This window comes from Loxodonta africana, chromosome 14 (genome assembly GCF_030014295.1).
Source record: "Loxodonta africana isolate mLoxAfr1 chromosome 14, mLoxAfr1.hap2, whole genome shotgun sequence".
NCBI classification, from domain to species: Eukaryota; Metazoa; Chordata; class Mammalia; order Proboscidea; family Elephantidae; genus Loxodonta; species Loxodonta africana.
In genome coordinates, this window is record NC_087355.1 from 23,863,631 (window position 1) to 23,924,578 (window position 60,948).

At 39.0% G+C, this 60,948-nt stretch overlaps 1 protein-coding gene and 1 non-coding gene across 2 annotated transcripts; both read right to left on the reverse strand.

Moving 5' to 3' along the window:
• Positions 1-25,312: 25,312 nt before the first annotated feature.
• C14H8orf89 (chromosome 14 C8orf89 homolog) lies at positions 25,313-49,464 on the reverse strand. Its single transcript, XM_003408223.3, has 4 exons — positions 49,230-49,464; positions 46,463-46,616; positions 42,658-42,719; positions 25,313-25,491 (listed from the first exon to the last, which is right to left on the reverse strand). The coding sequence occupies exons 1-4, from the start codon at positions 49,354-49,356 to the stop codon at positions 25,343-25,345; spliced, it is 492 nt and encodes a 163-aa protein (XP_003408271.1). The 5' UTR covers positions 49,357-49,464; the 3' UTR covers positions 25,313-25,342.
• On the reverse strand, positions 49,003-49,109 carry LOC111750105 (U6 spliceosomal RNA). The gene has a single exon (XR_002785262.1). It is a non-coding gene; the product is annotated as a U6 spliceosomal RNA (small nuclear RNA).
• Positions 49,465-60,948: the final 11,484 nt, after the last annotated feature.

A 60,948-nucleotide genomic window follows, 5' to 3' on the forward strand; every position in this document is an offset into this window, starting at 1 on the left:
CCTGTGATTGTGGCCTTATTTGGAAAAAGGGTTTTAGCAGATGTAATTAAGTTAACGATCTCAAGGTAAGATCATCCTGGGTTACTGTCAGCCCTAGATCCAATGAAGGTGACCTTATAAGAGAAAACAGAGGGAGAATAGACAGAAGCTCACAGGCGGAAGGCTACGTGAAGCAGAGATTGGCATTATGCAGCTACAAGACAAGGAATGCCAAGGATAACTGGCACCTACCAGAAGCTAGGAGAGAGGCATGGAGCAGACCCCCCCAAGAGCCTCCAGAAGGAACAAACCCTACCAAACTTGATTTCACACTTCTGGCCTCCACGACTCTGAGATAATAAGTTTCTGTTCTTTTAAGCCACCCAGTTTGTGGTCATTTGTTCCAGCAGCCCAAGGAAACTAATACCGCATATGTAGCCTACCAACAAACACGTGGAGAATTGAACTGAGTTTGTAACAGCTTTATGCATAGAATGAATCTAAAGACTAAAAAATCTATTAAAATCAATTAGGTCATTTACTAGGATCTGTCACCTGAAACCCTTATACAGTGAACTAAACTGTACTTTTTTTAAATGATAAATAAATAAGATGTTTGCACTTCTACTATCAACATTAATCATCGTTCGAATTAAAACCTTCTGCCTTCCTCAAAAGGATGAATGAATAACAGCTGCTAAGTCGTTCAGTCAATATTTTCACAGTCCAACAAAAGCAAGCAGACTCTGGGGTTTTGTTTTATACAAGAATCCTTCACTGTATTAGCTAAATCACAACCTCCTTCATGAGTTCGCTAACAAGTCTTTCCTGTTACAGATATTACATTTTGTTTGGTCTTTAACCATGACTCTTCATTTTTTCTGAAGTCCCACAAGGGCAGGGCATGTGTTTGCTGAGTGACTTCATGGAGACCAGGTCCTGTTTCCACTGCTCATGGAGATGAACAGCGGAAATTCCTCCAAATGGGTCACTGAGCTTCTGTTAAGGGTGATGAGAAAAATTAGAAATGGATAATGGCAATCTATGAGTATGATAAACATAACTAATGTCAGTGAATTGTACATGTGAAGAACGTTGAAAAGGCAAACAATTTGTTACATACATACATATATATCACAATAAACCCAAAAAACCCAAACCCACTGCAGTCGTCAATTCCGACTCATAGCAACCCTATAGGACAGAGTAGAACCACCCGATAGAGTTTCCAAGGAGCTCCTGGCGGATTTGAACTGCCGACCTCTTGGTTAGTAGCCGTAGCACTTAACCACTACACCACCAGGGTTTCCATATATCACAATAACAAAAGTAAATTAAAGAAAAAGTCTCCCCAAATGAGACACATGATGGGACCAGTCTGGCCCTGCTATGAATGCAGTGGAAACCCTGGTGGTGTAGAGGTTAAGTGCTACAGCTGCTAATCAAAAGGTTGGCAGTTCAAATCCACCAGGGGCTCCTTGGAAACTCTATGGGGCAGTTCTACTCTCTCCTACAGGGCTGCTATGAGTTGGAATCGACTCAACGGCAGTGGGTTTGGTTTTTTTGGTTTATGAATGCAGTATAGCACAGTGTGTAAGAGCACTAGCTCTGCAGTCAGGAAGATATGAGTTTGAATCACAGCTCTGACACTCACTCGCTGTGTGAGCTAGAGCAAGTTACTTAACTTCTCTGAATCTCCTCTGTAGAATCAATATATTTACTTACCGCTTAGGGCAGATCAAAACTAAATAAGATGATGGATGTAAAACATTTAGCATCCAACTAAAATAAGGGCTAAATAAAAGATTGCTATTATTAAATACTTATTGAAGGGAAAAGTTTGAATTGTGGACTCTTTAAATTATGGATTTATTCCTTTAATGTAGATTTAATAACTAAGGTACAATTATGACTAATTTTCAACATAATTATTAACAAATGTTTCTGAGAACCTATTTAATTTAGGGCACTCAGTGCTATAAAAAAAAAAATAAGGGGGAAATAATTATTCAATGACTTGAATTAACATGTGAGTTGTTTGTATGCTAACTAAAGCTTACAAGTACTTGAAAAGAATATTTTCCTGATTATTTTACTTATAATCTTGTATACATCATTAAAGAGATATCAAAACTCAATGGTATAAAATTGAATTCTAACTAGTACCTGTACAAATAGCACAAAGTCTCAAATTTGCAGTGTCTGAATTGGTGTGGTGTTTCTCCTCATGTGTGTTCGCATGTGTGCAGTGTGACATTTATACATAGCGCATGCACACGTGTGAAGAAATACTGATAGGAGGAGGTTCAAGTATCTTGGGGCCAGTCAGTCAATTTTAACTAATGTGAAATAGCACAACAAAGCCTTCTCTACTAGTCACGTGCTGAGGGCTGGTGGGCCTGCAAGTTATTTAGATTAGAAACATCCTTCATCCACTTTACAACTGGCAACTTCTAAGTTCCCTGTTACTTAGTGTTCTAGAAGGAGTCTTTGGATAGTGCAACTGGTTAACGTGCTTGACTGCTAACCTAAAAGTTGGTAATTCAAGTCCACCAGAGGTGCTTCAGAAGAAAATCTTGGCGATCTACTTACCAAAAAAAATCAGCCCTTGAAAACCCTATGGAACACAGTTCTACTCTGATACACATGGGGTTGCCATGAGTTGGCTTTTTTTTTTTTTCCCCTGTTTTAGAAGTATTGAACTATGTTTTTGATCCCCTCTCGGCAATTCTGGATTTACCTCTGTACTCTGGTGGTGTGGTGGTTAAGAGCTACAGCTGCTAACCGAAAGGTCAACAGTTCGATTCCACCAGGCACTCCTTGGAAACTCTATGGGGCAGCTCTACTCTGTCCTGTAGGGTCGCTATGAGTTGGAATTAACTGGACAGCAACTCACAACAACAACAAGGGGCTTGTGGAGCCCCAGTGGTGCAATGGTTAAGAGCTAGGGCTGCTAATCAAAAGGTGAGCAGTTCGAATCCACCAGTCGCTCCTTGAAAATCCTATGGGGCAGCTATACTCTGTCCCATAGGTTTGCTATGAGTTGAAATTGACTCGATGGCAACAGGTTTGCTTTGGGTTTTTTTTTGTTTTAAGGGCCTATAAGGAGCCCTGGTTGCTAACTAAAAGGTCAGCGGTTTGAACCCGCCAGCCACTCTAAGGGAGAAAAATATAGCAGTCTGCTTCAGTAAAGATTACAGCCTTGGAAATCCAAGGGGGCAGTTCAACTCTATCGTATAGGGCCACTATGAGTTGGCATTGACTCTATGTCATGGGTTTTGGTTTAAGGGGCTTATTCTCACATAGTGGTCTCTGCTTGACAGATTGGAGTAGAGCCTAGAGACATATTTTCATATTTAAACCCATTGCCGTAGAGTCAGTTTCTACCTGTAGTGACCTAGGGCTCAGGAAATTGGTGTTTCAAAATTCTGGGTTATCACTGACAACGGGTTGCCTAGGATGATGTCACACTGCTAGGTTTACATTGTCAGTCCCCCAGCTGTGATGCCCTCCTTTTGACAGAGTCAGTAAGTAGGAATCCAAGGCAGTGCAGAATTTGGTATTCACGAGAATGTGAGCAGACAGCAGCATAGATTGTTCAGGGATTCCAACATGTTCTCATGACTGAGACACTTTGAGAGAGCCTGGCTGATCTAACAGAGAACAGCTCTGACCTTTCAAATCTATGAATTCAAATGCAATTTGTCATCCATTGTAAAATGAATCTGACCATGTGTAATCCAGCATGATGGATGGGCCTCATCCCAAGAAAAATTCCAGAACGTGAAAGGGGAGCATTGAAAACTAAAATTTATGAAAAGGCTGAGATACACATTGATATGCTAATAGCAAATTCCTTTTCCAAAACAATGAATGAACAGCGCTGTGATTCCTTGCGCACTTTAGACTCTGTTAACACATATGGGGTCGAAGTGGGTAGTTGCTAGTTTGATTCTCTCCTTGGAATTTGAAATATGTTTTTACATTTGTTTTTCACTATTTCATTTATGATTTAAATGAAGCCATTCTGTTATAGTTATTGTGTTCTACATCTCCTTGCGATCACCTAAGAAGAAAGTTTGAATTGTAACACTCTGTATCTTGTTCCAGAACCTTCTCCTTTCTCTGGAGCCCTTTCTGAGTGGATCAGGAGCCAGGGCTGAACAGAACACACCCTCTGGGAGAGGCTCAGAGAACCAAATCTGAGATCAAAGTGTCCAAATCTCTCAAACTCTCTGAGGAGGTATCCTGGTGGTTCCAGGATCTCCACTGATTCTTCCACCCTGGGAGGTGTTTGAGGGGTGGGCTGGAATGAGGAAGGGGTATCTCACTGAATTTTTTTTAAATTGTGGTAAATATATATATATATTTTTTATATATGTAGCGTAATATTTGCCATTTCAACATTCTTCACATGTACAATTCAGTGACATTAACTGTGTTCGTCTTGTGTAACCACCAACACTATCCCTCCTCCAATTCTTCCACCACCCTTAACAAGATCAGTGTCCCCTAAGCAATGAGTCCTCCTTTTCCCCTCCCTCCCACCTACCCCTGGTAACCACTAACAACTAGGATGTTTTCAACTGTCTCAGCATTATTTCAAAGGGGATTCTTAGAGTAAATCTCTTTTTTCTACTGTTATTTCTAACTTGCTTAAAAGTCATCATTAACCAGGTAGCAGTATGAAGATGGGAATGACCTGGAAGCCCAGTGTCTTAGGCATCTAGTACTGCCATAACAGAAATAGCACAAGTGGACGGCTTTAACAAAGAAAAATTTATTCTCTCACAGTCTATTAGGTTACAAGTCCAAATTCAGGGCAATGGCTCCAGGGGAAAGGCGTTCTCTCCTTGTCCGCTCTGGAGGAAGATCCTTGTCCTCAATCTTCCCTGGTCGAGGAGCTTTGCAGGGACCCTGAGTCCAAAGGAAACGCTCTGCTCCTGGTGCTTCTTTCTTGGTGGCATGAGGTTCCCCAACTCTCTGCTTGCTTCTTTTCTTTTATATCTCAAGAAATTGCCTCAAGACACAATCCAATCTTGTAGATTGAGTCCTGCCTCGCTAACACAACTGCCACCCATTAACGTCATAGAGGCAGGATTTACAACATATAGGAAAATCAGACAATACTGGGAATCAGGGCCCAGCCCAACTGATACGCACATTTTTGGGGGGACATAATTCAACCCATGATGCCCAGCGAATTATGACATGCATTGAGTTCTTTTATTTGAAAACTGAAGTTTATTATTTTTGTCCATTTGAAAGCTTAGATAATGAAATAGAGTAATCCACACTTGTTCATGGAAGTTACTCAGATGATAAGAGTAATGAAACAAATACTTCTATGGATTTACCCTTGGTTTTCTCTATTTTATCTTGAAGAGTCTTTTAATTGTTTCCCTTGCAACATCAAGAAAATATTCAATGGTCCCTCCTCAATCTGCCAGAGATACATACGTCTTAAGCCACAAAAAGTTATCATCAGTCTTAGTCTTTATAATTGTACAAGGAGTTTCTCTGCTTTCTAGAGTTTCACTTTAATGGGGAACTTGGTGACTATGACTTAAAGAATTTATTATACTCCAGAATATTTAGAAATGTGAACCTTTTTCTAAAAATGGTGGTCATACAAATTGCACTGTCATGCTTTCTTTCCCACTTTTTTTTATGAAATTGAGTTTTAAAAATATGTATATACTTTATGTGTATATGTTATATATATATACATAAAGTATATGCTATAAAAGTATATATACATATGAAAGAGATTTACTGTACATCTTTGTTATAAACTGTGCTTACCACCACTCCCCACCTTCCTCACTTCCCCACCACCTCTCATTATCCAGTCACAAATTTCTCACTGTTCCACAATAATATCATACATGTTCATACCTCCAGCCATTGAACATACTGTTCCCTGACTCTCCAAACGACTTCCTGTCGCCCTTTCTGCTTAGCAAGGCCTCATTCAAAAGTCAAGTGTGGAGAATCTCCTGTAACTCTTATAAGCAGGATTCCACCCACTGCCATCAAGTCTATTCTGACTCAGAGCGGCCTTATAGGACAGCGTAGAACTGCCCCGTAGGGTTTCCAAGGCTGTAAACTTTACGGAAGCAGAATGCCATGTCTTTCTCCCTCAGAGTGGCTGGTGGGTTTGAAAGACTGACATTTTCAGTTAGCAGCAGAGCACTTAACCACTGCACCACCAGGGCTCCTCAAGCAGGACTAGCCATTCTGATTTCTGTGCTCACATGACACCTTATACAAATTTCCATTTCTGCACTCTACATCAATATTAGAATTCATTGCTTATGAGCCTGCCTTTCTCTCAATGAAGAATCAAAAAGATAATTCATCTTTATATTCCTAATTTCTATCATATGTTACCTTCAATAACACAGCTAGTGGGAAGTCATTCTCAGATGGAAGTAAATCAGCAATAATTAAGGGAACCGCTTCTGTCACACGTGGGGTCCACAATTTTGCCACTCCTGGAGGATACTGTCTTCTTAATTCAATAAAAATACTGAGATTTGTTGCAACATCTCACAAGTCACATCATTCTTTCATTCCAACCTGCCCCTGAGCCCAGGCCACCTCGCCTGGTGGCCTTGCTCTGAGTGTGTCGTCTGTGCCCACAGAGTAAATATTCAATCTTCATGCCATTGCCTTTCGGGAAGTGAATGTAAACCACACGCTGGGACATAATTCTACCAGCGTGACTCTTTTCTCACATGACAAAATTAAACTTTATGTACCTTCTGCTTGGTAAACAAATAGTGAAGATAATTTAAGGTAAAGAATCAAGACAGTATTACACGCATTCCAGTTCATTCTAGGCTCTAAACTGCTTGATAAGAGTAGCCTGTCTTTTCTATAATCCCATAGAGGGCCCCATGTCCTGGAGTGCAGCATAGTGGCTAAGAGCATGGGCTTTGGTGTAAGACAGACATTCGTTCAAATCTCAGTTCTGCCATAACTAGCTATGTGGCCTTAAGAAAGTTACTTAACTTTGCTGAGCCTCATCAAAAAATGAGGATAATACAAAATTCTAACTCACAAAAAAAGACCAGGCTTAATGGCCTGACAGAGACTGGAGAAACCACAAGATACTCCCCCAGTCACTCTTTTAGCTCAGTAATGAAGTCACTCCTGAGGTTCACCTTTCAGCCAAAGATTAGACAGGCCCTTAAAACAAAATGAGACTAAAGGGGCACAACAGCCCAGGGGCAAGGACTAGAAGGCAGAAAGCTAGTAAGAGGGAGCCCAAGGTCGAGAAGGGAGAGTGTTGACATGTCACGGTATTGTTAACCAATGTGATAAAACAATATATGTACTAACTGTTTAATGATAAAATAGTTTGTTCTGTAAACCTTCATCTAAAGTACAATTAAAAAAAAAAAGGAAAAATGGGGGTAATAATGATAACAATAATACCTGTCTCCTTGGGCTGCTGTGAAGAATAAATAAAATAATGGTTGTTAAATGCTTAGTACAGTATCTGACATAGATTGGGCAGGCGACAATGGTAGTTACTAATCTGTGCATCCTTTGAACCTGTCCTCATGTTACAGTTCTCCGTAGAGATGCCTCTCCCCTTTCAGCAATCCGATAACTCTTGCAGTTTACTGACCTCAGACCCCTAGCACCACTTCCATGGGGTGGAGGAGATAGTGAAAAGTTTTCAAGATGGAGGCCAATGTATTAAATCACTTCACTGATTGACAATTCCAAGTGCACTAAATTCATGTGTGTCTGTATTGGCTCATTGTTAACCATTGTGCAATGGGGCTGAGAATGAAGGTGGGGGGAACACTGAATGTGAGGAGAAACCATGATGGGGCCAGCAGGAGGAGAGGGGAGTGCAGTGAGAGGAAATACTAGATTCTGTGCTGTTTTCTTGAACCAAAATCGTAATAGTTCGATATTGATGTCTTTCCTGAAAAACGAAGGGGGCCAGTGTCAAACATTACTTAAGAGGATATGTATCGACTAAAAAGACCAAGCTTACTGGTCTGACACAGACTAGAGGAACCCCCAAGGCTATCCTTCCCCCACACCTTTCTAACTCAGAACCGAAGCCACTCCTGAAGTCCACCTTTTAGCCAAAGATTAGACAGGCCTATAAAACAAACAATAACACACATGAGGAACGTGCTTCTTAGATGAATCAAGTATAAAAGACCAAATGGGCAACACCTTCCCAAAAGCAAAGATGAGGAGAGGACAGGAGGGGCCAGGAAAACTGGACAAATGGAAATGGGGGGAACCCAAAGTGAAAAGGGGGTGAGTGCTGACACATTGTGGGAGATGCAACCAATGTCATGCAACAATTCGTATATAAATTTTTGAATGAGAAACTAATTTGCTCTGTGAACTTTCACCTAAAGCACAATAAAGTAAAAAGAGAATGTGCATCAGCATTTTTAATTAAACTCAAATATGAGTACTTACTTATTGTCTTTCCAAAATGGAGCTAGGGATACAAGCTACGGAGCTTTTTTCCCTAAGTCAAAACTTAAACCTTTATTAGGCAGCTTAAGAAACCAGAGCTGCCACCCTGGTAGAACGGAGCTCAGGAATGCTTATAAAAGTCTTTCTAAAACACACTTTTACCGCCATCCCCCATCTCAACATCAGCAATTATGGGAAAAGTTGAGTTCCTCTCCCCTCGGTGGGAGAGTGAGGGCTGATGGGAGCGTACCCTGTCAGCCTCTTGCCGCCCAGCCTCTCTCGATCAGGATTTCTTCAGATGATTCAGATAAGGTGCGACACTCAAGGGTGGCCTGTGGTTTTCTTTGTTACCCAGAGCCTGCATGCCTCCTTTCATCTTGTTAAAATTATACCCTTTCTGCTGAGATTGAAAAGTAAATCAGGAATTGGTAATTTTATCCCACTCAACAGTCTTCAAAACTGGAGGGAAAGTGGCAGATCACTGACCCAGCCCTTCTCGGGTTACAATACCATTGCTGTGGTATTTCTAATTCCCACACCACCCTGGACGCTCCAAGAGCTTTTGCTCAATCTCTTAATAGGTGGGAACATTGTGAAGGGTAATAATAGCTGACATAATTCAACACCATGTGGCAGACATTTTGCTAAGAGCTTTAAACCTTGGAGTTGACTCCAACCCATGGTAACCGCTGTCAGAGTAGAATTCTGCTCCACTGGGTCTTCAATGACTGGTTTCTTGAAAGCAGATTGACAGGCCTTTCTTTCGAGGTGCCTCTGAGTGGACTCAAACCTCCGATTTTTGGTTAGCAGCTGAGTCCCTTAACTGTTGGTACCGCCCAAGGACTCCGCTAAGAGCTTTATTTTTTTTTCAGCAGCAGCTGGTTTTAGCCTCTTCACGGTTTCCAAGGTCAAAGACCATTGACCTTGGAAACACAGAAAAACTTTCCCCTTCTTCCTGGGAAGTTAATACTACCCACCCGCCTAGTAACACCCATCCCTCCACCACTACCCTAGCCCAGAAGAGGGGACACTCTTGCTACAGCAGTGGAAAGCGAAACTCATGTGACCAAGGTTAGTACATGAGAATATGGCTACTTAAGTGTTTGATGAGCTATCCACCCACAGTTGCCATGCAGATCATTTTTCCCCCTTTGAACAAAGCTTCTGAATTTTTTGGCAATTTGTTGGGTGGCAGGAATGAAGCCAAGAAGACGACAGTAAAATAGGAGAGAAGGAAGTCAGTACTAAACAAAACACGAAGACAGCTCAAGATTATAGAAACAAGAGCGGTGGTTGTGATAAGGGGCATCAGGGAAGGAGGTGTGAGATACTGTTTTAAGTACATGTGCCAAATCTTCTAATGTGTAGATCAAGTTGTGGAGGTATTTAGTCTGCTAAAATAAATTTGAATTAAATGAAATTGCCTCATTCAGAAGCCAGAAGTGTGTTTTCTCCTTTATTCTTCTCTCTCTCTCACGCCTAAACAACACTCTGTAAGCACAGACTAAATCTCTTAGCTACCTCTGAAACAATCCATTTTAAGGCACTAATATGCCATTATTTCTCCCAAATCTAGTTTTGAAAGACAGGTTTTTGGTCTGTTTTCATGCACATGCTATCTTAGATTGTTCTCAGGTTTGTAGACTTGTATAAAAATTACTGACTGGTAAAAATAAGGCACACACAAAACACTCTCAATGCATCAAAAAGCATCCCTCTCACATATCCACTGTATGGAGAGGCCAGCTTTGTTCCAGGAAAAGTAAATCGTGCCTGTAATGATAAACTCATACATTTTCTATGTTTAGCTTAATACTTTGGTGGGATCACCAGGTACTGATGGCAATTGCTATACTTCTTTAAACACAGCATCAATCAGGGCACAGACTGTAAGCATTTTGAAAAGCCATACATTAAGAGGCAAGAACTGCTCTAGGAAACACAAATATTTATTCTAAAGCAGCTAAAGTTCAGCTTTCTTCTAACTGGGGGCTGTCTGCTGACACTGGTCATTTATTGTGCACTACCAAACAACCCAACACCCCAAACCTGCTCAAATGGGAGCCAGCTATTCACAGTTCTAGTTGACAAACGTTGAAAAATCCAGATAGAATAATCAAAGAGATGTTAACCATTTGAATCGTTACCAGTTGCTGTGAAGTTGACCTCAACTCATGGCAACCCCATATATGTCAGAGTAGAACTGGGCTTCATAGGGTTTTCTTTTCTTTTTTTTTTTTTTTTTTTCAATTATGCTTCGGGTGAAAGTTTACAGCTCAAGTTAATTTCTCATACAAAAATTTATACACATATTGTTACGTGACAGTAGTTGCAATCCCTATAATGTGACAGCGCACTCCTCCTTTCTACCCCGGGTTCCTCATGTCCACCCAACCAGCTCTCGTTAATGAGGCCTCAGCCTACCTCTGGACAGGAGCCACCAATTTGATCTCACGTATCTGCTTGAACTAAGAAGTACACTCTTCATGAATATTATTTTATATTTCATAGTCCAGTCTAATCTTTGAAGAGTTGGCTTCAGGAATGGCTTTAGTTTTGGGCTAACAGAGAGTCCAGGGGCCATGTCTTCTGGGGTCCCTCCAGTCTCAGTCAGACCACTGTCTGGTCTTTTTACATGAATTTGAGTTCTGCACCCCACTTTTGTCCTGCTCCTTCAGGGGCTCTCTGTTGTTTTCTCTATCAGGCAAGTCATTGGTGGTAGTTCTTCCATCTAGTTCTTGCGGTCTCGAGCTGATGGGATCTCTGGTTTATGTGGCCCTTTTGTGTCTTGGGCTAATATTTTCCTTGTGACTTTGATGTTCCTCATTCTCCTTCGCTCCACATTGATTGGGACCAATTGATGCATCTCAGATGGCTGCTCGCAAGGTTTTAAGACCCCAGGCACCGCACACCAAAGAGGGATACAGAACATTTTTTTAACTAACTTTGTTATGCCAATTGACCTAGATGTCCCCTGGAACCATGGTCCCCAGACCCCAGCCCCAGCTACTCTGTCCCTCAAAGTGGTTGTGTTTAGGGAATGGGAATTTCTTAGCTTTTGCTTTAGTCCAGTTGTGTTGACTTCCCCTGTATTGTGTGTTGTCCTTCCCTTCACCTAAGGTGATTCTTGTCTACTATTTAGTTGGTGAGTTTCCATCTTCCTTCCTCCCCTCCCTCATAACCATCAAAGAATGTTTTCTTTTGGGTTTAAACCTTTTCTTGAGGTCTTACAATAACGGTCTCATACAATATTTGTCCTTTTGCCACTGACGAATTTCACTCAGCTAAATGCCCTCCAGATTCATCCATGTTGTGAGATGTTCACAGATTCATCATTGTTCTTTATCGTTGAGTCGTATTCCATTGTGTGTATGTACCGTTTTGTTTATCCATTTGTCTGTTGATGGGCACCTAGGTTGTTTCCATCTTTTTGCTATTGTTAATAGTGCTGCAATGAACACAGGTGTGCATATATCTATTTGTGCAACAGCTCTTATTTCTCAAGGTGTATTCCAAGGAGTGGGATTGCTGGATCCTATGGTATGCTATTTCCTATGGTATCCTGTTTCTGGCTTTTTAAGGTAGCGCCAAATCGATTTCCAAAGTAGTTGTACCATTTTACATTCCCACCAGCAGTGTATAACTGTTCCAGTCTCTCCACAGCCCCTCCAACATTTATTATTTTGTGTGTTTTGAATTAGTGCTAGCCTTGTTAGGGTGAGGTGGTATCTCATTGTAGTTTTGATTTGCATTTGTCTAATGGCTGATGACCGTAAGCGTTTCCTCATGTATCTGTTAGCCACCTGAATATCTTCTTTGGCAAAGTGTCTGTTCATATCTTTTGCCTATTTTTTAATTGAGTTATTTGTCTTTTCGTTGTTGAGGTGTTGCAGTATCTTGTAGATTTGAGAGATTAGACCCTGATCAGATATGTTTAGCCAAAAATTTTTTCCCAGTCTGTACGTTCCCTTTTTACTCTTTTGGTAAAGTCTTTTGATGAGCATAAGTGATTTTTAGGAGCTCTCATTTATCCAGTTTCTCTTCTGGTGTTTGTACATTGTTAGTATTCTGTTCATGCCATGTATTAGGGTTCCTGGCTTTGTCCCTATTTTTTCTTCCATGATCTTTATTGTTTTAGATGTTATGTTTAGGTCTTTGATCTATTTTGAGTTAGTTTTTGTACACGATGTGAGGTATGGGTCCTTTTCATTTTTTTGCAGATGGACTTCCAGTTATGCCAGCACTATGTGTTAAAGAGACTGTCTTTTCCCCATTTAATGGACTTTGGGCCTTTGTCAAATATCAGCTGCTCATAGGTGGATGAATTTACATCTGGATTCTCGATTCTGTTCCACTGGTCTGTGTAACTGTTGTTGTACCAGTACCAGGCTGTTTTGCCTACCGTGGCAGTATAATAGTTTCTAAAATCAGGTAGTGTGAGGCCTCCCACTTTGTTCTTCTTCTTCAGTAATGCTTTACTTATACAGGGCCTCTTCCCTTTCCATATAAAGTTGGTAATTCGTTTCTCCATGTTCTTAAAAAAGGTCGTTGGAATTTGGACCAAGGTTGCATTGTATCTGCAGATTGCTTTGGGTAGAATTGATATTTTCACAATGTTGAGTCTTCCTATTCATGAGCATGGTATGTTTTTCCACTTACGTAGGTCTCTTTTTGTTTCTTGCAGTAGTGTCTTGTAGTTTTCTTTATATAGGTCTTTTTTGTCTCTGGTAAGATTTATTGCTAAGTATTTTATCTTCTTGGGGGCTATTGTAAATGGTATTGATAAGGTGATTTCCTCTTCAAAGTTCTCTTTGGTGGTGTAGAGGAATCCAACTGATTTTTATATGTTTATCTTGTATCCTAATACTTCACTGAACTCTTCTATTAGTTCCAGTAGTTTTCTTGTGGATTCTTCAGAATTTTCTGTGTATAAGATCATATCATCTGTCAATAAGGATGCTTTTACTTCTTCCTTAACAATTTGGATGCCCCTTATTTCTTTTTCTAGCCTAGTTGCTCTGGCTAGGACCTCAAGCACAATGTTGAATAAGGGTGGTGATAAACAGCATCCTTGTCTGGTTCCCATTCTTAAGGGGAATGTTTTCAGACTCTCTTCATTTAGGACGATGTTGCCTGTTGGCTTTGAATAAATGCCCTTTATTATCGTGAGGAATCTCCCCTCTTTTGCTGAGAATTTTTATCATGAATGGGTGTTGGACTTTGTCAAATGCCTTTTTTGCATTGATTGATAAGATCATGTGGTTCTTGTCATTTGTTTTATTTACGTGACGGATTACATTGATTGTTTTTCTAATGTTGAACCATCCCTGTGTACTTGGTATGAATTCCACTTGGTCATGATGAATTATTTTTTTGATATGTTGTTGAATGTTATTGGCTAGAATTTTGTTAAGGATTTTTTAAGTCTATGTTCATGAGGGATATTGGTCTGTAAATTTCTTTTTTTGTGGTGTTCTTACCTGGTTTTGTATCAGGGTTATGCTGGCTTCATAGAATGAGTTTGGGAGTATTCTATCATTTTCTATGCTCTGAAATACCTTTAGTTCTACTGGTGTTAACTCTTCTTTGAAAGTTTGGTAGAATTCTCCAGTGAAGCCTTCGGAACCAGGGCTTTTTTTGTTGGGAGTTTTTTTTTGTTTGTTTTTTATCTTTTCAATCTCTTGTTATAGGTTTATTTAGTTTTTCTACCTCGGTTTGTGTTAGTTTAGGTAGGTAATGCGTTTCTAGAGGTTTGTCCATTTCCTCTAGGTTTTCAAATTTGTTAGAGTACGATTTTTCATAGTTATCTGTTATGATTCTTTTAATTTCAGTTGTGTCTGTTGTGATATGGCCCATCTCATTTCTTATTCAGGTTATTTGCTTCCTCTCCTGGTTTTCTTTTGTCACTTTGGCCAATGGTTTATCAATTTTATTGATCTTTTCAAAGAACAAGCTTTTAGTCTTGTTGACTCTTTCAATTGGTTTTCTGTTCTCTATTTCTTTATTTCTGCTCTAGTTTTTATTACTTCCTTTCTTCTGTTGCCTGAGGGCTTCTTTTGCTCCTCTCTTTCTATTTGTTCAAGTTGTAGGGTTAATGTTTTGATTTTGGCCCTTCTTATTTTGGATGTGTGCATTTATTGCTATAAATTGAACTCTAAGCACTACTTTTCCTGTGTCTCAAAGTTCTGGTAGGATATGTTTTCATTCTCATTTGATTCTATGAATTTCTTTATTCTTCCTTGATTTCTTCTATAACCCAGTAATTTTTGAGCAAGGTATTGCTCAGTTTCCATGTATTTGATTTTTTTTTTTTCCTTGCTTTTGCTGTTACTGATTTCTACTTTTATTGCTTTATGGTCAGAAAAGATGCTTTGTAATATTTTGATGTTTTGGATTCTGTTAAGGGTTGCGTTGTGGCCTAATATGTGGTCTATTCTGGAAAATATTCCATGGGTGTTGGAAAAGAAGGTATTCTTAACTGCTGTTGGGTAGAATGTTCTGATTATGTCTATGAGATCAAGTTGGTTGATTGTGACATTTAGGTCTTCCATGTCCTTATTGAGCTTCTTTCTGGATGTTCTGTCCTTCACCAAAAGCCATGTGTTGAAGCTTCCTGCTACTACTGTGCTACTGTGGAGCTATTTCCCTTTTCAATGCTGTTAGAATTTGTTTTATGTATTTTGGAGCCCTGCAGTTGGGTGCATATATATTTATTATGGTTATGTCTTCCTGGTGTATTGACCCTTTAATCATTATATAGTGTCCTTCCTTATCCTTTGTGATGGATTTTGCTTTAAAGTCTTTTTTGTCAGAGATTAATATTGCCACCCTCCTGTTTTTTGATTGTTGTTTGCTTGGTATATTTTTTTTTTCCATCTTCTAAGTTTTAGTTAATTTGTGTCTTTGAGTCTAAGGTGTGTCTCTTGTAGGCAGCATAAGCACAGATCATGTGTTTTTATCCATTTTGCTGTTCTGTCTCTTTCTTGGTGTAATTAGTCCATTTACATTCAGTGTAATTATTGATAGATATGAGTTTAGTGCTGTCATTTTGGAGTGCTTTGTGTGTGTGTTGTGGTTTTGACAGTTTCTTTGTTCCACTTAATTTTATGTGCCGAGTCATTTTTCTTTCTATATTTTCATGTTTGTCATTGTCGTTGATTTTGTATTTGCTGAGTCTTTATGTTTTTCTTTTTTATTTTGATGTGTAGATTTGTTAATTTCTTTTGTGGTTACCTTAAAATTTACCTCTATTTTTCTAAGTTTAAACCAATCTTTCATTTCTTGATATCACCTTAAATTCCTCTCCATATGAAAGTTCTATGGCTACACTATTTAGTCCCTCTTTTTTGTTTTAATGTTGTCATCTTTTACATGCTGACATCTGTTTCCAATTTTCATTGTTTTAGCTTTTATTTTTGTGACTTCCCTAGCTGGGTTGATATCTGGTTGTTCTGTCCTGTGTTCTAGTCTTGGGTTGTTATTTGGTGTTATTGATTCTCTATCCAGAGGACTTCTTTAGTATTTCTTGCAATTTTGGTTTGGTTTTTACAAATTCCCTTATCTTCTGTTTATCTGGAAATGCCCTAATTTCACCTTCATATTTGAGAGACAGCTTTGTTATATATATGATTCTTGGCTGACAATTTTTTTCCTTCAAGACTTTATATATGTCACTCCATTGCCTTCTTGCCTGCATCGTTTCCCTGAGTAGTCAGAGCTTAGTCTTATTGACTGTCCTTTGTAGGTGACTTTTCGTTTATCCCTAGCCACTCTTAAAATTTTCTATCTTTGGTTTTGGCAGGTTTGCTTATAATGTGTCTTGGTGACTTTATTTTGGGATCTACTTGTGTGGGGTTCGATAAGCTTCTTGGATAGATATCGTCTCATCTTTCACGATATCAGGCAAGTTTTTCTCCAGCAAACCTTCAACAATTCTCTCTGTATTTTCTATTATCCCCCCCCCCCCATTCTGGTACTCCGATCACTTGCAGGTTATTCCTCTTGATAGAGTCCCACATAATTCTTAGGGTTTCATTTTTTTTTAATTCTTTTATCTGATTTTTCCTCAGATAAATTGGTGTCAAGTGTTTTATCTCCAATCTCACTAATTCCGACTTCCATTGCCTCGGTTCTGCTTGTATGACTTCCTACTGAGTTGTCTAATTCTGAAATCTTATTGTTAATCTTTTGGATTTCTATTTGATGTCTCTCTATGGATTCTAGAAGCCTGTTAAATTTGTCATTTTGCTCTTGTAGAGCTTTCCTAAATTCCTCTATTGCTTTGTCTGTATGTTCCTTGGCTTGGTCAGAGTTTTGCTTGATCCTTTTCCTGATCTCTTGAAGAGCTCTATATATTAATCTTTTGAATTCTACCTCTGGTAATTCCAAGACCTTCTCTTCCTCCAGGAAGTCTCCTGGTTCTTTGTTTTGGTTGCTTGCTGGAGCCATGATGGTCTGCCTCTTTACATGGTTTAGTATTGACTGTTGTCTCTGACCCACTAATACATTATTATATTTATTTATTTATTTATGTGTGCTTACTGTGTCCTAGCTTCTTGTTTTGTTTTGAAATGCCCAAATAGGCTGGGCATGTGAACTACTTTGATTATTGGCATCTTTGAAGCTCTCACATCCTGTCACCAGGTGGTTGGAGCTGCTACTAGATGTGTGAACCTAGGAGTTCATTTAATTTTCTTGTGTGGATTCAGCTCAGATGTCTAGGTCATCTGTCACCAAGCATGTAGTGCAGGCTCTCACCTACAGTCCTAGTTGGGCAGGGCTATGTAGGGGTGGTTGGAGCAGACACAGGTATCTGGCTGCAGTAGGGGGTTATGTGCTGAGCATGGTAGGGGGCAGACAGCTGCCATTGAGTGCCTAGGTGGAAGGCGTGTCCCTGCCCCCTAGACTGCATAGGTGGGTGGGTTTTGCAGCCAGACTTTGGGTATCCAGTACTGTTGGCTGTAAGGACTGGGAGGCACCACTTATTTTCAGACCCCTGTCATGGGTGACCAGGTGGATTGGATGAAGCTGTCAGTCCTCAACCCCATGATGTGGGTGGGTAGGGACCCTGCTTAGTGGGTGGGGTGGTGTCAAATGTCACAAATCTGCTGCTCTCCCTTAGCTGTTGCAGTTGAAAATAGGCTTCAGGTAGGTACCCTGTTGTACTATCCTAATGAGGGCCTATGCTGTTGAATGGGCCCACACCGGTCTAGGGAGGGGTGAAAGGCATTCAAAATCCCTGGGCCTCTTATGCCTGTGCCTAGGCAAGGGGCCAGTGCCTGCCCTAAGTTCCCAGCTTACACAGCATGGCAATTTTTTTTAAGCTGCAAGACTGGTTCAGGAGTGGTGAGCTCTGAGCTCCCAGCTTAAGGAAGCTGGTGGCCTCCTTTTTTTGTTTGTTCGTTTGTTTATTTGTTCTCTTCCCAAAGCTGAGAGACTGGGTTGGGTGCGATGGGTCCCGCTTCTGGCCTAGGGGATGCAGCAACCACTGAACACTCCGGACAGGGACCAGAGCAGAGTGGGGAGGAGGGGGCAGATGAGGCAAAGAGAGGTGCTTCTCCCTTATAGAAATCCCATAGGGAGAAGGGTTATTTTGATCCCACATGGTAGGTTACATGCTTGCAGTCAGCTTTTACAAATCCAGTGCTGCTTCCTCTTGGCTCCAGAGGCTTCTGCAGGCTCTCCACCACTCGGTTTCTCCCAGTGTAGTAAAACACATCCCAAGCACCTCTGTTTGCCTCAGCCCATGAGTGCCAAAGGATCTATGGCTGATTTTTCAAAAATAAATCACCAGGCCTCTCCTTCAAGGCACCTCTGGATGGACTTGAACCTCCACTTTTCAGTTAGCAGCCAAGGGCATTAACCATTTGCCCCACCCAGTGGCTCCTATTTGAAATTATATAGTTAATTATAGATGTCTAATGGAATTAAGGAGCCCTGGTGGTGCAGTGGTTAAAAGCTTGGCTGGTAACCAAAAGGCCAGCAGTTTGAATCCACCAGCTGCTCTGTGGAAATCCTATGGGGCAGTTCTACTCTGTCCTATTGGGTCTCTACAAGTTGGAATGGACTCAATGGCACTGAGTATTTTCTTTATTTTTTTTTTTTCTGGAATGGACCTAAGGGAAGTTTCTAAAGTCTTCCAGGAGGACACAGTGCTGTGAGGAGCTGCTTCCCAGCAACTGTGTGACACAGCTGACACTTTACTTGGGGCCCTCTGTCATCCTCACCCACAGAATCACCCATGAGTAATTACTTACCTCCTCTTTTAAGGCTCAAACGATGTCATGTGAGTGAAAGGGCTTTGCAATCTGTAAGTCACTGAGCAGACGCCAGCTATTATCATAATTTTATACCATTAACCCAAACCAAACCCTTGCCATCGAGCTGATTCCAACTCATTGCAACCCTGTAGGACAGAATAAAACTGCCCCATAGGACTTCCAAGGAGCAGCTGGCAGATTAGAACTGCCGATCTTTTGGTTAGCAGCCAAGCTCTTAACCACTGCATCACCAGGGCCCCAAATATTAAAGTAATAATGTATTACTTCAAACATATATTAAAGGTTCTATATTTTCATTTTCTGGGGTGGGGAACCTAGACTTTCCCTCCCCTGAAGCTTCGGACCCTAACTGGAGTGAAGAAAGATGAATTAGTGACAAACAGTTATGTATCTAGTGCCCAACACAAGTAGCCCAGCAATGAATGATGCTGAGTGGATGAGTCTAAGTGGGGCAAGTAGGGACCTGCCCATGAGCCAGGAAAGCAGAACAGCCCTTTTTGAAATGAAGGGGTGTCTTAGTTTCTTAGTGCTGCTGTAACAGAAATACCAAAATGGATGGCTTTAAAGAACAGAAATTTATTTTCTTACAGTTCAGGAGATTAGAAGTCTGAATTCACGCGCTAGCTCTAGGAGAAAGCTCTCTATCAGCTCTGGGGGCGGAAATCCTTGTCTCAGCTTCTATAGCCCAGTGTTCCCCAATTTGTTGGTGATCTTCACATGGTATCTGTCTTCCCTCCCGTTTAGGCTTGCTTGCTTCTGTATCTATGCTGATCTTTTTATAAGTCAGAAGTGACTAGGTTTAGGACACACCCTACACTGATACGGCCTCATTAATGTAATAAAAATCACCCTATTTCCAAATAGAATTACATCCATGGGTACAGGGATTAGAATTCCAACACATATTTTGGGGGTATGAGATTCATTCCATAATAAGGGGACTTCTATAGGGTCACAATGGCTCAAAATTGACTCGAAGACAATGGGTTTTTAGAGATGATAGATTTGTATTCATTTCCTAGAGCTCCCTCCTTCCTTTTCTCTTCTATCTTCTGGAGGCTGTAGGTGTTCCTTTACTGTGGCCACATATCTCCAAACTCTGCCTCCCTCTTCACATGGCCTTCTGTTCTTGTCCTGTGTTTCTTCTCTGTGTATCTCTGTAAAGAACACTTAGCATGGCCTTTAGAGTCTACCTGGATAATTCAGGGTGATCTCATCTCAAGATCCTTAATTTAATTACATCTGAAAAGATACTTTTTTCCAAATAAGGCTCCATTTACAGGTTCCAGAGGTTTAGGAAGGAGCCCTGAAGGTGCAGTGGTTAAGAGCTTGGCTGCTTACCAAAAGATGGGAAGTTCGAACCTATCAGCTACTACTAGGCACTCTGTGGGAGAAATATGTGGCAGTCTGCTTCTGTAAAGACTACAGCCTTGGAAACCCTATGGGGCAATTCTACTCTGTGCTATAGGTCGCTATGATTCAGAATTGATTTGATGGCACTGGGTGGTGGGTGAGAGATTTAGGAAGTGGACATATCTTTTAGGGGCCGCCATTCAGTCCACTACAGCCTCTAATATGTCCCTGGCATATAGTAGGTGCTCATTAACTAGCCACTAGAGTAATAATTATTATTTTTATTTTTAGCATGGAAGAACAGGACCTTTTGTCTCCCTCACCACCTTCCTTCCTTCCTTTTTATCCCCGCTCATGGTGGGAAGGGAGCTTTACCTGAATAATACAATAAGACAATGCTGTGGGAGTGGTCACATTTACCAAGAGGGAAATGTGTTTGTCTAGCATGGACTCTGCTCTGAAAAATCTAAAAGACCTAAGCTCACTCTAAGGAGAACTATTTACAAGCTGCTGTCTTCCCACCTTCTCAGGAAAAATGATCTCCAGGGCCTTGACTTCCCACTGCCAGGAGGGATCCAAGACAGGGATGGGGAGAAGATGGGCTAGAGGGGCTAAAGAAGAGGAAGGAGACCAAGAAAGAAGATAATGATTCCTGGATGCCCAGCTCCAGCTCACTGTATAGGAAAAGCAAAAACTACTTTCTACCATGGTTTGGACTCCATGTCTGTTTATTTTCAGACACTAGTAAGACTGTGTTTTATGGTGATGAACTAGGACTGTACATTCTTTCATAACAGGTGTTGCTTAAGCATCACCTGAAGGAGATGATCAGAAGATAGAAAAGTTCTAGGTAATGTCTAAAATCATTCTCAATCAAAAGTCAGATGTAAGCAAAAACATATCCATTTACGTTTACTTACTTATCCCCTAGGAACTAATGCATCTATGACAAAGTATGCAAACACCCCCCAAAAGCCAAACCTGTTGCCATTGAGTCAATTGTAACTCATAGCAACCCTATAGGACACGGTAGAACTGCCCCGTTCATGAATATTGAATATACCATCCCAGAACCCAGTGCCATCGAGTCAATTCCGACTCACAGCGACCCTAGGCTGCCAAAAAAACGAATCTGTCTTGGAAGAAGTACAATCATAATGCTCCCTAGAAGCAAGAATGATGAGACTACGTCTCACATACTTTGGACATGTTATGAGGAGGGACCAGTCCCTGGAGAAGGACATCAAGCTTGGTAAAGTAGAGGGTCAGCAAAAAAGAGGACGACCCTCAATGAGATGTACTGACACAGTGGTTGCAATAATGGGCTCAGGCATAACAATTGTGAGAATGGGGCAGGGACAATCAGTGTTTTGTTCTGTTGTACATAGGGTCGCTATGAGTTGGAACCGACTCAATGGCACCTAACAACAACAGAACTGCCCCACAGGGCTTCCAAGGAGCAGCTGGTAGATTTGAACTGCTGACCATTTGGTTAGCAGCCAAACTCTTAACCACTATGCTACCAGGTCGCTGACCCTATATACAAAAAAACAAAAAAAAACCCAAACCCACTGCTGTTGAGTCGATTCCAACTCATAGCAACCTTATAAGACAGAGTAGAACTGCCCCATAGAGTTTCCAAGGAGTGCCTGGCAGATTCCAACTGCCGACCTTTTTGGTTAGCAGCCGTAGCACTTAACCACTACACCACCAGGGTTTCCGACCCTATGTATAAAGATATATATAAATTATATGTATATAATTAGCATATTCTGGATATGTTATCAGGAGGGATCAGTCCCTGGAGAAGGACATCATCCCTGGTAAAGTAGAGGGTCAGCGAAAAAGAGGAAGACTGTTAACGAGATGGACTGGAACAGTGGCTGCAACAATGGGCTCAAGCATAACAACGATCATGAGGGTGGCACAGGACCAGCAGTGTTTTGTTCTGCTGTATGTAGGGTCACTCTGAGTCAGAATCAACTCGATGGTACCTAACAACAGCAACAATTAACATATAAATTAATAAACAAAGCCTGCAAGGACAAGGAATAGAGTTATCCTCCTACATCTGTAATGGCTTTTGTGTTTTGTTTTTTCTATTTTTGTCTTATTGTCGCTCATCCCTTATGGCTTTGTGCTCAATTCACTCTCTACTTTTTTATCAGGGGAAACTCAGCCTATTCTACGAAGATGTTTCTCAAAGTTCTAATTCTACTCTGTTTTTCCAGAACTACAGACCTGCTTTTCAACTGTCTGTTTGGCAACTCTACGTAGATATCCTGATGGCACCTTAAAATGAATATACCCAAAGTTACATCATCTTCTCATTCCCTAAACACTAGCATTTTCTTCTGAGGTTTTTATTTTAAGATTGGAAATCTGAGTTACTTTTGATTTTTCCCCTCCTGATCCAAAAAAATCCTAAGCCGACTGCTGTTGAGTTGTTTCTGACTCATAGTGACCCTATAGGACAGAGCAGAATTCCCCCGTAGGGTTTCCAAATGCTGTAGTCTTTCCAGAAGCAGACTGTCTCATCTTTCTTCCATGGAGCAGCTGGTGGGTTCAAACCACCAACCTTTCAGTTAGCAGCCGAATGCTTAACCACTGTGCCACCAGGGCTTCTTTCTTTTCTGATACCCTGCATCTAATCAGTTGATCTTAAGTCTTCTGCCTTGGTGTCCTAATTATCCATTCCCTCCTTTCCATTCCTGCTTTTACCTTCCACTGAAAGCCTTACCTAGATTTCTATAATAACCTCCTACTTGGTTTCCTACCTCCAGTTTCCTCCCATTACAATCTAGCCTCCACATTAAAACTAAATGAAAATGGGAACATAATTTGGTTTATAAACTTTCACTTTAAATGCAATAAAATATTAATTAAAAAAAAAACTAAATGAGTCTTCCTAAATCACAAAGACAATAATTTACTTTCATTCTCAAAATTTTACATTTTGAAACAGATGAAATATAAAGTCATGCATGGCTTCTGAGGCTCCCTACCATGTATCATAAACTCTTCTTTTGAGCCCTATCTCCCTCTATTTCTATGACCCAGAAGTTGCAAAGGAATGGCCCTACAAAGCCAGATCTAGCTTGCACTTGTCTCTTTTTTTGGCCCACACAGTGTCTTTATAAATTTGAAGTAGTTGTTAACATTTACACACTTGAAGCCTTCATATAATAATCCAGATTGCGGCTTCTGTGAAAAGTTGGAATACCTAGTGTCTTAGTTATCTAATGCTGCTATAACAGAAATACCACAAGTGGACGGTTTTAACAAAGAGAAATTTATTCTCTCACAGTCTAAAGAAAAAAAAATTTTTTACTTTTTCACAGTCTAGGAGGCTAGAAATTTGAATTCAGGGTGCCAGCTCCAGTCTAGGAGGCTAGAAATTCGAATTCAGGGTGCCAGCTTCAGGCGAAGGTTTTCTATCTCTGTCGGCTCTGGGGCGAGGTCCCTGTCATCCATCTTCCCCTGGCCAAAGAGCTTCTCAGCACAGGGACCCTGGGTCCAAAGGACGTTCTATTCTCCTGGCTCTTGTTTCTTGGTGGTATGAGGTCCCCCTGTCTCTCTGCTTACTTCTCTTTTATATCTTAAAAGATATTGGCTTAAGACACAACTTAATCTTGTAGATTGAGTCCTGCCTCATTAACATAACTGCCTCTAATCCTGCCTCATTAACATCATAAAGGTAGGATTTACAACACAGAGGAAAATCATATTAGATGACAAAATGGTGTACAATCACACAATACTGGAAATCATGGCCTAGCCAAGTTGACACATTTTCTAGGGGGACACAATTCAACCCATAACATCTGGCAACTTTGGGCCTACATTCTCACACTGCACAAAGAGCTGAAAACTAGGCAGTGAGTACCCTTTTAATTGGAGCAGCATGCCCCAGTTCACCACAGTCTTCACCTGATCAGTGTCACACAACTGGGTGCCAGCTTGGTCTCTATAGGCATTTGAATTTATGATGCTTACTCATTATTACCCAGTGCTCCAGCCAAGTGCTTTACTAATGTTTATCTTTCTAGAAATGTGCTCTTCTCCCATCTTCCCTGTGTTTAAGGTCCATTTCAAACACTGCATTTTCCATGAAGTTTTCTCTGACTGCCCCCACTGGATATTACCAAAACAAGAAAGAAAATGTAGTAGTTGAGTGGATTCCAACCCATGGTGTGACCCAGTGTGTTACAGAGTAGAACTACTCTATAGGGTTTTCTTGGCTGTAATCTTTACAGAAGCGGTTCTCCAAGTCTTTCTCCCATGGAGCCACTGGGTGCGTTTGAACCACCAACCTTTCATTAGCAGCCCATCACAAACAGATTTGCTCCACCCAGGCTCCTCTCTGCTGGATGCTATTGCCTATTTTTGAACCTCTGTAGTTCTCTCATGGCATTTTTCCCACTCTCCACTGGGTGATCATTGGTATCCTTGATTTCTCCCTGTTTCTCAGGAGTGTAGAGACAAATAGTTGTTCCTCAAGCTTTCTTGAGGAGTTTTCCTCTTGACCCATACCTTCCTCCTCTCCCCATAGAGATGGAGTGAGACATCTGGCTAAAGAGGATCAGCCAGGTGTGAGGCAGCCTCCCTCTCCTCCCCTCCTTTCCTCTCAAGCATCTGCCAATCTACACAGAGATGCCATGTTCTACTCAGGCATCTCAGGTAAGGCCTGAAGTTGTCAACACTACCTAGGTGTGTACATTTGTCCAAGTCTGGAGTTCAGCATTAGGAGGAGGTCCATTATTGCCATACATCTAAGCCAGGATTTCCCATCTAGGATTTATTAGCAAAGCTGAATATTTCATCTTCATCTGCTTGAGTCCTTATCTCACAACTGTTCTCAACCTCAAGTAAGGAAAAAGAGGGGCTCTTACTGGACCCCTTCTAGTCCCAACAATAAAGACTGGCTTACTCTTCTTTGAATCCTCAGCAACTCCTAACAAAGTTCATTGCACAGACAGGTACTCTAAGACTATTTACCAAATTAAATCAAAAGACATAATCAGTGGGCATAAAACTAATGGAATATTATTTTTCTTATGCTTATGTCCCCATAAGCCATTAACCTAAATGTCTCTTCGTAATGGTAACAAAATAAAAATTACTCTGTATATAACATAAAATATTTATTTCCTATTTACAGTTTTATTTTATGTAAATCATTACACATCATATTACATATGTCTGATAAAAAAAAAAGAAAGATAAACATTAGAAATCAGTGAAGAAAACGTCACACCACATAGTATTTATCAGCAGTCTCGCAGCTCGTGTTTCCTGCCTTTTTTTGATTTTCTGGTTGTTTCTTGACGAATGGTGTCGTACTCTAATATGGCCATTCTGGAAAGTCTCTGTAAGTATTGAGGTGATGCTCCAAGGAGAGGATCGCTGAAGACAGAACCTGTTAAAAAACAAACAAACATTTAGCCATTTAAAGTAAGCACACATGGATGATATTCTATAAAACATAGTGTGTGAGTGAAGTACTCGTTCTACAGATGACCATTGAATAGTACTCGTTCTTCATGTAACCTGTTCCTTGAAATAAGAATGCCACTGCTGGTTTTCTAAAATGACTGTGACCCTAATGGTAAGTCACCTCAAAAAATATTTAAGTTATAAAAGTTTAAAGCTCATATTCAATTATATAACATTAAATCTGAGTCTATAATGTGCTTCTTGAAACATGGAATGGCTGTGAATTTATTCCAAAGTAAAAGATACAATCTCTCAGAAATACTTAACTCATTTTACTTAACACCTTAAATGTTTATCAAGTTATTTTCCCCAAATAGGGTAGCTCCTCGCGAGTAAAGTAAAAGAGTAAAATTGTTAAATAAAATAAGCCATTCACTAATTAAAACAGCATTAATCAAGTTTCTATTATAAAGTGGTGGTGATAATAATAACAAGTAACTTTTATTGAATGGTTCCTGTATGTCAAGTACTTCACATCTATTTCATCCATACAATACTAAGACGTAGGTAACTAGTACTATCTTGAGTTAGAGATTTAAAAAGTAAGACAAAGGGAGGCTAATTAACTTGCCCAAAGGCACATACCTAGTAACTATCAGAGGCAAGATTTGAACTGATATCTAGCAAAATTAAAATTCTCAAGTAATCACTACATATTGTGCTTAAATATGTAAATATGTATAAATACTTCTATTTATAAATATATAAGGTTTTGAAAATTCATATATTGATCCATGCTGCTTTAAAATATTATTATTTAACTTAATTTCAATTTCAGTTCCAAGTGTCAAAAAAGTATCTTCAATATTTCAATCTAATGTTTGGTTGTTTATTTTGTTTTGTTTTACTGTGTAAGATGAATAGGAATTTTGGAAACAGAGGGAAAGACTTTGATTAGGACTTCTATTTTTAGCAGTAAAATGGACCCTGCACTTTGAAAGACCCTCCAGCTACAAAATAACCAGATTTTAGGCATTAAGCAACTCTCAATATATTTCAAATAATTGTTATATAACAAATAGATCAATGCAATTAAATTGGACATTGTTAGTAATAAAACAAAAAGTCCCAAATATTTAGAAGTTTATATACACATTCTAAATTATTCATGAGTCATAAAGAAATCATAATGAATGTTAAAAGTACTTTTAACTAAATGATAAAGAAAATACCACAAAACCTGTGCAATGCAGCAAAAGTCGTATATAGAGAGGTTTTTACCTTAAATTCCTGTGTTAGAAAAGAAGAAATGCTGGAAATTAGGAAACTATATATACCATATATAAAGTTAGAAAAAGAGTCAACCCAAAGAACACAGAAAAGAGGAGAAACCAATGACGTAGAAAACAAAGTTACAATAGAGAAGACGAAAAAAGACAAAAGTCCTTCACCGTGAAGAAAAAAGAAAGCCTCTGATGAGATTAAAAAAATTAGTCAAGAAAAAAGAGAGAACGTACAAATAAACAATGTTAGGAAAAGAGGAACAGAATTGCAGGTAGAGCAAAGACTCAAACTTTATGCCACTAAAATTTGAAACTTACTCAATGGCCAAATGGCCACTTAACAAAACTGAATTCTATCAGACTTTCAAGGGAGAGGTCATTCTAATTTTAGGTCAGTTCCTTTAAAAAAAAAAAAAAAGATACTCCCCCAGTTCATTCCATGAGACTATTATAATCTTGACACTGAATCCAGACAAGAATAGAACAAAAAGAAAAATTAGTTTCGATCTCACTCATTGACATAGATACAAATATCCTAATAAAATATTAGCAAACTAAATATTGTATTATATAAAAAATACAATAAATCATGCCTAAGATGGGGTGTACCCAAGGAAGGCAAGAATGGTTTAACACTATAAAATCTATAAATGTTATCCTTCATATTAAAAAATTAAACAAAAAATCATATGATCATCTCAATCGATCCAGGATAATCATTTGATACAATTCAACTCTCATTTATGAAAAAAAAAATACTTCTAGCAAATTAAAATTAAAGGGAGCTTATTACGGGCATCCACCTAAAGCCTACGGTAAGTATCATTCTTAATGAGAAAAGTTTAAGGCATTCTCTTTAAAATCAGGAACAAGTAAAAGTTGTCTGCTACTCACTTCTATTCAGTTTATATTGGTTGTTCTAGCCAGTTTAGTAAGATAAGAAAAATAAAGGCATGGGACTTGGAAAGGAAGAAACAAAACTGACATCATACAAAAACGATTCTGATTCTCTACACAGAAATCCCAGAGTAAAATATGTATGAATTACAAGAAATAATAAGAAATTTTATTTTAACAAAATGGGTGGCTATAAATTCAAAATGAAATATTCAACTACATTTCCAAATATCTGTATTAGTTAGAAATTTTATTTTTAAAAGAATTGTAACAGACTATTAATCATCCTCCCAAAACTTTTGACTCCTTCTTCCATAACAGAATTTCAGCTAGACATATGGCCACCTAGCTAGAGATTACTTTTCTCAGCTTGCTTTGCAGCTGAGCATGGTCTTATGACTAAGTATGGCCAATAAAATGTGAGCAAATGTGCAACTTTCTGATTATCTTTTATTTACATTATAATGCTCTTACCCTAAATTTATTTTCTCTTCCCCCTTCCTTTCACTAAATTTATTTTCTCTTCCCCCTTCCCTTTACTGGAATAAACATATGGCAATGACCCAGCTACAACTTTGCAAACAAAGACAAAACTCTATGGGTTGGTGAATCAACAAGATAGAAGGAATCTGGATTCATAAGTGATCAGATGGAACAGAGCTACACCACCAGCCTGGAACAGCCACCTTTGGAAATTAGAGAAAAAGAAACTATCTTATTTATTTTGGGAATGTTTTTGTTAAGGAGCCCTGGTGGTGCAGTGGTTAAGAGCTACGGCTGCTTACCAAAAGGTCAGCAGTTCAAATTCACCAGCTGCTCTTGGAAACCCTGTGGGGCAGTTCTATTCAGTCCCATAGAATCACTATGAGTCAGAATTGACTTGATGTCAGTGGGTTTGGTTTGGTTTTGATTTTTGTTACAGCAGCCTAGGTTGTGCACTAAACTTATATATTTACCATATACCATATGCAACAGCAAACAAAAGTATAAGATATGTAGCAATAAATCTAATAAAAGATATGCAAGGTCACATGGAAAAAATTATACTTAATTGAAAGATATTAAAGAAAAAATAAATGAGGCTCGTAAATTCGAACAGCTGACCTTTTAGTAAGCAGCCATAGGTCTTAACCACTCCGCCACCAGGGCTTCTTAACAAAAAGATTCCCAAAATAAATAAGAGATATCCAATACCCATGGAAAAGAATACCCAACATCAAGAAGATCTCCATTTTCCTCGAATAGATCTATAAATTCAATGCAGTCTCAATAAAAAACCCAGCAAGGATTTCATAATAGTTGACAAGCTAATCCTAAAATTCACATGCAAGAGCAAAGACCATGAAGAACACACCCTACAACCCAGTAATCTACTTCCAGTAGCAACCATTGTGAGGATGGCACAAGATGGGGCAACATTTCCTTCTGTAATACATAAGGTGAGGAGCCCTAGTGGTGCAGTGGTTAAAGCGATCAGCTGCTAATCGAAAGGTCAGCAGTTCAAATCCACCAGCCGCTCTGCGGGAGAATATGTGGCAGTCTGCTTCCATAAAAATTTGCAGCCTTGGAACCCCTATAGGGCAGTTCTATTCTGTCCTATGGGGTCACTATGAGTCAGAATTGACTCGACAGCAGTGGGTTTGGTTTGGTTTGGGTTTATACATAAAGTTGCTATGAGTTGAGCCAACTCCATGATACCTAACAGCAACAGCAATCCTAGATTCATGTGCACTAGGATTCATGATTAAGAATGTTCATAGTAACTCAAGAAAAGATTTAAACAGAAGAAAACATTCTTTGATGGTTAGGAGGGTGGGGAGGAAGGGAGAGGGTATTCATTAACTAGATAATAGATCAGAGTTATTTTAGGTGAAGGAAGTCAGCACAACTAGACTAAACCAAAAGCTAAGAAGCTTCCTGAATACGACCAAACACTTCAAGGGACAGAGTAGCAGGGGCAGGGGTCTGGGGGCCATGGTTTCAAATGACATCTAGGTCAACTGGCATAACAAAGTATATTAAGAAAACATTCTACATCTCACTTTGGTGAGTGGTGTCTGGGGTCTTAAAAGCTAGCAAGCAGTCACCTAAAACGCATCAATTGGTCTCAACCCACCTGGAGCAAAGGGGAATGAAGAACACCAGAGACACAAGGAAAATATGAGTACAAGAGACAGAAAAGGCCACACAAACCAGAGAATCCATCAGCCTGAGACCAGAAGAACTAGATGGTGTCTGGCTACCCCTAATGATTGCCCCGATAGGGAACACAACAGAAAATCCCTGATAGAGCAGGAGAAAAGTGGGGTGCAGAACTCAAATTCATGTAAAAAGACCAGACTCGATGGTCTGACTGAGACTGGAGGGACCCCAGAAGACATGGTCCCTGGACTCTCTGTTAGCCTAAAACCATTCAGACAAAGATTAAACTGTACTATGAGACATAAAATGATACTGGTGAGGAGTGTGTTTCTTAGCTCAAGTAGACACATGAGACTATGTGGCCAGCTCCTGACTGGAGGCAAGGTGTGAAGGCAGAGGGGAACAGGAGCCGGTTGAATGGACACAGGAAATACAGGGTGGAAAGGAAGGGTGTGCTGTCACATTATAGGGAGAGCAACTAGGGTCACATAACAATGTGTGTATAAGTTTTTGTATGAGAAAGTGACTGGGATTGTAAACTTTCACTTAAAGCACAATTAAAAAGAAAAAAATACTCAGTCACTCTCACACCCCAAAAGATAATATTTCTGAGAGCACAGAGACCATTTTTACTTGTCTTGGACTTTTGCTCAGACATGGAACTAATCCTATTAAAGAACAGGCACAGGGAAAGGGGAAATAAGATGCAGTTGAGAAACTATGAATCCCGGCAAGAGCAACGTATAAGTACTTAATATAAGTACTTATATATGGCCTCAGACAGAGAGGGATGGAGGAGGGAGGGAAAAAGGAAGAGAAAAGGAAGGAAAGAAGGCAAGAAAGATGAAAAGAGAAAAGGAATTATTTCATTTAACTTTGGTCAATGGTAAGAAACCTAAGTGAGGAAATTAGGATATTCAGTTGATTTCCTGTAAAACGTGTCCAGAAATACAAATTACGGTCAATATAATAAAAAGGATTAAAAAAAAAAAAAAGAATGCTCATGATAGCATAAATCTCCACCATTAGTTAAATAAATTGTGGTATAGTGACACAATAAAATATTACTCAGCAGTGACAAAGTACTGCTTCATGGATGAATCTCACAAATTTAATGAGTGGGTAAAACAAACTCCAGAAACATACACTGTGAAACAATTTCAAAAAACAAGCAAAAGTAAACAATATATTGGATATGAATATACATCGAAGTGAAAAAATTATAAAGACACAAACTACAAAGAAACCTCCTGTTGGGTATTTGACTAGGAGTAGAATTTCTAGCCCCCATGTGTCTGTCAGTTTGTCGTACTGTTGGGGCTTGTGTGTCACTGTGATGCTGGAAGCTATGCCACTGGTATTCAGATATTAGCAGGGTCACCCATGGAAGACAGTTTCAGCTGAACTTCTAGACTAAGACAGACTAGGAAGAAGGACCCAGAAGTCTACTTCTGAAAAGCATTAGCCAGTGAAAACCTTATGAACAGCAGCAGAACACTGTCTGATACAGTGCTGGAAGATGAGCCCCCCAGGTTGGAAGGCACTCAAAAGATGACTGGGGAAGAGCTGCCTCCTCAAAATAGAGTCGACCTTAATGACGTGGATGGAGTAAAGCTTTCAGGACCTTCATTTGCTGATGTGGCACAACTCAAAATAAGAAGAAACAGCTGCAAACATCCATTAATAATCAGAACCTGGAATGTACCAAGTACGAATCTAGAAAAATTAGAAATCGTCAAAAGTAAATGGAACACATAGACAGTGATATCCTAGGCATTAGTGAACTGAAATGGACTGGTATTGGCCATTTTGAATCGGAAAATCATATAGTCTACTATGCTGGAAATGACAACTTGAAGAGGAATGGTGTTGCATTCGTCGTCAAAAAGAACATTTTAAGATCTATCCTGAAGTACAATGCTGTCCGTGATAGGATAATATCCATACGCCTACAAGGAAGACCAGTTAATACAACTATTAATCAAATATATGCACCAATCACTAGGTCTAAAGATGAAGAAAGAAGATTTTTACCAGCTGCTGCAGTCTGAAATTGATCGAACATGCAATCAAGATGCACTGATAATTACTGGTAATTTTAATGCGAAAGTTGGAAACAAAGAAGAAGGATCAGTAGTTGGAAAATATGGCCTTGGTGATAAAAACAATGCTGGAGATGGAATGATAGAATTTTGCAAGACCAACGACTTCTTCATTGCAAATACCTTCTTTCACCAACATAAACGGCAACTATACACATGCACCTCACCAGATGGAACACACAGAAATCAAATTGACTACATCTGTGGAAAGAGATGATGGAAAAGCTCAATATCATCAGTCTGAACAAGGCCAGGGGCCAACTGTGGAACAGACCAATTGCTCATATGCAAGTTCAAGCTGAAACTGAAGAAAATCAGAGCAAGTCCACAAGAGCCAAAATATGACCTTGAGTATATCCCATCTGAATTTAGAGACCACCTGAAAAATAGATTTGACACATTAAACACTGGTGACCGAAGACCAGACGAGTTGTGGAATAACACCAAGGACATCATACATGAAGAAAGCAAGAGGTCACTGAAAAGACAGGAAAGAAAGAAAAGACCAAGATGGATGTCAGAGGAGACTCTGAAACTTGCTCTCGAACGTTGAGCAGCTAAAGCAAAAGGAAGAATTGATGAAGTAAAAGCACTGAACAGAAGATTTCAAAGGGCCTCTCAAGAAGACAAAGTATTATAATGACATGTGCGAAGAGCTGAAGATGGAAAACCAAAAGGGAAGAACACGCTCAGTGTTTCTCAAGCTGAAAAAATTCAACCCTCGAGTTGCAACAGTGGAGGATTCTATGGGGAAAATATTAAATGAGGCAGGAAGCATCAAAAGAAGATGCAAGGAATACAAAGAGTCATTATATCAAAAAGAATTAGTCCATGTTCAACCATTTCAAGAAGTAGCATATGATCAGGAACCAATGGTGCTGAAGGAAGAAGTCCAAGCTGCTCTGAAGGCATTGGCGAAAAACAAGGCTCCAGGAATTGACGGAATATCAATTGAGGTGTTTCAACAAACGGATGTAGCGCTGGAGGTGCTCACTCATCTATGCCAAGAAATATGGAAGACAGCTTCCTGGCCAACTGACTGGAAGAGATCCATATTTATGCCTATTCCCAAGAAAGGTGATCCAACTGAATGTGGAAATTATAGAACAATATCATTAATATCACATGCAAGCAAAATTTTGCTGAAGATCATTCAAAACGGCTGCAGCAGTATATTGACACGGAACTGCCAGAAATTCAGGCCAGTTTCAGAAGAGGACGTAGAACCAGGGATATCATTGCTGATGTCAGATGGATTCTGGCTGAAAGCAGAGAATACATGAAGGATGTGTACCTCTGTGTTATTGACTATGCAAAGGCATTCGACTGTGTGGATCATAACAAACTATGGATAACACTGCGAAGAATGGGAATTCCAGAACACTCGATTGTGCTCATGAGGAACCTTTACATAGATCAAGAGGCAGTTGTTCAGACAGAACAAGGGGATACTGAGTGGTTTAAAGTCAGGAAAGGTGTGCGCCAGGGTTGTACTCTTTTACCATACCTATTCAATCCGTATGCTGAGCAAATAATCCGAGAAGCTGGACTACATGAAGAAGAACGAGGCATCAGGATTGGTGGAAGACTCATTAACAAGCTGTGTTATGCAGATGACACAACCTTGCTTGCTGAAAGTGAAGAGGACTTGAAGCACTTACTAATGAAGATCAAAGAACACAGCCTTCAGTATGGATTGCACTTCAACATAAAGAATACAAAAATCCTCACAACTGGGCCAATGAGCAACATTATGATAAACGGAGAAAAGACTGAAGTTGTAAAGGATTTCATTTTACTTGGATCCACAATCAACAGCCATGGAAGCAGCAGTCAAGAAATCAAAAGACACATTGCATTGGGCAAATCTGCTGCAAAGGACCTCTTTAAAGTGTTGAAGAGCAAAGATGTCACCTTGAAGACTAAGGTGCGCCTGACGCAAGCCATGTACTTTCAATCGCATCGTGCGCATGTGAAAGCTGGCCAATGAATCAGGAAGACCAAAGAAGAATTGATGTCTTTGAATTGTGGTGTTGGCGAAGAATATTGAATATACCACGGACTGCCGGAAGAACGGATAAATTAGTCTTGGAAGAAGTACAACCAGAATGCTCCTTAGAAGCAAGGATGACAAGGCTGCGTCTTACATACTTTGGACATGTTGTTAGAAGGGATCAGTCTCTGGAGAAGGACATCATGCTTGGCAAAGTACAGGGTCAGCAGAAAAGAGGAAGACCCTTAACGAGGTGGATTGACACAGTGGCTGCAACAATGGCCTCAAGCATAACAATGATTGTAAGGATGGTGCAGGACCGGGCAGTGTTTTGTTCTGTTGCGCATAGGGTCGCCATGAGTCGGAGCCGACACAACGGCACCTAACAACAACAGAGTTTCTAGGTCATTAAAGCATGCATTTTAGTAGAAACTGTTAGAGTTTTCAAAAGTCATCATACCAATTTACCCCTCTACCCGTCCTCACTAGCATGTGGTATTGTCAGTCACTTGCATTTTAGCTATTCTGACAGATGTATAGTGGTATGCCATTGCAATTTTAATTTTCTTGATAATAAATTATGTTGAACACCTTTTGATATGTTTATTGACCATTTGGGTATCTTCTTTTGTAAACTGCCTGATCAGGTCTTTTGTTAATTTTTAAGTTTAGGTTGTCTTTTTCTTATTGCTCTGTAGGAGTTCTTTATATATTCTGGATATAAGTCCTTCACTGGGTATATGTATTGCAAGCATCTTCTACTCCACAACCTGCTTTATCAGTGCATTAAAGGTGTCTTGATGAACAGAAGTTCTTAGTTTTAATGAAGTTTAATTAATCAATTTTCCCTTTATGGTTTTTTTGTGTCCTAGTTAAAAAATCTTTGCCTTCTATAAAGTCGTGGAGATATTCTCCTATGTTAATTTCTAGAAGATTCTTTTTTTAATTTTCATATTTAAATATATGACCCATCTGGAATTGATTTTTGAGTACTTTTATGGATTGAAATATGTGTCATCTTAGCTAGGCCATGATTCCCACTATTGTGCAGTTGTCCTCCATTTTGTGATTTGATGTAATTATCCTATATGTTACAAATCCTAACCACTATGATGTTTATGAGGCAGGATTAGAGGCAGTTACGTTAATGAAGCAAGACACAATCTACAAGATTAGGTGGTATCTCGAGTCAATCTCTTTTGAGATATAAAAGAGAGAATCGAGCAGAGAGGAGAGGAACCTCACACCACCAAGAAAGAAGGGCCAGGAGCAGAGCAAGTCTTTTGGACCCGGGGTCCGTGCACTGAGAAACTCCTAAACCCAGGGGACGACTGATGACAAGGACCTTCCCCCAAAGCTGACAGAGAGAGAAAGCCTTCCCTTGGAGGTGGTGCCCTGAATTTGGACTCCTAGCCATTCTCTTGTGGTATTTCTGTTATAGCAGCGCTAGATAACTAAGACAACGACAATGTGTGATAGGGGTCAAAGTTCATTTTATTCCATATGAATGTTCAATTGATCCAGCAAAAGTTATTGAAAAGACAATTCTTGCCTCAATTCACTGTACTGGAACCTTTGTTGTAAATCATGTGATCATATATATGAGTCGGAGCCGACTTGATGGCACCTAACAACATTTTTCCAGAGATTTGTCTATTTCATCTAAATTGTCAAATTTATTGGTATAAAGTTATTCATGACTTCTTATTATCTTTTTAATGTCTATAGGATATGTAGTGTAATGATCTCTTTTTCATTCCTGGTATTGATAATTTCTGTTTCTCTCTTTTTTCCCTTATATCAGTATTGCTAGGCATTAATCAATTTTATTCATCTTCTCAAATAACTAAATTTTGGCTCTGTTGATTTTCTCTGCTGAATATTTTTTTCAACTTCATTGATTTCTGCTTTTTATTATTTCTTTCCTTTTACTTTCTTTCAATTTAATATGCTGTTCTTTGGCTAACTTCTTGAGATGGAAATGTACATCACTGGTTTTCAGCCTTTCATCTTTTGTAATACATGCATTTCACACTATAAATTACCCTGGTTTTATTGCTTCCCTTAAGATTTTTTTTTTAATTTCTTTTGTTGTGGTTGAGGATATACACAGAACATACACCAATTCAGCAGTTTCTACATGCACTATTCAGTGACATTGATTACATTCTTCGAGTTGTGCAACCATTCACACTCTCCTTTTCTGAGTTGTTTCTCCCCCACTAACATAAACTCACTGCCCCATAAGTTTTCTATCTAATCTTTCGAGTTGCTGTTGTCAGTCTGACACAATATAAATAGACCTTGAAAGAGCACAATGCTCAAGGTAGACAGTCTTTACCAGTTAAGCTAAACTATTGAGTTAAGGTAAACTATCACTTGGTTTTAAGAAGACATTAGTGGGTATTTTTGATTTAAGGTTTAAAGTTTATCTCAGGACAATAGTTTCAGGGGTTCAGGCAGACTCTATGGCTCCAGAAAGTCTGGAGTCCATGAGAATCTGAAATTCTGTTCTGCATTTTCCCTGCTTCCCATAAGTCTTGAAACGTTATATTTTCATCTTCATCATTCAGTTCAAAATGATACATAATTTCTATTGTACTTCTTATTTCACAAATGGGTTATTTAGGAGTATATTACTTAATTTCCAAATATCTGTGGGCTTTTATAGTTCCTTTTTAGTCACTGATTTCTAGTTTAATTCCACTCATGTCAGAGAATATGTGCTGTATGATTTCATTTATTTGTTTTTAAACTCCTCCATCATTTTAAGCACCTAGAACAATGTCTGGCACAGGATAGGTACTCTATTCATATATGGTGAATGAATGAATTACCTTCTTGTATTACTCTGAACCATCACTCTTTCATCAGTTTGTTGTACGGTGGTGGCTTGCGTGTTGCTGTGATGCTGGAATTTATGCCACCAGTATTTAAAATACCAGCAGGTTCACTGTCTTAGTTATCTAGTGCTGCCATAACAGAAATACCACAAGTGGATGGCTCCAACAAAGAGAAGTCCATTCTCCCACAGTCTAGTAGGCTAGAAGTCAGAATTCAGGGCGCTGGCCCCAGAGGAAGGCCTTCTTTCTCCGTCGGCTCTGGAGGAAGGTCCCTGCCACCAGTCCTCCCCTGGTCTGGGAGCATTTCAGCACAGGAAACTCAGGTCCAAAGGATGTGCTCTGCTCCCAGCGCTGCTCTCTTGATGCTATGAAGTCCCCATGTCTCTCTGCTTGCTTCTCTTTCTTATATCTCAAAAGAGATTGGCTTAAGACACTACCTAATTTTGTCGACCTCATCAACATAACTGTTGCTAATCCATGTTATTACACCATAGTGATAGGATTTACAACATTTAAGGAAATCACATCGGAAGGTAAAATGGTAGACAATCATACAATCATAAAAGGGAATCATTACCTAGCCAAGTTGACAGGTATCTTTGGGTGACACAATTCAATCCATGACAGTCACCCATGGTGACAGGTTTCAGCAGAGCTTCCAGGCTAAGACAGGCTAGGCAGAAAGACGTGGCTGTCTACTTCTGAAAAAATTGGCCAGTGAAAATCTTGTTAATAACAGTGGAACACTGTCTGATACAGTGCAGAAAGATGAGCCCCTGAGGTTGGAGGCCACTCAAAATACTACTGAGGAAGAGCTACCTTCTCAGAGTAGAGTTGACCTTAATGGCATGATGGAATAAAGCTTTCGGGACCTTCATTTGCTGATATGGCATGACTCAAAATGAGAAGAAACAGCTACAAACATCCACTAATAATCGGAATGTGGAATTTATGACTTATGAATCTTGGAAAATTGGAAGTTGTCAAAAATGAAACAGACAGGATAAAGATCGATATCTGAGGTATTTATTAGTGAGCTGAAAGGGACTGGTACCGGCCATGTTGAATCAGACAATCACATGGTCTACTATGCCGGGAATGACAAACTGAAGAGGAATGGTGTCACATTCATCATCAAAAAGAACATTCCAAGATCTATCCTGAAGTACAACTCTGTCAGTGATAGGATAATATCCATACACCTACAAGGAAGACTATAATATGACAATTATTAAAATTAATGCACCAACCACTAATGCCAAAGATGAAGAAATTGAAGATTTTTACCAACTTCTGTGGTCTGAAATTGATGAAACATGCAATCAAGATGCACTGATAATTACTGGTGGTTGGAAAGTGAAAGCTGGAAACAAAGAAGGGTTGGTAGTTGGAAAATACGGCCTTGGTGATAGAAATGACGTAGGAGATTGCTTCACAGAATTTTGCAAGACCAACGACTTATTCATGGCAAATGCCTTTTTTCAACAACATAAACAGCAACTATACACATGGACCTGTCCTTATATATTTCCTTTCTCTGAATTTTCATATACTATAAACAACTTCTGTAATAAACAGGCAGCATAAAATAAAAATATAAATGCTAATAAGAACAAAAGATATTTGCTTTGCATCTAGGCTCAAATGAACACTTGCCTGCCTTTTTTTCAGTAGGCCAACTTCATGGCTCTTTCAGGGCAAGTTGTTGTTAGGTGTCGTTGAGTTGGTTCCGACTCATAGCGACCTATGTACACAGGACAAGTACTGTGTCTTATTCACCTTTGTATCGCTGCAGTACCTATGTCAGTTTCTGCAACATGTTGTGTCTTCCATAAATATATAAACAGTTCCATAAATACATAAGTACTTGTTGAAATATGATGAACTTAATATATTTAGTGTTTGTATTGGGTATATTTCCCCACTAAAATGTAAGCTCCCTAAGAGCAGGGATCTTCCTTCTGTTCAGAAAGGTACCCCAAAGCCCCTTCAGAGTAAAGTTACTGTTGCTGTTAAGTGTCATCCACTGGTCCCGACTCATAGTGACCCTATGTACAAAAGAACTAAACACTGTCCATTCCTACGCCATCCTCACAATTGTTTCTATGTTTGAGACCATTGTTGCAGCCACTGTGTCAATCCGTCTTGTCGAGGGTCTTCCTCTTTTTCACTGACTCTCTACCTTACCAAGCCTGATGTCCTTCTTTAGGGACTGGTCCCTTCCGACAACATGTTTAAAGTATGTGAGATGAAGTCTCACTATCCTCGCTTCCAAGGAGCACTCTGGCTGTACTTCTTTCAAGACAACTTGTTCATTCTTCTGGCAGTGCATGGTATATTCAATATCTTTCCCCAACACCATAATTCAAAGGCATCAATTCTTCTTCGGTCTTCCTTACTCACTGTCCAGCTTTTGCATGCATATGAGTCAATTGAAAATACCATGCCATGGGGCAGGCACACCTTAGTCCTCAAAGTGATATCTTTGCTTTTCAACACTTTAAAGAGGTCTTCTGCAGCAGATTTGCCCAATGCAATATGTTGTTTGATATCTTGACTGCAGCTTCCAAAGGCATGTATTGCAAATTCAAGTCAAATGAAGTCCTCAACAACTTTCAATATTTTCTCTGTTTATCATGATACTGCTTATTATGGGAGCTTTTGTTTTCTTTATGTTGAGGTGCAATCCATTCTGAAGGCTGTAGTCTTTGATCTTCATCGGTAAATGCTTCAAGTTCTCTTCACTTTCAGCAAACAGTGTTTTATCATTTGTATATTGCAGGTTGTTATTGAGTCTTTCTCCAATCCTGATGTTACATTCTTCTTCATGTAGTCCAGCTTCTTGGATTATTTGCTCAGCATACAGATTGAATAAGTGTGGTGAAAGGACACAAACCTGATGCATACCTTTCCAGATTTTAAACCACGAAGTATCCCCTTGTTCTGTCTGAAAGACTGCCTCTTGGTCTATGTACATGTTCCACATGAGCACAACTAAGTGTTCTAGAATTCCCATTCTTTGTGATGTTATACATAATTTCTTATGATCCACACAGTGAAATGCCTTTGCATAGTCAATAAAACACAGGTAAACATCTTTCTGGTACTCTCTTCTTTCAGCCAGGATCCATCTGACAGCAGTAATGATATGCCTGGTTCCACATCCTCTTCTGAATCCAGCTTGAATTTCTGGCAGTTCCCTGTTGATGTACTGTTGCAACCATTTTTGAATTATCTTCAGCAAAATTTTACTTGCGTGTGTTATTAATGATATTGTTTGATAATTTCCGCATTCTGTTCGATCACCTTTCTTTGGAATGGGCACAAATATGGGCCTCTTCCAGTCAGTTGTCCAGGTATCGGTCTTCCAGATTTCTTGGCATAGACGAGTAAGCGCCTCCAGCAGTGCATCTGTTTGTTGAAACATCTCAATTGGTATTCGGTCAATTCCTGGAGCCTTGTTTTTCACCAATGACTTCAGTGCAGCTTGGACTTCTTCCTTCAATACCGTCAGTTCCTGATCATATGCTACCTCCTGAAATGGTTGAACGTCAACCAATTCTTTTTGGTACAGTGACTCTGTGTATTCCTTCCATCTTCTTTTCATACTTCCTGCATCTTTCAATATTTTTTCCACAGAAACCTTCAATATTGCAACTAGAAGCCTGAATCTTTTTCTTCAGTTCTTTCAGCTTCAGAAATGTCCAGCATGTTCTTCCTTTTTGGCTTTCTAACTTCAGGTCTTTGCACATTTCATTATACTACTTTACTTTGTCTTTCCAAGTTGCCCTTTGAAATCTTCTGTTCAGCCCCTTTACTTCACCATTTCTTCCATTCACTTAAGCCAAGTTTCAGAATCTCATCTGACAGCTACTTTGGTCTTTCCTTTCATTTCTGTCTTTTTGATGACCTTTTCTTTTCTTCATGTATGATGTCCTTGATGGCAAGCCACAACTTGTCTGGTATTCTGTCATTAGTGTTCAATGCATCAAATCTATTCTTCAGAAGATCTCCAAATTCAGGTGAGATACACTGAAGGTTGTACTTTGGCTCTCGTGGACTTGTTTTAATTTTCTTCAGCTTCAACCTGAACTTGCCTATGATCACCTGATGGTCTGTTCTGCAGTTGATCCCTAGCCTTGTTGATATTGAGTTTCTCCATTGTCTCTTCCCACAGAGGTAGTCTATTGGATTCCTGTGTATTCCTTCTGGCGAGGTCCATGTATATAGTCACCATTTATGTTTTGAAAAAAATATTTACAATAGTCATTGGTCTTGCAAAATTCTATCACATAATCTCCCAAGTTGTTTCTATCACCAAGACCATATTTTCCAACTTCTGATCCTTCTTTATTTCTAACTTTCACATTCCAATCCCCAGTAATTATCAGTGCATCTTAATTGTATGTTTCATCAATTTCAGACTGCAGAAGCTGGTAAAAATCTTCAATTTTTTCGTCTTTGGCACTAGCAGTTGGTGCACTAATTTGAGTAATAGTCATATTAATTGGTCTTTCTTGTAGGTTTGTGAATATTATCCTATCACTAACAACGTTGTACTTCAGGCTGGATCTTGGAATGTTCTTTTTGATGATGAATGTGACACCATTCCTCTTCAGTTTGTCATTCCCAACATGGTAGACCATATGATTGTCTGATTCAAAATGGCCAAAGCCAGTCCATTTCAGCTCACTAATAACTAAGACATCAATCTTTATGCATTCTATTTCATTTTTGATGACTTTCAATTTTCCCTGGATTTATACTTCGTACATTCCACTTTCTGATTATTAAAGGATGTTTGCAGCTGTTTCTTCTTATTTTGAGCTGTGCCACAACCTCGTTGATGTCATTAAAACTCCTGTTGCTGTCAAGTCGATTCTAACTCATAGTGACCCTATAGGACAGAAGAGAATTGCCCCACAGGGTTTGTGACGATGGAGCAGGACTGGGCAGTGTTCAGTTCTGTTGCACATAGGGTCGCTATGAGTCAGAACCAATTCCATGGCACCTAAAAACAACAACATAGGGCCTCCAAGGCTGTAATCTTTATGGAATCTGACTGCCACATCTTTCTGTTGCAGAGTGTCTGGTGGATTTGAACCGCTGGCCTTTCAAGTAGCAGCCAAGCACTTAATCACTGTGCTACCATCATTAAAAAGGGTAATTACTTGCCTCAGATTTTTTGGTGTCTATTTTCAAAGAAGAAAATTCTGATCAAATGTATCTAAAATGAGGAGGTGAGAATGCCTGATTTTAAAGCTTCAAAGGACAAAGTCCCACTCCATATATGGTAGAAATATACCTTTGCTCTGGAAACCGTCTTAGTCACCAAAGATGTAGGAAGAAATAGATTTAAGAGTAGCTTTTTGGAACCAAAACTGTTCGTATATAGATACATTTCTGCATTTTGATACCATAGGTACATAGGATTCATGAAAATTAAAAAAGAAATGAATTAGAGGATAAGGGTGGAAAAGAAAGCTAGGGAAAGATGGCAGAGGGTTCAATGCCAGGCTAAGGAGTTTATACTTCAGACTGTGGCTAATGGGAAGTCACTGAGAGCTTTTGAAGAAGAGCGTGTGGGACTAGAGGCCAGGGTTTTAGGCTTCTGTGGTAATGTTGAAGAAGCATTGCAAAGGTCAGAGACTCAATGCATTGTGGACTACCGCAATAGCCCAAGTGAGAGGTGATGAAGGCACATCTCACCCAGGGTTCTGAGACTGTAAAGGTATATGTATACATAATGAACACAACATCCACTAAGTTTATAAAATAAACAAAGCTTTAAAAAAGCATTAATAAAACAAATTTAAAGTAAGGAAGTGAAAAAAAGATAACTATGCAACAACCTAGTAAGACGTGGGGGGATAAGAGGAGTCAGCTTACTTTTCGATTTCTCCTTACGTGGCACTACAGTCTCGCTGCATGTATCACTGGTCTTCTTTATCCTAAAAATGGTATATTATCATAAAATCACTTTTATATCAACACAGGCTGCACTAACTTTAAAAAATACAAGAGGCAAGCAGCATGCTTTCAGTGAAACTCATTTTTTTTTTAATGACATCACATGGAAATTAAACATTAATGAAATGAAAGTCCTTCCATCATAACTAATCCAATCAGTAGCAGGTATAAACCACCCCAAAATCTCAGGTTTTGCTAATAAGTTTTACCAGTCGATGAGAGCTATGTCTAATTTTTCCCACAGGTTTTTACCGTAACTCCCACTGGTCATGGCTCAGGCAATGCAAAGCAAAAGAAAATCAAGATCAACAGAGTATCTGGATGAGCAGCTACCGACTATACTTGATTGTATACTTTTCACTTATTAATCACCCAAATCTGAATACTTCCAGAATTAACTTTTATTCATAATGAAATTGACCTAAAAAGTAGATGACTAGGGGGAATATGTCATGATTGAATCTGCTCTAGGTGAGATGATCCCTCACAAAAACTCCAAATTTCTTGTAACTCTATTAAACTTTAAAAGTTAGTAGCAACTTTTAAATACTCTTCACCTCTAAGATTATTATGTTATATTACCAGACTGTGTCTTCAGATTCACTAAAAACTTCTGGTTGCCATTAATGTTCTAAAACATTAGACTTTTGTCAGAGTTTCTAAATCAAATATTCACATTTGGAGAAAAAAAGGAGGGTAAGGTATTGTACACAAAACAAACAAAAATGAGTACTTCCCTGCTTTGCCAGGGCTGTTCTTTCACAGGGCACTGTGCGGTACATAGAGGAGAATAAAATGTTTGTAGGCAACTCAACGTGCTCTCGTTAGAATGCCTAAAATAGAGACATTTATGTTTGCCAAGCACTTCATATACATTATGTCACTTAGCCACCACTATTGCACTTTACAGATGAAGAAACGCTGGTTATAACACCATAAAATGCATTCAAATTATCCTTCATTAACTTAAGTAAATTCACGTTCAAGTCAAAGTAAAATGTTCAGCAATCATTTCATAAGCAGACAAATTGTAAATGAAAAAAAGGAACTGTAATAGAGTGGAAATAGTAGGAAGCAAAATGACTCAATATTAAGAGGCAGAATGGGCTAATCCAGGGCTACTGTCTTGGCACAGTGGTTAAGAGCTATGGCTGCTCACCAAAAGGTCAGCAGTTCAAATCCATCAGGCGCTCCTTGGAAACCCTATGGGGCAGTTCTACTCTGTCTAATAGGGTTGCTATGAGTTGGAATCAACTCAAGAGCAACAAGTTTTATTTGTCTGTGTCTTTTTTGTTTAGGCTTCCAGTTTCTTTAAGGTGATCATATATATGGAAGGAAATGTAACAGGATTGGCCTCTACTGGCCCAAAGTCCACTGCCAATGGGCAGCCCTATATGCTTAACCTCATGCCTTTCTCAAAGGGAACTGATTCCCAATAAAAATAAGAGTGCACTGAGTGTCAGGGACACAAGAGTCTAGACGAGGCTGTGAACTGACTGTCCTTACAGTAGGTTTTATATTCATGTTTCAAATGGCCGCTCTTTTTTCTGCATCCCTGACACTCTTCCTTTTGTAGTCTCTGGGTGGCACCAACAGTTAAGCGCTAGGCTACTAACTGATGGGTTGTTCGAACCCACCCAGCAGGACCTCGGAAGAAAAGCTTGCAAATGAAAACCCTATGGCGCAGTTCTACCCTGCACACATCGGGTCACCACAAGTTGGAACCAACTCGATGGTAACCGGTGGTGGTGGATCTTCTCTCCACCATCTCGGATTTGGCCTGGTTTCATTATAATCTCACTTCAGAAAGACTAATTTTGTTTTTCACATTTTTATCATTTGAAAATCTATATTCAGAAAATATTTTTAATGATAGGAAAGGCTACATGTGTGATACTGTTTACTACAGTGTTATTTACAAAACCAAAAAAGTCAAAGCAACTTAAAAGTCCAACAATAAGAGCTGGTTAAATAAACTATGGATCCACCAATGAAATATAATCTGGCTAGTAAAGATGCATTTGAAGGCTATATGGGTGACATGAAAAAATGTACATATGCCATGTTAAGTTAAAAAAGGCAAAATAAAAAATTGTTACCATATTTTTACACAAATAACATGCATGTTCTACATTTTGTTTTCCAACTAAGCCCTCCCCTGGCAAGGTATTTTTGTAAACATGCTATGCTAGTTTTTTTTTTTTTCTAATTATGAAGGTAGAGGACAATGACTTGACTGTGGAAGATTTTTTAAATTCTAATTCCTGTCCTTTTTCCTTAGTCTAATCTTCATCAAGCCCTTTTAAAAAAGAAATTAGCATAGCACACTTACAAAAATACCTCGGGGGGGGCATGGTTGGCAAAAAACATAGAACACGAGCATTATTTGAGTAAAAATACAGTAAATACATTAAAATTGCAGCAAAAAATTCATAAAAATGCAAAAGGGTAGAAGAAAACACCCAACAATCAAAACAGATATGTTAGGATGCATGGATTATCAGATAACTATTTTTCTTTTCCCCCCAAATTTCTGCAAAGTTCTTATTTACATTCATAATTTAGATAAAAAGTTATTCACAACTTTCACTTTTAAATATGCTCTAGTTCTCTCATTATAGTACCAGAATTTATTTCCAGAGTACTTAACAAGAGCAACAATATAGTAAAACTCAAGAAATGTATTGTTAAACTCCAATGCTTGTGTATATGTATAAATGGATGATTTCACATTTTATTAAGGAGCCCTGGTGCTGCAATGGTTAAGGGCTGCACTGTTAACTGAAAGGTTGGAGGTTTGAACCCATCAGCTGCTCCACTGGAGAAAAGACAGGTCAATCTGCTCCAGTAAGTATTACAGCCTAGGAGGCGCTATGGGACAGTTCTATTCTGTCATATGAGGTCATCCTGAGTTGGAATTGACTCGAAGGCACACAACAACAAAAAAGTTCACATGGCAAGAAGATAATATGAAAATATAAACCTCCCCACCAAAGAAAGTTGCAACTCAGAATATTACAAGTCCTTTGTCTTTTTTTTATGCTGGCAAAGTGAACAAACATTAGACAATCAATAAATATCCAATAAACAAACAAATGAATAAAGCATAGCAGAAACTGAACAGAATATGAAACTGTCTTATTAACTAACACACAGATCCCTTTGGAGACAGGGTTTTCTTTAGATGATATGCCAGTCAGTCTGATTTACAGAAGGAAAGGTATCGATAATAAGGTGTTTAATTGTCAGTGGGACTTTTCTGGTTGATAAATTCATTCCTGATAGTCAATGCTGAGTCCCATGGAGGCTGGCATCCCATTCAGAATCCCTCCTCCCACTTCTTCCAGTCAGACTGGAAACGAAACACAAGGTTCTATGCTCGGGGGACAGAAATGTTAACATTGTAGGGTTGATTTTTTTTTTTTTTTTTAATCGTTAAAAATGCCAGTGCTCTCATGGACATGATCTAGGCTAGGGCAATAAAGATTTTTAAAAGTCCTTAAATGCTTTTTAGCAATACCACTTGAAAACAGAGAAAAGTGCTTATTTGTCAAACTGAGTAAAATTGTTAACTTGTCTAACTGAATAAAATTATTGACTTTGATTAAATCCCTTATAGAAAAAAAATTAGTAGGCAAGAAATATCAAAATTCACTAGCCAGAAAAATCTTTACATACAGCAATATTGCAAACAGTAAATGTTCAAAAAGAGAGTAAGATCTACCTGACTTCGGGCCTCTCAGTATCAGGACGCAGCAGTCTTCTATGAACTTCTAGTGGAGCTGGACTTAGAGTTTTCTGGCAACTTTGCAATCCTGGTAAATATGGCATTTTGACGCATTCCTTGAGATCTTCTAGACCAAAAGCTGTAGTGTATTCTAATTGAAAATATTATCATAGTAATATGTATTTTTTTCTTGATTAAATTTATACCTCTTTTACTACATACTAAAATGCATAATAAAATATATCAAATCAGTCATTTAAGTAAAGAAAATTAAGCAATTCTAATTTATTTCTCACCTTTCCCAAGAAAGGGCCTTTCAATTCCTAGCCTACGGAGAGTAGGGAGGAGTTGATTAAGGGCTTGATCAAGAATTGGAATAAGGAAATAGGACAGGAATTAGGATAAGAAAAATCTTCTACAGTCAAGTCATTGTCCTCTACCTTCATGAGTTTCCTATTAGAATTCCCAGAATATTAGATACATTCACACTGAAGTAAAGTGAAAAAGCACTTTCAAGAGTCTTGAATTATCTGCTGTTTTTAATCTTTCTACTTTCCTGCTTGTGTATAGATAATTAAGGGTTGTAAATACATGATCATTTGAACTAGTAAAGAGAAATAAAGGAATTTCATTTCAGGAATTGATTTGAATTTTCTCTGTACAAAATCCTACACCAAATCTATAAACAGCAACACTGAAACATCAAGATTGCTTCTCCTACTGACCTCACATATCATCAACAAGGGCATTATCAAGCTAAAAAAAATTTTTTTCAAAAAGAAAGCAGTAAATGGAAAAAGCAGACTAAGAGGTTAAAAAGCAAGTCTAGTGCGGCCACAAAAATAGCATTTAATGGGACTAAAGTTATACAAATGTTCAAAATGCTATTTGCAACCTTTGACTTTTCCTCTTTAAAAAAAAATTCTCCTAATCAAAAAAATAAATGAATTATTTTTTCAGTGATTAGATTTCAGGAGTAGGGAGGGTGGATCAAGCTGGTGTCTTCTGAGGACCTTTAACTGGAAGATGGTAAGGAAGTTGAAAAAAATGTACAGCAACACACTCAACAGCAGGAGGGATGGGATAGTTCAGTAGCTTGCATTTTGCTATTTTTAAGAATTATATATCCATTAATAAAGCAGAAGGTAGAAACCATGATAAACAAATACAAACAATCACAGGTTGAAATTGAGGGTGTAAAGCTATTAATTAATACACACATAAAAAAAAAAGTTCTCAAACTAGTATTTATTGAGCAAATATAGGATATTAGATACTCTACATATAACTCACTGAAAAATAAAGTTTTGGCAGAGCTTTATACTGTATACTTAAACATCTGGAGTATCTTAAAATAGAAAAACCAACTTGAGGTCATTAAAAACAAACATTTATGAAAAGTTGTACGACCCAACATAGTACCACATTGAATACAAAGGGAAGTGTTTTAAAAAATTCGTTTCTATCATGAGCCACAGAATTAATTAATTTTATTTTTTTCATTGTTTTTTTCCAAAAACTTAAGATATTATTCTTTTTTTTAGAAAAACAAAATTTATTGTGCTTTAAGTGAAAGTTTACAGCTCAAGTTAGTTTCTCATACAAAAATTTATACACACATTGTTATGTGACCCTAGTTGCTCTCTCTATAATGTGACAGCGCACTCCTTTCCACCCCGGATTTTCCAAGTGTATTCAACCAGCTCCTGTCTCATCTTGCCTCCGGACAGAAGCTGCCCATTTAGTCTCATGTATCTACTTGAACTAAGAAGCACACTCTTCACGAGTATCATTTTATGTCTTATAGTCTAGTCTAAATCTTTGCCTGAAGAGTTGGCTTTGGGAATGGTTTTAGTTCTGGGTTAACAGAGAGTCCTGGGGCCATATCTTCTTGGGTTCCTCCAGTCTCAGTCAGACCATTAAGTCTGATCTTTTTACTAGAATTTGAGTTCTGCATCCCACTTATCTCCTGCTTCATCAGGGACTCTCTGTTGTGTTCCTGTCAGGGTGGTCATTGCTGGTAGCTGGGCACCATCTAGTTATTCTGGTCTCAGGCTGTTGGAGTCTCTGGTTTATGTGCCCCTTTCTATCTCTTGGGCTAATATCATCCTTGTGTCTTTGGTGTTCTTCATTCTCCTTTGCTCCAGGTGGGTTGGGACCAACTGATGTATCTCAGATAGCCACTCATTAGCTTTTAAGACCCCAGACGCCACTCACCAAAGTGGGATGCAGAATTATCTTCCTAATACACTTTGTTATGCCAATTGACCTAGATGACCCTGGAAACCATGGTCCCCAGGCCCCCGCCCCTGCTAATCTGTCCCTTGAAGTGTTTGGTTGTAGTCAAGAAACTTCTTAGCTTTTGGTTTAGTCCAGTTTGCTGACTTCCCCTGTATTGTGTGTTTCCCTTCCCTTCACCTAAGATAATTCTTGTCCACTATCTTTTTTTTTTTTTTTATCTAGTTAGTGAATACCCCCTCCCTCCCTCCCCACCCTCATAACCATCAAAGAATGTTTTCTTCTGTGTTTAAACCTTTAAAAATATGGAAAGCTTCACAAATTTGCATGTCATCCTTGCACTGGGGCCATGCTAATCTTCTCTGTATCGTTCCAATTTTAGGATCTGTGCTGCCAAAGTGAGCACTTAAGATATTATTCTTATATAAATGTCACAGAAATTTTAAAACATCTCTTGACTGCTTAAAAACTCCAAGTAAGTTCATGGCACCATTTCTATGTTTAAATAAAATAAAAATGAAGTTACCTTTCTTCATCTTTTGTGTTTCTAGAACTGCCTTCCTCCAACTACTCTCAAAAAGAAAACAACCATCAAGGGAACTTCTGGTGACTTTTGTAGCCTTAAATTTGATTTCAGGAGATAGCACTGACATTCTTTCATCATCTCTTAATGTTGCTGATGAAAGTGAGATGCTGCTCCAGATACAGGGCACAAGATACAAAGAAAAGAAGACATTTCAGAGAAACACACTTTTTCTAACTTGTTTTCCACACTGCAGATTAAATACTAAGAGACTTAAATGATAATTTTTCTTACAACATGTAAATACACATTCTTTGGATTTCAAAACAAGAGACCTTTAAGAATATAGCAAAAACCTGTCATCAGAAATTTTTTCTTTTAAACTTTAAATATTTTCATGGATTATTTCAAACTCCAGGTTACAGGTATTAGGTGACAGAGAAAGCATTTAAAGTCCAATAGCAACTTATCATCTACAAAACAACAAGAATGCTAAGGACTCTCTCAAAAACATTACCAGTATAAAACGCTTTTGTGTCTGGAAGGAAAAAAAAAAAAATCCATGCACCGTAGAAAATAAACATAGCCTCAAGATAGGCATTACTTTTATTTTAAACATGGGCACAGAAGAATAATTAATCATGTATCTGTCTACTTAACACAGTAAACATATATTTAATGCCATTGTCTACATGAAGTGCTTATTATGTACAAAGCGTTATTAAACTCAGAAGAGCATGCAACTAGAGCTAAGGCGAAGTCCCTACCCCCAACAACTACCGTGATCATTTTTTCAATGCTTATTAGTTCAGGCTCCTTGCTGGGCATTTTATATTCATTTTTCTCTAATCTTCACAACAAAAGGATGAGAGATACTCAGCTATATTCATACGTTCATACAAAATAAATTTATTGAAGGTTTACTGCTGCCAAGAATTGAACAAGGCATTGGAGAACTGTGATAAACAAAACAGCCCCTGCCCTTCTAGGAGCTTCAAGTGTAGTCAAAGAAGTGGACAACAGTGTGTAGTAAGCGCTAAGACGGGAAATAATACAGGGAATCTGAATCCAGTTGTGGGGGTTGAGAAAGCTTTCCAGGAGGAAGCAATACAGGTAGTCCCCAATTTATGCTGTTACCAACCATACTTTTTTTTTTTTTTTGTACATCTTATGGCTAGCAATATGTACTACATACAATGTTGCAGCATGTAATTTGCTGATGTTATTCTCAGATGTGCACTCAAAGATGATCAAAGATCAGATTCATATACTGATAATAAAGGAACAATAATTAAAAATTGAAAAAAAAAAAAACGGTATTAGACTGTTTCAGTATCTAGTGCTACCATAACAGAAATAGCACAAGTGGATGGCTTTAACAAAGAGTAATTTATTTTCTCATAGTCTAGTAGGTTACAAGTCCAAATTCAGGGTGTCGGTGCCAGGGGAAGGCTTTCTCTCTCTGTGGGCTCTGGAGGAAGGTCCTCGTCCTCAATCTTCCCCTAGTTGAGGAGCTTCTCAGGTGCAGGGACCCAATGTCCAAAGGATGTGCTCTGCTCCCAGAGCTGCTTTCTTAGTGGTATCTGCTTTCTTAGTGGTATGAGGTCCCCAACTCTCTGTTTGCTTCCCTTTCCTTTTATCTCTACAGAGATAAAAGGCGGTGCAGGGCCCACTCCAGGGAAACTCCCTTTACATTGGAGGAGGGAGGTGGCCTGAGTAAGGGTGGTGTTACAATCCCACCCTAATCCTCTTTAGCATAAAATTACAATCACAAAATGGAGGACAACCACACAAAACTGGGAATCATGACCTAACCAAGTTAACACATATTTTTTGAGGGACACAATTCAATCCACGACATCGACTTACATCAGAACTGATGTACTATGAAGTTGTAGAAACAGAACCTCATCTTAAGTCGAGGATTACATGTATACTGAGTAGGAGCTAACAAAGTCAAGGGAAGGAAGGAGGGAATAATTCCTAGTAGAGGAAAAAGCATGTAAGAAGACCATGAGCTAAGAGACAACGTAGCTCGTGTAAGTAGTTTAATATAGCTGGTGTACGTTTGTGTCTGTGTGTGTGTGTATACAAAGAACGCGGGCAAGTATGTGGGAGGAGAGTGAGAAGATGGTGAGGAAAATGGGAAGGAGAAAGGGAGAAGAGGGAGATGGAGAAGGAGGAGGAAAGGAAAGGGAGCCACAAAGGCAGCGGCAGAGATGGGGGGATGCTAAGAGGTCCGCACACTCAAATGAAGTTGTTGTTAGGTCGTCAAGTCTGTTCCAGCTCATAGCATAGCAACCCTATGTACAAAAGAATGAAATATTGCCCAGTCCTGCACCATCCTCACAATCATTACTATGCTTGAGCCCATTGCTGTAGCCACTGTATCAATCCATCTCATCTAGGGTCTTTCTCTTTTTCACTGACCTTCTACTTTACCAAGCATAATGTTCTTCTCCAGGAACTGGTCCCTCTTGATAACATGTCCAAAGTACACAAGATGAAGTCTCGCCATCCTTGCTTCCAAGGAGCACTCTGGCTGTACTTCTTCCAGACAGACTTGTTCATTCTTCTGGCAGTCCATGGTATATTCAATATTGTTCACCAATACCATAATTCAACTCATCAATTCTTCTTCAGTCTTTTTTATTCATTGCCCAGCTTTCAAATGCACATGAGGCAATTAAGAATATCATTGTTGGGTCAGGCACTCCTTAGTCCTCAAAGTGACATCTTTGCTTTTTAATGCTTTTAGAGAAGTCTTTTGCAGCAGATTTGCCCAATGCAATACGTCATTTCCTAAGGCGCTAAAACTTTGTCAAATCCTGGAAAGGTCATTTACTGTAAAATGAGAAAATAAAAAAGTCTTTGGATTTAATGATGAGATATTGGGTCTGCTATGAAACAGTTGTGTTGGGAGTTAAAGGTAAGTGTGAGGCCAGAGAGTAATGGACCACAGAGTGTGGGGTGGGCAGGCGGAGGGCATTAGAAAATCAGTCAGAGATAGCAAACAGAAGAGAATCACAACTTCAACCCAAGGCCCTTGGGCTTCCCCAACCTGACTGGCCAAGTCCTCCTCTGGCCCTGGCCCACACCCTCCTTCCTTGTAGAAGGGCTTAGAGGCTCACACAGCTTCCTGTTATTCTCTAATACTGCCACCACCCTCTCTATTCTTGTGGTTGATCCTCATGCCAGGCAACAAAGAGCGGCTCCTTCTTTCTTGGGTGCTATTGAAGATAAGTTCTTAGGTTCTTTTTATGTTATGGGGTTTATTTCTAAAGACTTGAGAAATCAAACAAGGCAACCATAAGGGTGACAATAACCTAAACTAAAATATGGAGAAAAATTAAAATTTCCAAAATCTTAGAACTCTTAGAATCATGACCTGGTGACTTTTTTCTCCTTTTAATTTGTAAAGGTGAAGATAAACAGTTTTCTTTCAGCTTCAAGGCAGGTCCTCCTCTTCCTCTTAGAAGCCCCTCTCCCAGAACAGAAGAGGTAATCAGGACTAACAATAAACATCTCCTAAACTCCTGTAGAATTTGCATTTCTGAACACTCCAGACCAGTGCTGCACCAAGGAATAGGCCTCTTAAGTACATTCCTTAAAACCAGGTCAGTAGAAAATATTCTTAAAACCAAATTTTTTTAACAAGCTCACATGATAAACACATGAGGGTTCCTTATGTTATCATCTCTACACTTTTGTGTACGTTGGAAATCTTGCACAATAAAAAGTTAAAAAAAAAAAAAAGAGCCCACAGCTGTAAGAATGTATAACTTAAAGAATGCATAGAAGTAATGAAAAGCCAAATGTTTTTGATTAAATGTTTCCTGAAGTCATGGTCACTACCTAATCTTATTGCAAAAAGAAAAATTAAGGATACTTTATAGGGCTCATAAAAAAAAAAGGGCTGTTAAAAAAAAAAAACACATATAGGAGGAGATAATAAAAAGAACAAAGTAGAAATGTTCTGGGGCAGGAAATAAAGAATTCACTCAAGACAAAGGCCTTCCTGAATTAACAGTAAAAGGAATCAGAGTTTAGATTAATTATTTAAAGCTAATACCCACAAAATAATCACTATATTTAAAAACAAACAAACACATTGCTATCAATTCCAACTCATAGCAACCCTATAGGACAGAGTAGAATAGGCCCATAGGGTTTTCAAGGAGCAACTGGTCGTTGCAAACTGCCAACCTTTTGGTTAGCAGCCAAGCTCTTAACCACTGAGCCACCAGGGCTCCAGGAGAAAGTGGCCTATATTTAAACATTTTTGTATTAAATATATTCCATATATTTTAAATGGAGTTTCTCTTTTTACCACCTGGTTTACAACTAGAAGGAAATGTTAAATGTTTGTTCCCTGATTCACTGTTCATCCATCCTTTGCCCATCCATTCATTCATTTAACAAAAATTTGTTGAATGTCAATCGGGCACTGATATATTCAGGCACTGAAGATGTAATAGTGAACCAAATCAGATAAGATCCCTGTCCTCCTGAAGCTTATTTGGGGTACTCAGATGACAAGGAAGCAAATAAATGAACAAAGGTTAATTCAGATAAACTTAAGTAGAAAGAAAGTAATTCATCATGGTGAGGTACTTTAGACAGGGTGGATAAGGAAGGTCTCATATGTGAAACGAACTTGAGCCGAGATGTGAGTGGGCCGGAAGTAGCCAGAGATGCCGATATCTGGAGAAATTCTAAGGGGGACGCACATTCTCCACAGAGAGAATAGTGCGTGCAAAAGCCCCAAAGCAAAAATGAGCTTAGTGTGTTCTAAGGTAGATCTGAGCCACAAGCCATGTGTAGTTATTGAGCACTTTAAATGTGGCTACTCTAAATTGAGACATACTCTCAGTATGAAGGAAACCCTGGTGGTGTAGTGGTTAACTGCTACAGCTGCTAACCAAGAGGTCGGCAGTTCAAATCCGCGGGTGCTCCTTGGAAACTCTATGCGGCAGTTCTACTTTTGGTCTCAGTATGAAACAAGGCTCCAAGAATTGACGGAATACCAATTGAGATGTTTCAATAACTGAATGCAAAGCTAAAAGTGCTCAGTCATCTAAGCCAAGAAATGTAGACTACAGCTACCTGGCCAATCAACTTGAAGAGATCTATATCTGTACCCATTTCAAAGAAAGGAGATCCAAAAGAATGCAGAAATTATCAAAAAAAATCATTAATATCACATGCAAGTAAATTTTTGCTTAAGATAATTCAAAAATGGTTGCAGCAGTGCATTGACAGGGAGCTTCCAGAAATTCAAGCCAGATTCAGAAGAGGATGTGGAACAAGGGATATCATTGCTGATATCAGATAGATTTTGGCTGAAAGTAGAGAATACCAGAAAGTTGTTTACCTGTGTTTTACTGACTATGCAAAGGCATTTGACTGTGTGGGTCATAATAAATTATGGATAACGTTGCAAAGAATAGGAATTCCAGAACACTTGTGCTCATGCAGAACCTATAAGTAGACCAAGAGGCAGTCTTTCAAACAGAACAAGAGGATCCTGAGTGGTTTAAAATCAGGAATAGTGTGCATCAGGGTTATATCCTTTCACCATGCTTATTCAATCTGTATGTTGAGCAAATATTCAAGAAGCTGGACTATATGAAGAAGAATGGGGCATCAGAATTAGAGGAAGACTCATTAACAACCTTTGATATGCAGATGACACAATCTTGCTTGCTGAAAGTGATAAACGAAGAAAATATTGAAGTTGTCAAGGATTTCATTTTACTTGGATCCACAATCAATGCCCATGGAGGTAGCAATCAAAACATCAAAAGACGTATTGTGTTGGGCAAGTCTGCTGCAAAAGACCTCTTTAAAGCCTTGAAAAGAAATCACTTTAAGGATTAAGGTGCACCTGACCCAAGCCATGGTATTTTCAACGGCCACATATGCAGGCAAAAGCTGGACAATGAATAAATGCATTTGAACTATGGTGTTGGTGAAGAATATTGAATATACCATGGACTGCCAGAAGAATGAACAAATCTGTCTTGGAAGAAGTACAGCCAGAATGCTCCTTAGAAGGGAGGATAGGTGAGACTTCATCTCACATACTATGGACATGTTATCAGGAGGGATCAGTCCCTGAAGAAGGACATCATACTTGGTAAAGTAAAGGGTCTTCAAAAGAGATGAAGACCCTCAACAAAATGGATTGACACAGTAGCTGTAACAATGGGCTCAAGCACAGCAATGATTGTGAGGATAGTGAAGGACTGGGCAGTGTTTCATTCTGTAGCATATAGGGTCGCTATGTAGACACCTAACAACACATAACTAAGACAGTGATGGCAGGTTTTTTTTAATTTAAATCAGAGTTCTGAAAAATACTTCAGCAATCCAAAATTCAATTTACAAATAAATACATCTGATGGTTTTCTTAAATGTCTAGTAATTTATCTATCTTGCTTAATCTTAACTATGTAGAATATTTGTAATTCTTTTTTTTCTTTGAGGTTTCTATTTAAAAGGTTACATTCTATAATGCCACATCATCTCAATTGTACTTTCAAAAAAGCTTATCTATTTTTTTTCACCATCTAGAAATAACTTCTGAAGCACTTACTAATGAAGATCAAAGAACACAGCCTTCAGTATGGATTACACCTCAACAAAAAGAAAACAAAAATCCTCACAACTGGACCAATGAGCACCATCATGATAAATGGAGAAAAGATTGAAGTTGTCAAGGATCTCATTTTACTTGGATCCACAATCAACAGTCATGGGAGCAGCAGTCATGAAATCAAACGACGCATTGCATTCGGCAAATCTGGTACAAAGGACCTCTTTAAAGTGTTGAAGAGCAAAGATGTCACCCTGAAGACTAAGGTGCGCCTGACACAAGCCATGGTATTTTCAATCACATCATATGCATGTGAAAGCTGGGCAATGAATAAAGAAGGCTGAAGAAGAGTTGACGCCTTTGAATTGTGGTGTTGGCGAAGAATATTGAATATACCATGCACTGCCAAAAGAACGAACAAATCTGTCTTGGAAGAACTGTGACCAGAATGCTCCATAGAAACAAGGATGGTGAGACTGCATCTTACATACTTTGGACATGTTGTCAGGAGGAATCAGTCCCTGGAGAAGGACATCATGCTTGGCAGAGTACAGGGTCAGCAGAAATGAGGAAGACCCTCAACAAGGTGGATTGACACAGTGGCTGCAACAATGAGCTCAAGCATAACAACGATTGTAAGGATGGCGCAGGACTGGGCAGTGTTTCATTCTGTTGTGCGTAGGGTTGCTGAGTCGGAACCAACTCGATGGCACCTAACAACAACAGAAATAACTGTTAACTGCTTTCTCTTTTATACCACATTGCTTGTCAAAAGAATTTTGATATGAGAAGGCAGGACCAAGATGGCAGAAGAGGCAGATGCTTCCAGAGATCCCTCTTAGAACAAACAAGTGAAACGATTATATTTATGACAAGCTAGGAGCCCTGAACATCAAAGCCAAAGTTAGAAAATGGACTGAGCAGCAGGGAGAGGGAGAGATGGTTCAGAAGTGGAGAGGAGTTGCCAGACTTGAATCACCAGGAACCCTCAGGCACCATTCCTGGGAGCAGCTGCAGTGGACCGGTACTAGCATTTAGCCACAGTTTCCTCAGGGAGAAGCAGCCAGCTACACAGCCTACTCACACCTCTGGAACCAGAGAAAAACGGCACCCTCAGCAAAAGCTAAGTACTTACGCATATTATACCAAGCCTCCTGCCCCCAAGCTGACTTCAGTGGCTGTTGATTTCCTTGGTCCTGAGATAGGCCCTGCTGAGTGCCAGGAACCATCTTCCTGGCCTTGAAGTAGGAATAAATTTGCAATTAGGGAAAAGATAATTTGCCAGTTACACTAACCTGGGATGCTCAGGACAGAAGCAGCTCCTGTCCAGGCATAAATGGTCCGTGGACTTTGAATAAATTTCCCCCCTGCATGGACCTATGTGGGCATATTTTGGGAGAATAGGCCCTTGTTAGCAGACTGCAACCATTTCAGCTGTGGGGTGGAGATGTGGGTGTTTGATATTTGACACCGCTTTGCCTATTAAACAGGGTCCTTACCTACCCACATCAGGGGCCTAAGGACTGGTGGCTCCACTCAGGCCACCCAACCACCCACAAAAGTGGTCCAAGGATAATTGGTACCTCCCAGTCCTTACAACCAAAAGCATTGGGTGCCCATGGTCCATCTGCAGAACCCACCCACCTCTATGCTCTAGGGAAGATGGACACGATTTCCTCAGAGACACTTGGGGGATGATTCTCACCCCCCTGCCTTGTTCAGAGTGTGACCCCCTGCTGCAACCAGATACTGGGACCTACACCAATCACCCCTGCCCCTCTAAAACTGTAAGACAGAGCCTGTACCACACACTTGATGACCAACTACCTGGACACCTGAGCTGAATCCACACAAGAAAAGTGAATGGACTCCCAGACTGGTATACCTGATAATAGCTCTTCCATCTGGGGACACAACGTCAGAGCTTCACAGGCAAAATAATCAAGCTAGCTCACTTAAGCAACCCATTTGGGCATATCAAAACCAAACAAAGCAAGACGCTAAGATACAGTAAGCAAACATAAAATAAACTAACATAATAACTTATAGATGGCTCAGAGACAACAGTCAATATCAAATCACATAAAGAAACAGACCATGATCGCTTCAACAAGCTCTAAAAACAAAGAATCAAGGGATCTTCTAGATGAAAGTGCCTTCCTGGAATTACCAGAGGCAGAATACAAAAGATTAATATTCAGAACCCTTCAAGACATCAGGAAGGAGATCAGGCAATACACAGAACAAGCCAAGGAACACACAGATAAAACAGTTGAAGAAATTAAAAAGGTTATTCAAGAACATAATGAAAAATTTAATAAGCTGCAAGAGCCCCTAGACAGCAATCAGAAATTCAGAAGATTAATAATAAAATTATAGAAGTAGACAACTCAGTAGAAAGTCAGAGGTGCAGAACTGAGCAAGTGGAAGGCAGAATTGGTGAGCTTGAAAATAAAGAATCTGGCACCAATATATTTGAAGAAAAATCAAATAAAAGAATTTTTAAAAATGAAGAAACCTTAAAAATCATGTGGGACTCTTTCAAGAGAAATAACCTATGAGTGATTGGCGTATCATAACAGAGAGAGACAACAAAAAATACAGAGAGAATTGTTGGCAGAAAACTTCCCTGATATCGTGAAAGATGAGAAGATATCTATCCAAGATGCTCATCGAACTCCGCGTAAGGTACATTTTAAAAGAAAGTCACCAAGACATATTATAATCAAACTTGCCAAAACCTAAGATAAAAAGAGAATTATAAGAGCAGCGAGGGATAAACGAAAAGTCACCTACAAAGGACAGCCAATAAGAATAAGCTCGGACTACTCGGCAGAAACCATGCAGGCAAGAAGGCAATGGGATGACTTATATAAAGCATTGAAGGAAAGAAATTGACAGCCAAGAATCATATATCCAGCAAAACTGTCTCTCAAATATGAAGCTGAAATTAGGACATTTCCAGATAAACAGAACTTTAGGGAATTTGTAAAAACCAAACCAAAACTACAAGAAATACTAAAGGGAGTTCTTTAGTTGGAAAATCAATAATATCAGGTATCAACCCAAGACCAGAACACTGGACAGAGCAGTCAGATGTCAACCCAGACAGGGAAATGAGAAAAATAAATCCAAGCCATTTAAAAATGGCTCAAAACAGGGAAACAGTAATGTTATTACATAAAAGAAGACAATGTAAAAACAATAAAGAGGGACTAAGAAATGTAGTCATAGATCTTTCATATGAAGAGGAAGACAAGGAGATATAAAGAAATAAAAGTCAAGTTTAAACTTATAAAAATAGGGGTAGGTATTAAGGTCACCACAAAGAAGACCAACTATCCTACACATCAAAATAAAATACAAGAAAAAAATAGAGCCTCAGCAGAAACAAAATAACAATGAATAAGAGGAAGAGAAAATATATAAAGATAAACTGCCCAGCACAAAAAATTAAGTGGGAAAAATAAACTGTCAACAACACACAAAAAAAGACATCAAAATGACAGCACTAAATTCATACTCATCCATAATTACACTGAATGTAAATGGACTACATGCACCAATAAGTAGACAGAGAGTGGCAGAATGGATTAAAAAAAAAAATCCATCTATATGTTGACTTAGAGACACAAACTAAAACTCAAAGGATGGAAAAAAAATATCAAGCAAACAACAATCAAAAAAGAGCAGGAATGACAAGATTAATTTCTGACAAAATAGACTTTAAACTTAAATCCACCACAAAGGATAAGGAAGAACACTATATAATGATTAACGGGACAATACACCAGGAAGATATAACCATAGTAAATCCTTACATGTGCAATGACAGGGTGTAAGATACATAAAACGAACTCTAACAGCATTGAAAAGTGAGATAGACAGCTCCACAATTATAGTAGGAGACCTCAAGACACCACTTCCAGTGAGGGATAGGACATCGAGAAAGAAGCTCAATAAAGATATGGAAGATCTAAACTCCACAATCAAACAACTCGACCTCATAGACATATACAGAACACTCCACCCAACAGCAGCCAAGTACTTTCTTTTCTAGTACACATGGAACATTCTCTAGAACAGATGACATATTAGGTCATAAAGCAAGCCTTAGCAGAATCCAAAACACTGAAATATTACAAAGCATCTTCCCTGGACATAAGGCCATAAAAGTAGGAATCAATAACAGAAAAAGCAGGGGAAAAAAATCAAATACTTGGAAACTGAACAATACTCTGCTCAAAAAAGACGGGGATATAGAAGACATTAAGGATGAAATAAAGAAATTCATTGAACCCAATGAGAATGAAAACACTTCCTATCAGAATCTTTGGGACACAGTGAAAGCAGTACTCAGAGGTAAATTTATATCAATAAATGCACACATCCAAAAAGAAGAAAGGGCCAACATCAAAGGATTATCCCTACAACTTGAACAAATACAAAGAGAAAAACAAAAGAAACCCCCAGGCACAGGAAGAAAGCAAATAATAAAAATTAGAGCAGAATTAACTGAAATAGAAAAATAATTGAAAGAATTAACAAGACCAAAAGCTGGTTCTTTGAAAAAATTAACAAAATTGATACACCACTGGCCAAACTGACAAAAGAAAAACAGGAGAGGAGGCAAATAATCCAAGTAAGAAATGAGATGGGCGATATTACAACAGACCCAACTGAAATTAAAAGAATCATATCAGATTACTATGAAAAATTGTACTCTAATTTGAATTTGAAAACCTAGAAGAAATGGATGAATTTCTAGAAACACACTGCCTACTAAACTAACACAAACAGTGGTAGAACAACTAAACAGATCCATAACAAAAGAAGAGATTGAAAAGGTAATCAAAAAACTCCCAACAAAAAAAAAAAAAGCCCTGGCCCAGAGAGCTTCACTGCAGAGTTCTAACAAACTTTCAGAGAAGAATTAACACCACTACTACTAAAGGTATTTCAGAGCATAGAAAAGGACAGAATACTCCCAAACTCATTCTATGAAGCCAGCATAACCCTGATTCCAAAACTAGATAAAGACACCACAAAAAAAGAAAATTACAGAGCTGTATCCTTCATGATCTTAGATGCAAAAATTCTCAACCAAATTCTAGCCAATAGAAT

Coding starts and splice junctions, on each gene's coding strand:
- C14H8orf89 (XM_003408223.3), bottom strand. CDS start 49,356: ATGTCAGTGCTATCTCCTGAAATCAAATTTAAGGCTACAAAAGTCACC. Junction 46,617..49,229: donor AACACAAAAGATGAAGAAAG/GTAACTTCATTT, acceptor ATTTTCAATTAG/AATACACTACAGCTTTTGGT. Junction 42,720..46,462: donor ACTGAGAGGCCCGAAGTCAG/GTAGATCTTACT, acceptor TACCATTTTTAG/GATAAAGAAGACCAGTGATA.